General features: G+C 44.7%; 2 protein-coding genes across 6 annotated transcripts; one reads left to right on the top strand and one right to left on the bottom strand.

Annotated features, from left to right (window-relative positions):
* Nucleotides 1–27,110: 27,110 nt before the first annotated feature.
* Nucleotides 27,111–37,398, top strand: LOC123426410. Of its 3 annotated transcripts, XM_045110244.1 has the most exons (4): nucleotides 27,111–27,609; nucleotides 29,019–30,679; nucleotides 31,052–31,143; nucleotides 36,771–37,398. In XM_045110244.1, the coding sequence occupies exon 2, from the start codon at nucleotides 29,151–29,153 to the stop codon at nucleotides 30,333–30,335; it is 1,185 nt and encodes a 394-aa protein (XP_044966179.1). In that variant the 5' UTR covers nucleotides 27,111–27,609; nucleotides 29,019–29,150; the 3' UTR covers nucleotides 30,336–30,679; nucleotides 31,052–31,143; nucleotides 36,771–37,398. The 3 variants fall into 3 exon arrangements, with proteins under 3 accessions (XP_044966179.1, XP_044966178.1, XP_044966180.1); XM_045110243.1 differs by lacking the exon at nucleotides 31,052–31,143; XM_045110245.1 differs by lacking the exon at nucleotides 31,052–31,143 and having other exon boundaries at nucleotides 36,778–37,398.
* Nucleotides 37,399–37,773: 375 nt separating this feature from the next.
* On the bottom strand, nucleotides 37,774–40,353 carry LOC123426412 (nucleolar and coiled-body phosphoprotein 1-like). Of its 3 annotated transcripts, none has more exons than XM_045110247.1 (2): nucleotides 40,003–40,353; nucleotides 37,774–39,222 (listed from the first exon to the last, which is right to left on the bottom strand). In XM_045110247.1, exon 2 carries the CDS (start codon nucleotides 39,195–39,197, stop codon nucleotides 38,022–38,024), a length of 1,176 nt encoding a protein of 391 aa, XP_044966182.1. In that variant the 5' UTR covers nucleotides 39,198–39,222; nucleotides 40,003–40,353; the 3' UTR covers nucleotides 37,774–38,021. The 3 variants fall into 3 exon arrangements, with proteins under 3 accessions (XP_044966182.1, XP_044966183.1, XP_044966181.1); XM_045110248.1 differs by having other exon boundaries at nucleotides 37,774–39,217; nucleotides 40,003–40,220; XM_045110246.1 differs by having other exon boundaries at nucleotides 37,774–39,259; nucleotides 40,003–40,220.
* Nucleotides 40,354–72,089: the final 31,736 nt, after the last annotated feature.

Here is a 72,089-nt window from a genome sequence, read left to right on the forward strand (position 1 = left end):
CTCAAGGGTTACCTTTACATGAAGCAACATCAACGTCGGCTCTACCTTTGTCAGAGATCTTGGGCTCCAGTGAATCAGTCGAAGTATCAAGCCTGCAACAGAAACAACAGAAATCCAATTATCACTCGGAACAAGTTTCTCAAACTGGGATGAATCACTCGGTGAAAATACTTACGCTAAAGCCACGGGTACGTCGAACTTGATGGGCGGCAGAATGGCCTTGCAAGGTTTGGAGCTTGTGATCTTAGGATACTTGGCGTCCTGGTCCGGCAGCGCCTCAGGCTCGCTCTGACCCCGTTTGGAGCTACGAGTCGGCATCGCCGATGCACTCGGCTTCGCCACTGATGGAGTTTTCAGGGCGCCGACACGGACTCCAGGGTCCTGACGCGCCTGGGAATGGGTCTTGACGGGAACTTTGTCAAACGGAGAAGATCCCACCTCGTCCTCGTGCTCGTCTTTGCTCTCCTCCGTCTCCTCATCATCGTCGTCATCATCATCGTCGTCCTCCGAGCCCTTCAGGTGCTCAGTGTCCTAGTTCTCAGTGTCATTCTCCACGTTAATGGGTGAATGGTCAACCGTTGGGATGGAACTAACCAGCCATGTAAATGCCTATCGAATGAAGAAAGCAAAAAACACAAGCATGAGTTGAAGCAATGACGAAGTTCACTCGGTCCAGATACTCGATAGCTTACCTCATTCGGCAGCTGCTCCGCCAAGAAAGGGGCACGTGCGTGGAGCCCGTGAGATTGTCCCACACCAAAGTGATGGCCCTAAGTTTATTCTCCAATGCCTCTTCCCCGATCTCCTCTGGATGAACACTGGTTGGATCACTCGGCCCTTCATATTTCCACATTGGATGGGCTCTGGCCTGGAGAGGCTGGACCCTATGCTGGAAGAAGACTTCCAGGAGGTCCATCCCGTTCACACAATTCCGCATCAAGGTAACTAACGCTCTCACCAAGATATCTACATCGGTCTTCTCCTCCTTGGATACGGTCAAGGAAGGAGCCGACTGGATCCTATCAACAGTATAGGGAGGGAGGCCCGGATGACCCTCGCAGACTGGGACGTCTCGGCAGTAGAACCAAGAATCCTGCTAGTTCTTCATCAAATCCGGAAAATTCATCCACGGGAAGCTACTCTTGCCCCTGAGCTGAATACCTAATCCTTCACAAGGCTGCACTACATTGGTCTTCCCCCCGACGGAGAAGATTTCTTCACGGTCATCATTCGACACGTGAACAAGCGCTTGAACAGCCCTCAATGCGGATGACACCCGAGGAAGTTCTTGCAAAGGGATACAAATGTGGCTAAGTACGATACAACGTTGGGGGGAAGTTGGTGGAGTTGAGCCCCAAAGAAACCAAGAAACGCTCAGAAAAGGGATGCGGAGGCAAGGAAAAACCTATCTCGATGTGGGTGACTACTACGTCGACAGAAACCTTCTGTCGTCTCTTGAGCTTGCGTTGGTTTCTCCCTTGAAGAGGAAAGGGTGATGCAGCACATGAGCAGTAAGTATTTCCCTCAGTTTGAGAACCAAGGTATCAATCCAGTAGGAGAACCTCGTCAAGTCCAGAGTACCTGCACAAACACAAAGAGCTTGCACCCAACGCTGTAAAGGGGTTGTCAATCCCTTCAAGATTGATTGCAAAGTGAGATCTGAAGGCGGAAAGTGCAACGAAGTAAAAGAGTAAGGCTGAAAATATGGTGTGGAGTAGACCTGGGGCCATAGTGTTCACTAGAGGCTTCTCTCAAAATAGCAAGTATTATGGTGGGTGAACAAATTGTTGTCAAGCAATTGATAGAACCGCGCAAAGTCATGACGATATCTAAGCCAATGATCATACATATATGCATCACGTCCGAGACAAGTAGACCGATACTTTCGGCATCTACTACTATTACTCCACACATCAACCGCTATCCAACATGCATCTAGTATTGAGTTCATGATGAACAGAGTAACGCCTTAAGCAAGATGACATGATGTAGAGGGATAATCTCAAATCAATGATTAAAACACCATCTTTTTACCCTTGATGGCAACAACACGATGCGTGCCTCGCTACACCTTCTGTCACTGGGTGAGGTCACCGCACGGTATGAACCCAAAACCAAGCACTTCTCCTATTGCAAGAATCATAGATAAAGCTGGCCAAACAAAACCCACAACTCGAAGAGAATTACAAGGATATGAAATCATGCATAAAAGAGATCAGAAGAAACTCAAATAAGATTCATAGATAATCTGATCATAAATCCACAATTCATCGGATCTCGACAAACACACCGCAAAAGAAGATTACATCGGATAGATCTCCATAAAGATCATGGAGAACTTTGTATTGAAGATCCAAGAGAGAGAAGAAGCCATCTAGCTACTAGCTATGGACCCGTAGGTCTACCGTGAACTACTCATGCATCATCGGAGAGGTCATGGTGTTGATGAAGAAGCCCTCCGTATCCAAATCCCCCCTCCGACAGGGCACCACAACGTGCCCCAGATGGGATCTTGCGGAGACAGAAGCTTGCGGCGGCAAAAAAGTACTTTCGATGATCTCTTGATTTTTTCTGGAATTTTTGGGAATATATAGCCGAAAGACCTAGGGTAGAGGTGGCCCAGGGAGCCCACAAGCCTTGGAGGCATGGGCCCCCCTGGCCACAGCTAGGGGGCTTGTGGGGTCCCTGGTGACCCCCTGCCTTGGTTCTCAAGTTCCCCGATCTTATTCTGTTTCGGAAAATATCTTTTTGGAAGTTTCTTTCCGTTTGGACTCTGTTTAAAATCCTCCTCTGAAAAGGGTCAAAAACACGGAAAAAACAGAATTGGCACTTGCCACTGAGTTAATAAGTTAGTCCCAAAAAAGATATAAAAGGCATACAAAACATCCAAAGTTTGACAAGATAATAGCATGAAACCATCAAAAAATATAGATCCGTTGGAGACGTATCAAGCATCCGCAAGCTTAACTCATGCTCGTCCTCGAGTAGGGAAGTGATAAAGACTGAATTTTTGATGTGGAATGCTACCTAGCATAATTGTCCTTTGTAACTTCTTTCGTGTGACATGAATGTTCAGATCCGTAAGATTCAAAACAATAGTTTGCTATTGACATGAAAACAATAATACTTCAAGCAAACTAACAAGGTAATCATGAACTTTCAAAATAACAAGGCCGAAGAAAGTTATCCCTACAAAATCATATAGTCTGGCTATGCTCCATCATCCTCACACAACTAATTTAAATCATGCACAACCCCAGTATTGGCCAAGTAATTGTTTTCGCACTCTTACTTTCTCAAACTTTTTATAACTATCACGCAATACATGAGCGTGAGCCATGGATATAGCACTATATGTGGAATAGAGTGTGGTGGTGGTTGTGACACAAAAAAGGAGGAGATGATCACATTGACTCGGCGTATCAAAGGGCTATGGAGATGCCCATTAATAGATATCAATGTGAATGAGTAGGGATTGCCATACAAAGGATGCACTAGAGCATAAGTATGTGAGATCTCAAAAAGGAGAACTAGTGGGTGTGCATCCAACTTGCTTGATCACGAAGACCTAGGGAAATTTGAGGAAGCCCATCATTGGAATATACAAGCCAAGTTATATAATGAAGATTCCCACTAGCATATGGTGATGACGAAACGAGAGGCTCTCAATCATGAAGAACATGGTGTTATTATGAAGCACAAGTGTGGAAAAAGATAGTAGCATTGTCCTTCTCTCTTTTTCTCTCTTTTTTTATTTGGGCTCTTGGGCCTCTCTTTTTTTTGTTTGGGCTCTTTGGCCTCTTTTTTTTATTTCCTAACATGGGACAATGCTCTAATAACGATGATCATCACACTTTTATTTACTCACATCTCAAAGCTTAGAACGATGATGACTCTATAGGAAATGCCTCCGGCAGTGTACCGGGATGTGCAACGATCTAGCTTGGCGTATGATGTTGAAAACATCTCGCTAGCTATCTTAAGATCATACAATGGCAATATGAGAGTGACGGCACAAGTCATGAGACGGAACGGTGGGAGTTGCATGGAAATATATCTCAGAATGGCTATGAAAATGCCATAGTAGGTAGGTATGGTGGCTGTTTTGAGGAAGGCATATGGTGGGTTTGTGCACCGGCGAAAGTTGCGCGGCACTAGAGAGGCTAGCAATGGTGGAAGGTGAAAGTGCATCTATACCATGGACTCACATTAGTCATGAAGAACTCACATACTTGTTGCGAAAGTTTTTATTAGTAATCGAAACAAAGTGCTAAACGCATACTCCTAGGGGAAGGGTTGGTAGGTGTTAACCATCGCGCGATCCCGACCTTAACACAAAGGATGACAATCAATAGACCAACTATGCTCTGACTTCCTAACATAGCGGTTCACCATACGTGCATGTTACGGGAATCACTAACTTCAACACAAGTATTTCTAGATTCACAACACCCTACTAACATAGCTCTTAATATTACCAAATCCACGTCTCAAAACTAATTGAGAGGAATCAAGACTTCTCTTTCTACTCAATGCACATGAAGATGGAGGTTTTTGTATCCTTTTTGGGTACCTATCACCTTTTGGGACTACTTTCATAGCACAAACCAACTACCAAGTCACGCACCGCCATGCTCTAAAAGATCTAAGTGAAGCACAAAGAGCAAAATTATCTAGCTCAAAAGATATAAGTGAAGCACGATGAGCATTCTAGCAAATTCATGATGAGTGCATGTCTCTCTCAAAAGGTGTGCAGCAAGGATGATTGTGACACAACCAAAGGAAAAGACTCCTACGATACAAAACGCTCCAAGCAAAGAACATATCATGTGGTGAATAAAAATACAGCTCCAAGTAATGTTACCGATGGATTGAAGACGAAAGAGGGATGCCTTCCCGGGGCATCCCCAAGCTTAGGATTTTTGGTGTCCTTGAATTTGGCCAGGGATGCCTTGGGCATCCCATAGCTTGAGCTCTCTCCGCTCTTTATCTCTTTGTCCATGAGAATATCACCCAAAACTTGAAAACTTCACAACACAAAACTTAAACAGAAACTCGTGATATCATTAGCACAAGAAAACAAACTATCACCTCTTTAGGTATTGTAGCAATCTTGATTTCTATTTATATTGGTTTTATATTACTCTATTCTCACTTTTCCATGGCTAGTACCCCCCCCCCCCCCCCGATACTATCCATAGTTTCATCAAAACAAGCAACCAACTCAACAAAAACAGAATCTGTCAAAAATAGACCAGTCTGTAGCAATCTGTATACTTTGTATACTTCTAGTATCTCAAAAATTCTGAAAACTTACGACTGCCTGTTCAAAAGGCATATCAACCAGAAGCAAAAAGAATCAACTCAAAATCTCTTTCTTAATAAAAATGAAAAATAATCTCGTGAGCGATAAGTTTCTGTCTTTTTCCAGCACGATCAAATAACCATCACCAAGACTAGTCATAAAGATTTTGCTTGGCTCAAAAACAAAAAGAAACACAATCATAACAGAATTATGATAGTGTGGACGCAACAAAACAGAAAGAAAAAGATAAATCCATTGGGTTGCATCCCAACAAGCGCTATTGTTTAACGCCCTTAGCTAGGCATAAGGCGATAGAATCACGTATTGTCGTCTTTGGTGCTCAAACCATAAGTAGCCCTCATCATGGATTCATAAGGCAATCGTATTTTCTTTCTAGAAAAGTGCTCCATGCCCTTCTTTAAAGGAAATTGAAATCTAATATTCCCTTCCTTCATATCGATGATAGCACCGATAGTCCTTAGGAAAGGTCTACCAAGAATGATAGGGCATGTAGGATTGCAATCAATGTCAAGCACAATGAAATCCACGGGTACATAGTTCCTATTTGCAATAATAAGAACATCATTGATCCTTCCCATGGGTTTCTTGACAGTAGAATCCGCAAGATGCCAATTAAGAGAACACTCTTCAATCTCATTAAAACCCAGAGCATCACATAAAGACTTTGGAATCGCGGAAACACTAGCACCCAAATCACACAAAGCATTGCATTCAAAGTTTTTGATTTTGATTTTGATAGTAGCTTCCCACTCATCATGACGCTTTCTAGGGATAGAGACTTCCAATTCAAGTTTCTATTCAAGAGATATTATCATAGCTTCGACGATATGATCGGTAAAGGCCTTGTTTTGGCTATAAGCGTGTGGAGAGTTTAGCATGGATTGCATCAAAGAAATGCATTCAATCAAGGAGCAACTGTCATAATTGAATTCCTTGAAATCCAAAGTAGTATTTTCGTTACTACTCAAAGTTTTAATATCTTCTACTCCACTTTCAATGCTTTTAGCATCAAGATAGGTGGACTCCGAATCATTGGGGCGTTTTTCAACCAAAGTGGATTCATATCCAACCCCATCACCATTAGGTTTGACACAAGAAAACGAAGATTCAATGGGATTCACACCAAGCATTTTAAGATCTTCGTGATTCTTATCACGAGAACACGCCTTTTTAAGCCATTCATGTCTAGAACGAATTTGGGCGGTTCTTTCTTTGCTCTCACTCATGGAAACATGCATAGCTTTCAAAGTTTCATCCATGTTGATCTTGGTAGGAGCACATCTAACTTTCAAAGCATCAATATCACTAGACATTCTATCAACGCTCTTAGCCAAATCGTCAATTTTGAGTAGTTTTTCCTCAATGGACGCATTGAAAATCTTTTGCGAGTTGATAAACTCTTTGATATTACTCTCTAGATCAGAGGGTAATCTATTGTAATTTCCATGAGTATTGTTGTAGGAGTTGCCAAAGTTATTAGAGGGGTTACTAGGAAAAGGCCTAGGAACATAGTTTCCTCTAAAAGCATTGTCGTTGCCAAAATTGTTCCTACCAACAAAATTAACGTCCAAGCTAGCGTTGCTACTCTCAATCAAAGAAGACAAGGGCATATCATTAGGATCTAAAGGAGCACTTCTACCAGCAACCAAATTCATTAACTCATCCATCTTAGCACTCAAGGAGTTAATTTCTTCTATAGCGTGTACCTTCTTACTAGTAGGTGACCTTTCAGTGTGCCACTGAGAGTAGTTCGTCATGATAGTGTCTAGGAGTTTTGTGGCTTCTCCTAACGTGATTTCCATGAACGTTCCACCTGAGGCGGAGTCCAAGATATTTCTAGAAGTGAAATTCAAGCCAGCGTAGAAGATTTGAATAATCATCCAAAGACTCAAGCCATGAGCGGGACAATTTCTAATCATTAATTTCATCCTCTCCCAAGATTGTGCAACATGTTCAAGATCAAGTTGCTTAAAATTCATGATATCAATACGGAGAGAGATAATCTTAGCCTGCGGAAAATACTTGGATATATAAGACTCTTTGCACTTATCCCAAGAATCAATACTATTTTGGGGCAAAGACGAAAACCAAGTTTTTGCTCGATCTCGCAACGAGAAAGGAAAAAAGCTTCAATTTAATCACATCATTATCCACATCTTTCTTCTTTTGCATATCGCAAAGCTCAATGAAGGTATTAAGATGGGATGCGGCATCTTCACTAGGAAGGCCGGAGAATTGATCTTTCATAACGAGATTCAACAAAGCGGCATTGATTTCGTATGACTCCGCACTAGTGGCGGGAGCAATCGGAGTACTAATAAAATCATTATTATTAGTATTCGAGAAGTCACAAAGTTTGGTGTTTTCAGTCATGGTGACTTCAGCAAGCAAGCAAGCACACAAGCGAACAAAGAGCAAGCGAGAGAAAAGGGCGAACGAAAAGGCAAACGAAAAAGGCAAATCTTTTCGTAATTTTTTGTTTTTGAGAAGTGGGGGAGAGGAAAACGAGAGGCAAAAAAAAGTAAATGCAAGAGATGAGATTGTGGCACTTACTTTGATGAGTTCTTGACTTGATCCTCCCTGGCAACGGCGCCAGAAATCCTTCTGCTACGTCGACAGAAACCTTTTGTCGTTTCTTGAGCTTGCGTTTGTTTTTCCCTTGAAGAGGAAAGGGTGATGCAGCATAGGAGCAGTAAGTATTTGCCTCAGTTTGAGAACCAAGGTATCAATCCAGTAGGAGAACCTCGTCAAGTCCAGAGTACCTGCACAAACACAAAGAGCTTGCACCCAACGTTGTAAAGGGATTGTCAATCCCTTCAAGATTGATTGCAAAGTGAGATCTGAAGGCGGAAAGTGCAACGAAGTAAAAGAGTAAGGCTGAAAATATGGTGTGGAGTAGACCCGGGGGCCATAGTGTTCACTAGAGGCTTCTCTCAAAATAGCAAGTATTATGGTGGGTGAACAAATTACTGTCGAGCAATTGATAGAACCGCGCAAAGTCATGACGATATCTAAGGCAATGATCATGCATATAGGCATCACGTCCGAGACAAGTAGACCGATACTTTCTGCATCTACTACTATTACTCCACTCATCGACCGCTATCGAGCATGCATCTAGTGTATTGAGGTCATGACGAACAGAGTAACGCCTTAAGCAAGATGACAAGGTGTAAAGGGATAATCTCAAACCAATGATGAAAACCCCATCTTTTTACCCTTGATGGCAACAACACGATGCGTGCCGACCTGCATAAGGTGATAGAATCACGTATTGTCGTCTTTGGTGCTCAAACCATAAGTAGCCCTCATCATGGATTCGTAAGGCAATCTTATTTTCTTTCTAGGAAAGTGCTCCATGCCCTTCTTTAAAGGAAATTGAAATCTAATATTCCCTTCCTTCATATCGATGATAGCACCGATAGTCCTTAGGAAAGGTCTACCAAGAATGATAGGGCATGTAGGATTGCAATCAATGTCAAGCACAATGAAATCCACGGGTACATAGTTCCTATTTGCAATAATAAGAACATCATTGATCCTTCCCATGGGTTTCTTGACAGTAGAATCCGCAAGATGCAAATTAAGAGAACACTCTTCAATCTCATTAAAACCCAAAGCATCACATAAAGACTTTGGAATTGCGGAAACACTAGCACCCAAATCACACAAAGCATTGCATTCATAGTTTTTGATTTTGATTTTGATAGTAGGTTCCCACTCATCATGAAGCTTTCTAGGGATAGAGACTTCCAATTCAAGTTTCTCTTCAAGAGATTTTATCATAGCTTCGACGATATGATTGGTAAAGGCCTTGTTTTGGCTATAAGCGTGTGGAGAGTTTAGCATGGATTGCATCAAGGAAATGCATTCAATCAAGGAGCAACTGTCATAATTGAATTCCTTGAAATCCAAAGTAGTAATTTCGTTACTACTCAAAGTTTTAATATCTTTTACTCCACTTTTAATGCTTTTAGCATCAAGATAGGTGGACTCCGAATCATTGGGGAGTTTTTTAACCAAAGTGGATTCATATCCAACCCCATCACCATTAGGTTTGACACAAGAAAACGAAGATTCAATGGGAGTCACACCAAGCACTTTAAGATGTTCGTGATTCTTATCACGAGAACACGCCTTTTTAAGCCATTCATGTCTAGCACGAATTTGGGCGGTTCTTTCTTTGCTCTCACTCATGGAAACATGCATAGCTTTCAAAGTTTCATCCATGTTGATCTTGGGAGGAGCACATATAACTTTCAAAGCATCAATATCACTAGACATTCTATCAACGCTCTTAGCCAAATAGTCAATTTTGAGTGTTTTTCCTCAATGGACGCATTGAAAATCTTTTGCGAGTTGATAGACTCTTTGATATTACTCTCTATATCAGAGTGTAATATATTGTAACTTCCATGAGTATTGTTGTAGGAGTTGCCAAAGTTATTAGAGGGGTTACTAGGAAAAGGCCTAGGAACATAGTTTCCTCTAAAAGCATTGTTGTTGCCAAAATTGTTCCTACCAACAAAATTAACGTCCAAGCTAGCGTTGCTACTCTCAATCAAAGAAGACAAGGGCATATCATTAGGATCTAAAGGAGCAATTCTACTAGCAACCAAATTCATTAACTCATCCATCTTAGCACTCAACGAGTTAATTTCTTTTATAGCGTGTACCTTCTTACTAGTAGGTGACCTTTCAGTGTGCCACTGAGAGTAGTTCGTCATGATATTGTCTAGGAGTTTTGTGGCTTCTCCTAACATGATTTCCATGAACGTTCCACCTGAGGCGGAGTCCAAGATATTTCTAGAAGCGAAATTCAAGCCAACGTAGAAGATTTGAATAATCATCCAAAGACTCAAGCCATGAGCGGGACAATTTCTAATCATCAATTTCATCCTCTCCCAAGATTGTGCAACATGTTCAAGATCAATTTGCTTAAAATTCATGATATCATTACGGAGAGAGATAATCTTATCCTACGGAAAATACTTGGATATATAAGACTCTTTGCACTTATCCCAAGAATCAATACTATTTTTGGGCAAAGACGAAAACCAACTTTTTGCTCGATCTCGCAACAAGAAAGGAAAAACCTTCCATTTAATCACATCATTATCCACATCTTTCTTCTTTTGCATATCGCAAAGCTCAATGAAGGTATTAAGATGGTGAAAAGGATCGAGATGGACCTAGAGGGGGGTGAATAGGTACAGTTCCAAGTTTTAATAATTACTTAGCAATTTTAGGCAAAAGTGCGGAATATGAGTGTAGGCCTAATAATTTCTATGACAAGGAGTAATCTATTTAGAGTGGAGTAAGGCAAGTGGTAAACAATAATCAAATACAAGTACGTAATAAGGATTAACACAAGTAGAGAGTTAGGGTTAGGAATAACCGAAACTCCAACAGAGACAAGGATGTATCCCGATGTTCACTTCCTTGGAGGGAAGCTACGTCATCGTTAGAGGGGCGGATGTTACCACGAAGGCACACCAACGCCACGAAGGCTCACCCTATTCTCCCTTTGAAATAACTCCACGAAGGCGTTTCTCAACCACTAGTGGTAAGCCTTGAGGTGGCTTCCAAACCTTCACAAACTTTCCGGGGAAAATCACAATGGTTTGATTCCTCTTCAAAGACTCCTACCGCCTAGGAGTCTCCAACCTCCAAGAGTAACAAGATCACGGGGATTGCTCAAAACTTGCTCAAATCACAAATCACTTTGGTGGGAAGGAGGAGAAGGAGACGATCTATCTTTTGATTGGAACAACACTCAAAGGGACTCACAAATGCTCTTGGGATCTAAGATTTGGTGTAGACAAGAGTGAGTGAGAAGAAAGGTGTTCTTGGATGTGTTCTAGCTGTATTGGACACCCTCTCACCAAGTGGGAGGGTGTATATATAGTGGGGAGTGTAAAACAGCCGTTGGGGACACTTTAAGTCACACAGGATTCGGACGTCCGGCAGTTTACGGAAGTCCGGGCGTCCGCAAGGGGTCGGACGTCCGACAGGGGTCGGTCGTCCGAGAGCTGTAGATATGTCTGGAAACACTGTGAGTTGAACAGGGACCGGACGCCCGGAGAAGGCCGGAAATCTGAGTTATTCGACTCAACTTCTTATGGTGCAAGGTTCCGGATTTCCGAAGGGGGACGGACGTCCGGCCCTCGGACGTCCGGAGGGAGCCGGAGACCCGAGTTATATGGCTCACGTTCTTCTGGTGCAGGGCTCCGGATTTCCGAAGCTGGTCGGTCGACCGGCCCTCGGATGTCCGGAGGGAGCCGGAAATCCGAGTTATAGGGCTCAAGTTCTTCTGGTGCAGAGCTCCGGATTTCCGAAGCCTGTCGGTCGTCCGACCCTTGACCGAACCTCGGACGTCCGGAGGGAGCCGGAAGTCTGAGGCATTAGACCTGTTTTGAGATAGGAGCAGAGTAGAGAATATGCGGTATTGAGCAGAATAGTGAAGATGCGGTATGAGCAAGTTCATCGCAAAACCTGTGATCCCCTCTTAATAGTGCGGGATCCCTATACTCAAGAATAGTAAACTCAAAAGGATAGTCTACATCATCTTTTCTCAATCCCGAGCCTTCTTGACATATAAATCCCGATCTTCTCAGACCACCTTTGGCACATAATTCTCAATCTACTAAAGTACTTGCCATCCTGAGATACACTCAACAAATAGGATTAGTTTCCTATGTATGTGTTGTCATTAACACCAAAAGTCGATTAGGGGCATAGCATGCACTTTCAATCTCCCCCTTTTTAGTAGTTGATGGCAACATATACATAGGTCTCAAAAAGATTTAACATACATTATAGCCTTGGAGAGATTTAGTATGGAGCTCCCCCATAGTATGTGCATGATAAAATATCGGAGCTCCCTTTTAATGTGTGTATCGAACATATAATGGATCATCATGTAAAGATAATAGATCATCATAGAAAGACAATAGATCATCATAGAAGTAGTGGAGCAAAACATAATAGCCTATGATGATATCATAGCAATCCATAGCAATCACAACATTCATAAGTAGCCATACATGAGTGTATCCATTACATTACTCAACCATGCAAATTTAGACTAAATCTCCAAAGACTAAAAACTACGATACATTACTCCCCTTTTGGCACCAAGTACCAAAAAGGGAGGCACCAACAGCATCAACCATGCTCAGAGCTCATCAGCATCATCCTCATCGTCAGGCAAGCCACTGCCACCAGCCTCGTCAAGGAAATCAGCCCACTCAGGACCAGATGGGAAGCCAAAGTCGGAAGGAGGAGCAGCAGGAAGGGCCTCATCATCACTCACATCAAGAGCGCCCGAGTCTCTCAGACGAGCCTTGAGGGCATTCTTGGAGGAGACTAGGCGAGAAACCACATCATGGGTTTGACCACACTGGAAAGAGACGGCCTTCATCATAGCAAAATGTGGCTTGCCAATGAATTTGGCAAAGCGACCGAGAGGAGAGGAGCTAGATGAGGGGGTTGCTGACCGGGCAGCAGTGCGGCGAGTGGATGTGGAGGGTGGGGTTTTCTTGGGAGCATAGTTATCCGCCATGTGAGCGGGAATGACCCACTTGTGATGTGTGTGAGTGACAGCAACAGAGAAATCAGCAAGATGATTAATAAGAGCCTGGATGAAGGGGGCATGAGGGAAAGCTCGCTTGTATTGAAAACTAGCAAGCCAAATCTCATGCCATAGAAAGTGAGGCACATTAATTTTGCTCTCGGGGTGCTCGTACAAGTGTGACATGATGTCAATACAGTAGCCACTGCAAGAGCCCTTATCACCCATCTTGGGATAGATGGTGCGGATAAGACACTGAAAGATGATAAAGTAAGGTGAACGCCAGATGGATACCTGGTTAAGATCCTTCATACGTTCATCCACATCAAGCTCACAGAGTGGTTTGAGGAGATACCCACACGCCTCAATGGACTTAGGTGCATGGTTAGGATCATTCCTATGTATTTTGAAGCCGGAGTTGGGGAAACCAAGTGCGGCAACAAACGTACCATAAGAAGCTGTGAAGCGAACGTCAGAGGTGATCCAGCTAACAGTGTGGTTTGGACCAAAGAAGCATGTTGCATAGAACTTGTGAATGGAAGCAGCGTTAAAATCACGATGAAAAGAAAACGGGGCAGCAAGCCCCGATGCCTCAATAAGCTCAATGGCACCCGGGTATTTCGCCGGGTGCATGCGAATATGCTCAAGATCTATGAAGTGATGAACAGAGAGACCCTTAGGAACTATGACTGTAGTAAAAATGTCCGCCTGCACGTGTGTGCGAAAACGTGAGTCCGTAGAGTCACGTACGACAGAGAATGGATCAATGTCGCGGCGGAAAGTGAGGTATGGAGACTTGGCAAGCGTGGTGAAGTTTGTGACTTCACGACCTAAGGTAGCAGGGGGTTCAAGTGAGATGCGACGAGCTTCACCTGCGGGCTGAGCAGGAGGAGGTGGTGGCATATAGGACGCCCTGCGAGTCCCGGGCTTTGGCATGGACCTCCGAACGGTGGGCTGGTCATCACGGTCCTCGGCGGCAAGCTCATCCTCGAAGTCAGAGCCATCACCATCAGACGACGAGGGGAGCTGTTGAGACGGAGGACGCCGGGCAGTCCATTTGAAGGGATGACATTGCCCTTCCGAGTCCGACCCCGTGCCAGTAGGGGCATGAGTGGATGAGCCAGCAGCGTCCTTCCGGGCGGCGTGCTTAACCCTGGGCATGGTGCACAACAACCTACATGGATGGAAACCCAAATGAGGAACGAACATGGTCAAACCAGATGAACGAACACGTGGACTTGGGAGAGAGGGAACCAAACGCGAGGGGAACGGAGGAGATACCTGCAGATGGATCCCGTGGAGGAAGAAGAGGAAGAAGAGAAGGATCTGCGGAGGAGATCAGGCAGATCTCGGGAGTGGCGGCGCGGGCGAGCGCTGCTGGTGCTGGCGGCGGCGGCTGCTGGGGAAAAAGGGGGCGCGTGAGGGCTAGGGAAAAGCCCAGCCCCGCGCCCATCTATTTATAGGCCCCGATGTGTCGGACTTCCAGAGAGGATTTTGCCGTCGGACGACCAACACTGGTCGAACGTTCGGAATGAGGTTAGCCGCCGGATGTCCGAGACACGTCGGACGACCGAGAGAGAGGAGGAGGCAGAGGCTGATTCTGGAATTTTTGATGATGAGATGATGATTTTTCATGGTTTCTCACAAAGAGCACGAACATAGTTGCATACAAGCATTACATATACTACTTGTGGACAAAAGTTGATTTATGCATACTTTGTAAGCTCAAAACACAAAATTATGACCCACTCCCCCTAAATGCATGCCCACATCAAGACACAAACATAATGTGAGTGCGTGTATGTGTGCAAGGTTTCAAGTTATGTTATCAAGCTCCAAGATACCAAGTTCACGCCTAAGTTGACAGAACCTAGCTACGCTAAGTGGCTTGGTGAAAATGTCGGCGAGCTGCATGTCGGTACCCACATGGGTAATATCAATGTCACCCTTTTGCACATGGTCTCTCAAGAAATGATACCTAATATCAATATGTTTTGTGCGAGGGTGATCAATGGGGTTCTCGGAGATCTTTATGGCACTTTCATTATCACAGAGAAGAGGAACATGTTGATACGTGATACCATAATCCTTTAGGGTTTGCCTCATCCATAGCAGTTGGGTTGCACAGCTTGCGGCTGCAATATATTCGGCCTCGGCCATGGAGAGAGAAACACAGTTCTGCTTTTTCGAGGACCAACTTACCAAGGAGCGTCCAAGAAACTGACATGCACCGAAAGTGGATTTCCGTCCCACTTTGTCACCGGCCCAATCTGCATCGGAGTACCCAATAAGATCGAACTTTGCATCCTTAGGGTACCATAAGCCTAACTTTGGGGTGTGAACAAGGTATCTAAGAATATGCTTAACCGTCGTATGATGGCTTTCCCTAGGGGAAGCTTGAAATCTAGCACATATGCCTACACTTAACATGATGTCCGGTCTAGATGCGCAAAGATAAAGTAGCGAACCAATCATGGAGCGGTAAGTAGATGGGTCAAAAGGAATACCGTTGGTGTCTTCATTTAGAACTACATCTGTGGCCATGGGTGTCTTCATTGGTTTAGCATTTGTCATATCAAAGTTTTCAAGAATGTCCTTGAGGTACTTAGTTTGAGACAATAAAATCCCTTCTTGAAATTGTTGTATTTGAAACCCAAGAAAGAACTTCAAGTCTGTGTTGAGTGACATCTCAAAGGTCTTGGTCATGGACGCCGCAAACTTCTTGCATAAATGGATGTTAGGAGAACCAAAAATGATGTCATCTACATAGATTTGGCATAAGATCAAGTCACCATTTTTCCTCTTAGTAAAAAGAGTGGGATCGATCACCCCCACCACAAAACCATCATCGAGAAGGAACTTCTTAAGATGATCGTACCAAGCACGGGGTGCTTGTTTGAGGCCATACAGAGCCTTGTGAAGTTTGTATACATGGTCTTTGTGGTGAGGGTCAACAAACCCAGGTGGTTGTGATACATATACCTCTTCTTGTAGAGGACCGTTAAGAAAAGAACTTTTCACATCCATTTGATGCAAAGTAAAACCATTGAAAGCAGCATAGGCCAATAAAATGCGAATGGATTCAAGACGAGCAACAGGGGCGAAAGTCTCACCAAAGTCCAAACCTTCAACTTGGGAGTACCCCTGTGCTACTAACCTTGCCTTGTTGCGTAGGACAGTCCCATTCTCATCTTCCTTGTTCTTGAAAATCCATTTAGTTCCAATGACATTATGTTCCTCAGTTGGTCGTTCTACCAATGACCATACTTCGTTGCGTGTAAAACTGTTTAACTCTTCTTGCATAGCAAGGAGCCAGTCATTGTCACACAATGCATCATGAACCCTGTGTGGCACGGTACTAGAGACAAATGAAAAGTGAGCACAAAAGTTTGTTAACTGTTTACGAGTCACTCTACCTTCCGACACGCCGGTGAGGATTTGATCAATATCAACACGACCGGCCACACGTGGCATGATGGAGGTCAGGGTTTCACGAGGTTCGACTTCGTTTCCATCATCAACGTCCTCAACATATGGATCATTTATGTGCGGAGGAAGATATTCCTCTTCGCGTTGCACCTGTTGAGGTTCATCATCAAGCATATCCACACTTTGGTCTAGCTCTTGAAGATCAACTTGTTCTTGAGTGTGATCAAAGTGAGAGACATGTTCTCCCACTTGATCCTCAACAACTGGCATGATATGTGTGCTAGTATCTTGTGGAGGTACGGGCAGTGAACTGTCTTGAGGATGATAAATACTCTCATCATCTTCATCATCATCATGGGGTCTTTGTTCCATGGGAATAAGTGCACCTACACCCATGTTCAAGATATCTTGTGAGGAGTCTTCTTCACCTGCATCACTTAGACCAACTTGCTCCCCATGGGAGCGGTTAAATTCATCAAACGTCACGTCACAGGTTTCTATAACACATCATGTGGATTTGTTGTAGACTATGTAGGCGTGAGAGTTTGATCCATAGCCAACAAAAATCCCTCCAGTTGTTTTGGATTGAAATTTTCCTAACCGTTCCCGTTTGTTGAGGATGAAACACTTGCATCCAAACACACGAAAGTACTTAACATTGGGCTTGTTCCCAGTTAGGAGCTCATATGGAGTCTTCTCCAATATTGATCGAAGGAAGAGCCGGTTTGATGCATGACATGCTGTGTTAACGGCCTCAACCCAAAAACTATGTGGTGACTTGTATTCGTCTAACATGGACCTTGCCATTTCCACAAGTGTCCGGTTCTTCCTCTCTGCCACACCATTTTGCTGAGGGGTGTAAGGTGCGGAGTACTGATGTTCAATTCCCTCATCACTAAGAAATTCTTCTAGGGTGTAGTTCTTGAACTCAGAGCCATTATCACTTCTTATTGCCTTGATGTACTTGTCAAACTTCTGCTGGGCTTGTTTGGCAAAATCAATGAAGGTGATCTTCGTCTCGTCCTTGGACTTGAGAAATAACACCCATGTATATCTTGAGTAATCATCAACAATGACTAGGCCATACTTTTTCCCTCCAAGACTTGCCCATGAAGGAGGCCCAAACAGATCCACATGAAGGAGTTCTAACGGCCTCGAAGTGGATACAATGTTCTTGGGTGGATGTTTTGATTGATGTTGTTTCCCAGCTATGCATGCACTGCACACACGATCTTTCTTAAAAGATACATTTGTTAGTCCAAGGATGTGATTGTCGTTTAAGAGATTTTGAAGATTTCTCATGCCGACATGGGCGAGCCGGCGATGCCACAACCATCCCATGTCGGCCTTGGCCATTAGACAAGTTGTATGGAAGGTGCTCTCTTTCGAGAAATCAACCATGTAAAGGTTGCCATCCAACTCTCCAACAAAGGCCACTTCGAGAGTGTCTCTCTTAAAGACTTTCACATCCGTTAGTCCGAATAATGTGTCATAACCAACGAAAGCCAATTGGCGAACTGAAAGTAAATGATATTGAAGAGATTGGACAAGCATGACATTTGCAATAGACATGTCATTAGTGATTGCCACCTTGCCCAACCCAATTACCTGCCCTTTCGACCCTCCACCAAATACAATGCTCATGTATGGTCGAATGGCTTGCATGAAGTCATAGAGCAAGTTACTATCTCCGGTCATATGATTGGTGCATCCACTGTCGATCACCCATTTGGCTCCTCCGGAGAAAACAGCCTGTAACGAAATAAGACTTGGTTTGAGGTACCCATTTCGTCATGGGGCCTTTCACATTAGTTACAAGAGTCTTAGGGACCCAAATAGCATAAAATCAGAATGCATTACGGGGACCAATGAATTTAGCATAAACCTCTCCTTCCTTTGATTTGCGGAGTACATAGGATGGAGGCATGAATTCAGTTGTCTTGTTGAGAGTAGGCGAACCCCTAGTGGCCGACCCACTCACAACCTTACCTTTCTCCTTGTGTCCCTCTCGTACAAATATTTCTTTAAGCGGAGTGGTACACTTGAGAGGAGATGCACTTTTCTTGGCGGTGCTTGGGTTGAACCCAAGCCCTTCCTTGGCAAGGCCTCCATTGTGTCGACTTAAGATCTCATTGAGAGTCTTTTGTCCTTGTGCACATGTCATGAGACCTCTGTCTAGCTGTGCCTTTAGCGAACAGTTTTCCTCAAGGATAGATGTCAGTTCGCTACTAGAGTTAGTAGTGCAGGTATCAACATTAATAATAGGTGAGGAGTAAGCCTTAGCTAAAGTGTGAAGATAAGTAACCTTGAGTGCCTCAAAGCTCTTTGTAAGAACAGTGAGTTTCTCTTCCTTGTCTTCGAGAGACAAGGATAGACGCTCACAGTCCTTAGAAGGGGAAGCATGAGAGTTCACTAGTCGGTTTTTATCATTTAGTAACTCTTTGCACACAGATTCAGCCTTTTTCAAGGAGGCAAGATCATTAGCATGTTTATCAAGGTTTTCACCTACTTTTGAGCATAATGCATCATTTTGTGCTTCCTCATACAGGACTTTCTGCTCAAGGATTTCATTTCTTTCCTTCTCCTCAGTGACGAGGGTTTCGAGTTCCTTGATGGTATTGGTGTGCTTACTCACCATTTCCATAAGTATGCGAAACATAGTGAGCTTCTTTCCTTTAAGAGAGCACATAAATTTGTTTATTTTAGCAAACATGGGATGATCTAAATCATTATCCTCATAGTGATCTTCCGCATCAATATACTCATCAGATGGGGTAGAAGCTAGACTGAAAGAGTTTAACCGTGGAGTTACCTTAACCTTATCATGGGAGCTTTGGTCTTCCTCATCTCCCATGGCAGTCTTTGCCATCAAACACTTGTGGGCGTTGCCCTTGTAGTCTTTCATATAGTTGTAGTGAACAACATCACCACTTTTGTTGACTAGCCTCAAGGTGTTTTGTGTATCCTGAGCTACTCCGGCAACCCCACCAACGTCTTCTGGATCTGATTCTTCTTATGCAACCATTGCTCTTCCATCTGTCCTCTTGAGCTTGGAGTTCATAGGGTTTGGCAACTTCTTCTTTACAAAGGTCTTTGGAAACCTTGGTTTGTCTTCTCTCTTCTCATAAGGGCAATCATTGGAGAAGTGGTTGGTTTCCTCACAGTTGTAGCATTTCCTTACCTTCTTCTTTGGGAATCTTCCCTTGAATTTTCCTACACTGATCTTCTTTACAAAGAGATCAATGTCCTCATAAGATGGGCTTTCATCAGAGTCAACATCATCACCATCTTCCCAGTCATCATCACCCTCTTCTTCTTCACTTTCTTCTTCGTCACATTCATGCTTGGCTTTCAAAGCAAGATTTATCTTTGATGTTGAAGTGCCATGCATGGCAAGGTGCTTTGTTGCATTTGCCTTTGACTCTTCAAATAATTGGAAAGTGGATATGATGTCATCTGGAGTCATTTCTTTGAACCCATGGTGCTGCCTCATGTCCCATACCATTTGATGGTGATATGGAGCAAGAGCATGAAGTAACTTGTCCACGAGAAATCTCTTGGTCAGATTGAAACCATCTTGCATCTTGTCATAGTCACATGACTCAATGTCTGCGGCGAGAGTCATGAGCTGTTCTAGCAGTTGCTTGGGAGATTCACCCTTTTCCATACAAAAATTCTATAATTGCCCCTTGGCAATTTCATATTGAGCAAGCCGAAGAGTGGAGGTACCGGTCTTGGTCCTTATAATGCTATCCCACAGTTCCTTGGCACTTGTGATGTGAATGTAAGGTCTCCGTTGCTTGTCATTCATTCCTTTTCTTATGCACATGATCGCAGTGTCATTGAGATGCTTGTCATAAGTTTCTCTGGGAGTGAGGCACCTTGGATCTACAGGATTGTACCCATGCTCGAGGATGTCCAACATCTCATCATTGGCGTACCTAAGATGATCCTGCATACCAACTCTCCACAAAGCAAAATCGGAATTGTCATCAAGCAATGGAGGTTTTCCTCCAGGATTGTACTTAGGTTTCTCAATTTGAGATCTAGCATAAAGCCATGGAACACTGGTTTGGTTCCTTTCCGGAGGTTGTTGGCCAAATGAAGAACCGTGCACATGTGGCCCTGAGGCCCTCGGGGACGTGGCTATCCCCGTGGTTAATGATGCCAGTCTTATTTGGACCAAGGCCTCAAGAGAAGCATCATTCTCCTCCTTTTGCTTGGCAAGGGACCGTTCCAGGTCCTCAGAGGTGAAAGACTTGACTTCCGTGGAAGTCCCGTCCCTCTCCACTGGAGCTACCGTAGTTGGAATCTCGTCCATCTCGCTCTAGGGCGGTTAAGCCACAAGAATAGAGCACGAGGCTCTGATACCAATTGAAAAGGATCGAGATGGACCTAGAGGGGGGGGGGGTTGAATAGGTACAGTTCCAAATTTTAATAATTACTTAGCAATTTTAGGCAAAAGTGCGGAAAAATAAGTGTAGGCCTAATGATTGCTATGACAAGGAGTAAGCTATTTAGAGTGGAGTAAGGCAAGCGGTAAACAATAATCAAATACAAGTACGTAATAAGGATTAACACAAGTAGAGAGTTAGGGTTAGGAATAACCGAAACTCCAAGAGAGACAAGGATGTATCCCGATGTTCACTTCCTTGGAGGGAAGCTACGTCACCGTTAGAGGGGCAGATGTTACCATGAAGGCACACCAACGCCACGAAGGCTCACCCTATTCTCCCTTTGAGATAACTCCACGAAGGCGTTTCTCAACCACTAGTGGTAAGCCTTGAGGTGGCTTTCAAACCTTCACAAACTTTCCGGGGGAAATCACAATGGTTTGATTCCTCTCCGAAGACTCCTACCGCCTAGGAGTCTCCAACCTCCAAGAGTAACAAGATCACGGGGATTGCTCAAAACTTGCTCAAATCACAAATCACTTTGGTGGGAAGGAGGAGAAGGAGACGATCTATCTTTTGATTGGAACAACACTCAAAGGGACTCACAAATGCTCTTGGGATCTAAGATTTGGTGTAGACAAGAGTGAGTGAGAAGAAAGGTGTTCTTGGATGTGTTCTAGCTGTATTGGACACCCTCTCATGAAGTGGGAGGGGGTATATATAGTGGGGAGTGTAAAACAGCCGTTGGGGACACTTTAAGTCACACAGGGTTCGGACGTCCGGCATTTTACGGAAGTCCGGGCGTCCGCAAGGGGTCGGTCGTCCGAGAGTTGTAGATATGTCTGGAAACACTGTGAGTTGAACAGGGACCGGACGTCCGGAGAAGGCCGGAAATCCGAGTTATTCGACTCAACTTCTTCTAGTGCAAGGTTCCGGATTTCCGAAGGGGGACGGACGTCCGGCCCTCGGACGTCCGGAGGGAGCCGGAAATCCGAGTTATATGGCTCACGTTCTTCTGGTGCAGGGCTCCGGATTTCCGAAGCTGGTCAGTCGACCGGCCCTCGGATGTCTGGAGGGAGCCGGAAATCCGAGTTATAGGGCTCAAGTTCTTCTGGTGCAGAGCTCTGGATTTCCAAAGCATGTCGGTCGTCCGAACCTTGACCGGCCCTCGGACGTCCGGAGGGAGCCGGAAGTCCGAGGCATTAGACCTGTTTTGAGATAGGAGTAGAGTAGAGAATATGTGGTATTGAGCAGAATAGTGAAGATGTGGTATGAGCAAGTTCATCGCAAAACCTGTGATCCCCTCTTAATAGTGCGGGATCCCTATACTCAAGAATAGTAAACTCAAAAGGATAGTTGACATCATCTTTCCTCAATCCCGAGCCTTCTTGACATATAAATCCCGATCTTCTCAGACCACCTTTGGCACATAATTCTCAATCTACTAAAGTACTTGCCATCCTGAGATACACTCAACAAATAGGATTAGTTTCCTATGTATGTGTTGTCATTAACACCAAAAGTCGATTAGGGGCATAGCATGCACTTTCAGATGGGATGCGGCATCTTCACTAGGAAGGCCGGAGAATTGATCTTTCATAACAAGATTCAGCAAAGCGGCATTGATTTTGTATGACTCCGCACTAGTGGCAGGAGCAATGGGAGTACTAATAAAATCATTATTATTAGTATTCGAGAAGTCACAAAGTTTGGTGTTTTCAGTCATGGTGACTTCAGCAAGCAAGCAAGCACACAAGCGAACAAAGAGCAAGCGAGAGAAAAGGGCGAACGAAAAGGCAAATGAAAAAGGCAAATCTTTTTGTAAATTTTCGTTTTTGAGAAGTGGGGGAGAGGAAAACGAGAGGCAAAAAAAGTAAATGCAAGAGATGAGTTTGCGACACTTACTTGGATGAGTTCTTGACTTGATCCTCCCCGGCAACGGCGCCAGAAATCCTTCTGCTACGTCGACAGAAACCTTCTGTCGTCTCTTGAGCTTGCGTTGGTTTTTCCCTTGAAGAGGAAAGGGTGATGCAGCATAGGAGCAGTAAGTATTTGCCTCAGTTTGAGAACCAAGGTATCAATCCAGTAGGAGAACCTCGTCAAGTCCAGAGTACCTGCACAAACACAAAGAGCTTGCACCCAACGCTGTAAAGGGGTTGTCAATCCCTTCAAGATTGATTGCAAAGTGAGATCTGAAGGCGGGAAGTGCAACGAAGTAAAAGAGTAAGCCTGAAAATACGGTGTGGAGTAGACCCGGGGGCCATAGTGTTCACTAGAGGCTTCTCTCAAAATAGCAAGTATTACGGTGGGTGAACAAATTACTGTCGAGCAATTGATAGAACCGCGCAAAGTCATGACGATATCTAAGGCAATGATCATGCATATAGGCATCACGTCCGAGACAATTAGACCGATACTTTCTGCATCTACTACTATTACTCCACACATCGACCGCTATCCAGCATGCATCTAGTGTATTGAGTTCATGACGAATAGAGTAACGCCTTAAGCAAGATGACATGATGTAAATGGATAATGTCAAACCAATGATGAAAACCCCATCTTTTTACCCTTGATGGCAACAACACGATGCGTGCCTCGCTACCCCTTCTGTCACTGGGCGAGGTCACCGCACGGTATAAACCCAAAACCAAGCACTTCTCCCATTGCAAGAATCATAGATCAAGCTGGCCAAACAAAACCCACAACTCGAAGAGAATTACAAGGATATGAAATCATGCATAAAAGAGATTAGAAGAAACTCAAATAAGATTCATAGATAATCTGATCATAAATCCCCAATTCATCGGATCTCGACAAACACAACACCAAAGAGGATTACATCGGATAGATCTCCATGAAGATCATGGAGAACTTTGTATTGAAGATCCAAGAGAGAGAAGAAACCATCTAGCTACTAGCTATGGACCCGTAGGTCTATGGTGAACTACTCACGCATCATCGGAGAGGTCATGGTGTTGATGAAGAATCCCTCCGTATCCGAATCCCCCCTCCGGCAGGGCACCAGAACATGCCCCAGATGGGATCTTGCGGAGACAGAAGCTTGCGGCGGCGGAAAAGTACTTTCGACGATCTCCTGATTTTTTTCTGGAATTTTTGGGAATATATAGGTGAAAGACCTAGGGCAGAGGTGGCCCAGGGAGCCCACAAGTCTGGGAGGCGCGGGCCCCCCTGGCCGCGGCTAGGGGGCTTGTGGGGTCCCTGGTGACCCCTGCCTTGGTTCTCAAGTTCCCCGATCTTCTTCTATTTCGGAAAAAAATCTTTTTGGAAGTTTCTTTCCGTTTGGACTCCGTTCAAAATCCTCCTCTGAAAAGGGTCAAAAATACGGAAAGACAGGAACTGGCACTTGGCACTGAGTTAATAAGTTAGTCCCCAAAAAGATATAAAAGGCATACAAAACATCCAAAGTTTGACAAGATAATAGCATGAAACCATAAAAAATTATAGATACGTTGGAGACGTATCAGTGACTAGGAGCATTGGCTCGTCGTTCCAAGGCGCGGGTTCTTGCTCGCCATCTTCGGGCAGTCGCCAGCTCCCTTGGGTGAGCAGGCCTTCGCTCTCCAGCTCCAGCAACCGCCCCTCCGTGACTTGGGACGACATCCAGTGGCCCTGGATCCAGCCTCGCGGAGGTGCACCGACTCTCAAAGAAGATCCACACGACCCTTTCTTGGCCCGCTCTGCCTTCACCATGCTGCGCGGCGGAGGAGTCGGGGCTGGGAATAGTCAGAGGTGGCCGACAGTTCTTGGCTTCGATGGTAAGAGGGAGAAGTGGAGATGGAAATGACCCGGATCTGAGGCGTGGTTTCCTCTCCCGTCCACCTCACGCCTTAAATACCCAACGGGAAGATTCCCCATCAAGTACGTCGCCGGCCCGAGGAAGATCCGCAGTATTCCGAGGATGGCGCGCACTGTAGCATGACAGCGACATCACGAGCGTGGAAATCGGGGCATCGCCCCACTACCTCCACTACCTTCGTCTGTGTCAAAACTGCCGCCCCCCGCGCACTCCTTCAATTCAAAAAGCAGGGAAAAAACCGTGCCACCTCATATCCCGAATGGATTCCATATCCACGGCGTGTGACGAGGTGAGCCGAATGTTTTTTTTTTCCGCTCGTCCCTCTGTGGGATCCTGATCATTCGGGTAACCAATGAAGGCGACCTGATCGTCCTTACCTCGATGCGAGTGTGATCTGGCCTATCTCATCGATTGGGCATTCAGAGCTCAGAGCTCGTCCGACTCGTTAAACCTATCTTCCCAAAAGATAGTCGATCACCACCAACTGCGGACATACTTGTATGTTCGGGCATTCGAGATTCATCACTCTTGAGTCCATAGAGGTTTGCCAAGAGTCCGAATGACACAGCCCCGAGCTGCAGCCCAAGCATCTCCGAAGCGCCGGAGACATCTAAGGAAGTCATTCACTCGGTGTGTAATACCTCAACCGATTCGGGGGCTATTGATGGGGTTGTACATTAGGGGTAGGCCTACATACATGCTTCCCTAGGCCCACCTAGGACCCCTTACGAACATCGGTGTCCTTCAAGCCACTGATGTAGTCTGACCTCACTCGGTACAACATACCGTCACTCGGCCTTCCTGGAGTCACTCGGATCGCCTTGTGTCAGTTTGATGCATCGTGGCACTCGGACCACGGCAAGGCGATGACACCGAAGAGGTTGCAACCGCTAAAGACTTAATCCATCACATGAAGTGCAATTACTAGTAATGCCGCGTGTAATAGCTGCCGTTTCAACTAACTCCCTTATTTATTAGCATTAACTCACCTTGTAACGAAGCTCGGTCGGTCGTGGCATGCACTATATAAGCCACTCCCGGGCTCCAGCTTAAGGGTTCAGCACCTTGTAATCTTTCATACCCCATAAGAAAAACATCAGCCTCAAGGCTCGAGACGTAGCGCTGTTACCACTTCCAAGTGGGGCCTGAACTCGTACATCTGAGTGTATCCACTACACTTAGCTAGACTTCGCCCCTCTGTTCATACCCCTAGGTACTATTGTCAGGATCATTCCCACAACAACGACCGAAGTTGTCAACCCCGACGTAACTAAGATGGAAACATCTGAAGACTTGGTGTGCACTCCAAGGATTGCTCGGTAGCCGACGCGTTGGCAACCGACCCTGTGTGTAATCTAGGTACCCCAGTGCATATATAAGCCGAGGGGTTTACTCTTTAGAGATACAATTACTATTCTTAGGGTTCAAAACACAATCGTACGATCTTGAGGTAGACCTTCTTGTACTGTGTACTCATCACATCAATACAATCGAAGCAGGACATATGATTTTTCCTTTTTAAGAACCTGGGTAGCCATCGTCTCCCTTCGTCCCATGTTACCATTGTTCCTAGACCTACAACTCGGGACACCCTACCCTAGATCCACCAGTTTTAGCACCGACACCCACATCCACTAGACGTGGGATCAACCCTCCTACCTGATTGTTCTCCTTGGCTCTACTAATGAGGACCGCCAACATATCATGACGACGAAAAGCATCGGAGACAACGGATCTCCCTATCACAACCCCGTTTGGGTCTTGAAGCAATGACCTATATCATCATTGACCTTACCCCCACGTTACCCCATGAACAAAAGTATTAACCTGTTGGATCCAAGCAGGGTCAAAACCCTTCACTTCACTTTACCATACGTCTCCTCAAAATCCACTTTAAAAATAACCCATCAAGTTTTTTTAATGAATTTCATGCAAAAATCCTTAAAGCTATAAATGAGAAAACAAATGGGTCTAGATTGTTCAAATCCCACCACCTATTCCTTCATAGCTAATAAGGTAATTGTTCCAAGCTTAAACAACCGAAGTTCACCATTAAACATATTTGAAACATAGGCACAATGTCGCTCTTAATTCCCCCCCCCCCCCTACATTGTCGATACATAGGAAGCTTGAATTAAACACATCAAATAACTAGATTGTTTTATTAAATTGAAGAATCATAATGTAAATAAGGAGAAACACCAATATAACATGACATCTCTAGATGCACCACACGTGTGTGCGTCATGCATTTCATGGGATGTCATCTTTTACGCTGTCAACACGACACCACGGGAACTACGTCACATAACATGTGGCGCGGAGCCGGTTGCGTGGTAAGATCGTGCTCCACATGTGCCCATGATATGTTACACGGTAAGCAAAATTCTCTGTCAAATATGAACATAATTTATCGCTATCCTCACAACATGATCATAAATTTCTCTACCAAATACGAACAGAATTTATCGCTACCCTCCACCAAACAATACAATGAATTCACGAAATGCGTGTATAAGACCATGAGAGATGGCCAAGCCACTAGTAGAAATTCACCGCTCTTGTCTTTCTTGCTCTCAATCTGATCGAATCAAGCTCATCAGACCAACAACAAACTCAAAAGGACACCCCAAAGAGAGAAGGGGGGAAATGAAACGAGAGAGGAAGTGAGAGTGAGCGAGTGAGAGAGCCAGGAGGAGTGGGGGGAGAGTCAAGAGGAACAACTACAACAACATCAAGACCGAGAGACGGAACAGAGAACGGCACCACCAACACAGACAGAGCCCGACCAAACACAGCAGCCAGCAAGCCTCAAACCTCGCATCACCACCTCCATCCCCGTGGCAGCAGCAAGCCACCCGCCGCCGCCGCCGCCGCCGCCGCAGCACCAGCAGCACCAGCAGCAGCAGCGTGCCTCTCCAACCTTCCTGCCGCCCCGAGTGAAGCTCGTCCCAGCGGCAGCACGTCTCAGCAGCGGCGCGGGGAGCCCAGCTGGAGATCGGTTTCTGCAGTACCTGCCTCCTCTCCTCCTCCGCGCCAGGGGGAGCGCGCGCGTGCGCCAGCCAAGGTGAGAGCTCGCTGTCCCCGGCCCAATCCCCCCAGTCTCGATCCGCGCCCACGCGCGCCGCGACCGGCAATGGCGGAGCGCGTCGCCTGCCGCCCAATGGCGCCCTCTGTCTCGCTCAAGAGGCCCCTGGTTGGTGATTCGGGCGTATGGGAGTTCGAATTCGGGGGCAAAAACCCTAGTTTACGGTCGGAATTCTGGTGGCCCGTGTTGGATCAAAGGGCAGGCTGCGGATTTAGTTTGAGTGGTGCACTGTCGCGGTGGTGCACGTTTGGTCGCCCGGTGGACTTTCGATGTGGGTTCTCTGCTTGCTGTATATTTCCTTGCTTTGTGCGTGGAGATGAGCTTGGAAGTTTGAATTTGGTGCGAAACCCTAGCTTTCTTTACCAATTGGATTGAGGTCGCGGATTGGATGGGAGGAGCTCGAGTCCATCTGAGCTGCAGAAATAGCTTGAGTTGTGTTTGGTCACTCAGTCGATGCCCTGTGACATGGGTTCTGTTGGTGGGGCTTGAATTGATTACTTAAGGCCTTCAGCGACCCCCCCCCCCCCCCCCCCCCCCCACACACACACACACAACACACACAGTGAATCCCTGCTTTGAAGATATTCCTTTTCGGTCTTGTAGGCATAAGCTCAATGTTGCTCAGGCGAGAGGTGATGCTGGGTTGAGTTCCAGGATTATTATTTGAATTTTCGGGTCGGAATTGAGCGTAAGGTTAACTCTACAAGCGCAGTGTGCGTAAATGCCGTGTGATTAGATCAGGAGAACTTGTGTTTGTGTTATCCTGTTTTAGGTCTTGTTTGGAAGAATTTACCCTGTTTTGTTTTTAGCCGACCTGCATACCATTTCAGTATAACCAGTAACACAATTCTGTTTCTCTCTCTATATGATTGTTTAACAGCTTTGAGCTCATGATGCATAAGACTGGTGCAAAATGTCTTTTGTCCTGTATATTCGTAAGTTGTAGTTTTTTTGTTCAAAGTTCATAGTACATACTTTGTCTGTTTCAAGCAGTTTCCTTGGTGATGTTTTTACCTGAAATTCAGAATGTAACAAGTTCATTTTGCTACTATATTACTCCCTCTGTACCTAAATAATTGTAGTTGGGGAGAACATTGTAGTTGGGGAGTTCTCCCCAACTACAATTATTTAGGTACAGAGGGAGTAGATCGCTTTGGTGGTTTTAAGTGCATTCACAAATTTATATCATAAGGAGTTTATCGCTGTTGTGTGTGTGTGTGTGTGTGCACACGAGTGAGTGGCGGGGAGGGGGCTGCTAGGTAAAGTTCTACACTGATTCACTATCCTTGGATAATCCCATGGTCCATCGACATTTTATTTTCGTGCTCTTCTTGTTACTCTACACTCATACTTGTTATACCCCTAACTCAGATACTTGTTCTTTGCAGTGATTTTTGGTGAGTGGGTTGCATAAGTAGATAGGCAGGACTGGAGGCAGAGTACAATATTCTCTGGATATCCAGTTGTAGATAAATACATTCTGGTTCAATTGTATTTACATGGAATCTCTTTCCTGAGAGATGCCAACATCTAAGCCACCATCGGTGCCACCGGCACCAAGCCTGCAACCATTACCATCATCTGCAGTACGACAGAGCAGTCGTATTGACCTTCGTGAGATCAAGTCCAGGATTGTTAAGACAATTGGGCCAGAACGAGCAAAGAAGTACTTTCAACATCTGGAGAGATTCTTATCATCAAAATTGAGCAAGAATGAGTTTGATAAGCTCTGTCTTGTGGCACTTGGCCGGGAGAACCTCCCATTGCACAACCACCTCATCCGTTCTATTCTTTTCAATGCCTCTGCAGCGAGTGGCCCACCAGAAATTAATGCATCTAAGATGGCTGAGGATGTCACCAATTCAGAACATACAATGGTTCCACAGGTCTGGAATGGTGACACTTTGAGCAAGCATGTCAAAGACAAACACTCATTGAGCAGAAGTGTCAACACATTGACGCAGCATTCATCACTGACCCATGGTGAGACTATCAATAGGGAGAATGGTGCTCCAAATTTGATTGGTTTGAAGAGATATACTCAGCTTCGGCAAAGTGAGCATGTGGAGCCATTTACCAAGCGATCATGTATGGGGAAGGCACCATTGAATTTTCATGGCTCTCTACATAGCAATGGACCTTCTGCTTTAAATGCTAGAGAATCCTTGGGAGAAGAAATTACACAACATGCTCAAGTTCCGGTGCAAGCTCCAATTGGGATTCAGTTTGGCGCTGCTAATTTTTGCCAGGCTAAAAAACCTTCAGCCATTGCTTCTGCCACTTCAGATGATAGCTCTATATGTTGTTATGACCTTGGTGAACTATGTGATACTTCGTCACTTAAAAAGAAAATGGAAAAAACAGCACAAATGGAAGGCTTGGAAGGTGTCTCAGTAGAGTGTGCTGATTTGTTGAATAATGGAGTTGATGTTTTCTTGAAGCAATTGATTGGATCTTGTGTTGAGCTTGTTGGAGCAAGGTCTCAACATGCTAAACTAAGCCATGCTGCATTGAAGCAGCAGCTGGGCCGTAAGCTAGTAAATGGTGTATCACTGCAAAATCATACCCATGTGCAGGGTGGCATTATACCTCCAGAGACCAAGTCAATCTCAATGCAAGACCTAAAGGCAGTGTCAGAACTAAACCCTCGTCTGCTTGGGGTTAACGCATCAGGGCTACTTGAAAAGATCAATTCACATGACTAATTGGATGGAGCAAGTTGGGTTTTTTCACATTGCAAGATTGTACCAACTTGATGGTGTCTCTTGCTTCATGGCCTTTGTATTCAGGTCATAACTTACTGAGGGTGGTGAAACCTGGAGAAGGCAGGCAGGCTTTCTAGTTTGTACAGTATGCTGAATTGCTGATAATGCTGTATCTGATATCCTGCGCAAATTTTGAAATAAGCAAAGTTCTGAGTATCTTCTAGAAGGCTAGAGGCTGTATAATAGACCCATCCGTTGTCTGCATCCAAGCACCAGTAAAGAGGCACAAGTGCTTAACAGAACTATGGTGCGCGGCTCCAAATGAATTGATGAACCATGACTCTGTAAGTGTTCTGCGCCAGCATGTCCTTTTCACTTGTTACATTTCTAGCATGGATAGAATGGTATCCGATCATTTATTTGCAGCCAGTTTTATTTCAGTATTGTTAGGAATAGAAACTATCTATCAAGAATATGCAGAAAACAGTTATAATGTTCTTATCTGATAAAATTCCTTCTACATCGGAACTGGTGGGAACCATGTTAAGGGACAAATTGGCAGATGCTTATTGATGCACAAAGTTGTTAGATAAAACAGTGGAAACACCATTTTGTTAGGTACCCTTATGTCTTGGTTGTCAGCCCTGCTTTTGTTAGATCTTTATTCCTTTTCTGTTTGATTGAGTTTATATAGTTTCGGGGGCTTAATACTGCAGAATGCTGGTGTGGTTCTGCAATTGGTACTTGGCTGTTTTCCTTGGATGAAGTTGTAACCTGTGCTTAACTGGCCATTTGTCAAGAACAGGAGGTATCTACTTTTAAAGTGGATAGGTGCATAACATATCAATAAATAGTCAAAATCATTACAACACAATTAAAAGAAACTACGTAAAACTTTGTATGGGCTCTCTTTTAGCAACCAAATTAAATTGGAAACTAATCAAACTATTGTAGTAGTGGGAATGTAGAACTTACCAAATTAGTAATTAGTTAATGCTAAAAGCTGGCATGTCTGTATGCATATGCACTTTACTACATGTGTACCAAATACTTGTGTATGCATCAGGTGTTCGCTGTTGGCTGAAGATTTATTGTCAAAATTGTGAATCTTAATATGTTATTTTGCTTCTTGCTTAATTAATATTCAGCCAATAGACGATCTTACAAAGTTACAGTATCTACACCATCTTCTGACGAAAGTTGCAGCCACTGCAAGGTTTCATTGATGCTTAGCCCCTGTCTGGGAGTCGATATTCAGGCTAGGAATTCAGAATTGGTATTTGGTCTAATGCAGCTGTTTGCATGATCGTGGAATTGCGAACTGGAAAACAGCCCAAATACTGCTTGGTATTTGCAACACTTGCACACCTGAGCCCGCGTTTCCGAGGTTGTAAGCTCCGTATTCACTGAAAATCACCTGTCCTTGCTTTCCCGTCGTTCTCGCCACCAGGACCTCCGCCTCGCTCGTCTTCCCCGCTGCCTCGTTCTCAGGACACCGCCTGCCACCGCTGGAGTTCCCCTTCGACGGTCGCCGCTGGTTTCCCGCATCTGCCTCCACCTGTTCCTTGATGACTGCCGTTGCTGGTTCCCTGCCCCCGCCTCCACCGGTTTCCCCATATCTTCTTCCCCTCAAATATCACGACCTCTATGGTGGAATCGATCTGTGTGCGGCAGTGCCCAGCGCGGGAGCCAGTGGCTGGTGTTGGAGCCGAGCACTACATGCCTCGGCCTGTAGGAGCCTGTGTGGCAGCTCAAGCTGCACCTAGACAACACATACCGAACATCTGTTGCCACCTTGTGGCGTGTTTCCCGTCGGCGCCGCTCTTCAGCATGCCCAGCTCTGTATGCCCTTAACACTTCGGCCATCTTCTCCAGCCACCTCCTCCTTCTACATTGGCCACCACCTGCGGGTGTGGTTTCTTCTCTCGAATTCTAGGATTCCAAAAAAGGCAACTAAACGAATGTGGACATTAATCTGGCTTCAGTCCATTTTTTACAATTTCATGCTCCATCCAAACACTAGCATTGAAATCACAAACCAACACCAATTCAGTCAGTATTGGAATTTGAGGCCCAATTCAATTCACCCTGCCCAATATTATCACATCAAGACGGACCCTTAGCTTTATTACTGCTGCCTGATGAAGTTCTAAATATGTTGTCGACATTTTTTTGTTTATCTGTTTGACCATTTCTATGGTTTGTTGCTGTTGCCATGGGATGCGTGTTATGGAATTATATATTCTCCAAATCTTCTTGTCCATGCATGAAAACCCTTGCCCTCCAGTATTGTTATGATATGCATTTATTTTGGTATAAAATTATTCGTCTCATAATTGGTTAGACTCTTATATAAGACATGAAAAGCAAACATTCATTCTCATGTCGTTCATATTTATGGAAGTTTAAGCATCTCTCATTTCAGCCTTAAATCATATTTTTGGCACTCTTTGGTGGGGACTGGATATCACCGAAGAACTAGCCATGGACAGGGGTACATGGAAGTTAGCTATCCATGTGCCAAAACCATGACTAGGTTTTGAGATCTTATGGGTTTCAACTCTAGCCTACCCCAACTTGTTTGGGACTGAAAAGCTTTGTTGTTGTTGTTGTTGGTAGGTAGGTAATCGGTCTTATAATATGTTAAGTTAAACGGGTGCTTTGATGTGTTAAACATGTCATGGGCGTATTTGCATGGACACTTAGTCCTGTTCCAGGTGTTCCTTGGCCCAAGTTGTGTAACGGCCTCGATGTGGCCTCACGACAGGAGCGGGAGAAGAGATAGATGGGGAACTTTGATATTTTCTTGCTTTTGACAATTATAACAATGCTTCCTCTTATACAGAGGTGCTAGAGCGAAAAGGTCCAAAGTGCTTAAAAGGAAACATGAACAACAACTGAACAAATTGAATTGTCTTATATGAAACTAGTTACCATAAGATCTAAATTTCTGTGTTTGCCTTATGCTTTGTGCTGCTGTCATATTTTGTTTTAGGCACATTGCACCTTACATAGGTAGTTGAGCAGCTTACTTTGTAATCTCGGTTTAAAAGGAAAACCCGGCGAAAGCCGAGATTACGACATACCCGCATGGCTATCATAGAACATGGAAGCCTACTGCAGGGCACCCTCGGTCGACCTGACCACTAACAAGTTCTCGACACAAACAACAACACGACTCAACTATCGTCACCAACCAACATTGTCATTGGCATCACCCATCACTCTCGATCTGATTACTTCAACTTCACCTCGGATAAGCACCAACTTACTGAACATAGCAGGTGACTCTAGAGCAACAATTGCCCTAGCCAACAGTCGACCGAGGCGTTGAGGACAAAGGCAATTATTATTTTGTCCATAAGCCTTGCAAGAAAAAGTTGCAAGTGCACTGACCTAGTCCAGCGCATCAACCAGAGTGCCGCCCTTGAAACCACCCTTCAGGAGTCATTGCCGCCGCCATGCCTCCCGGCACGCAGCTCTGACTTGTGTTGGGTAACAAGGAGACACACCTAACCGACACACCGGGCCCTTGACATAAAGAGGACAAGTCGTGACCCAACTCCGTTCGCAACCATCGCCATTGCCACACGAATCGCAATGCAGCCAAGTAGCAAGCCACCTTCCACTGGCCCCTCCATCCCGCGTGAACTCCAAAGACGAAGCATCCAAGGAGGGAAACGGCGTAGTGTGTCACCATCGTCCCATTCCTGTGAGCAAACAACTTGTGTAAATCATCGTGATAACGCCTTCATGAAGATAGTCGTTGTTGCCAACTCCAGCCATGGGCAAAGGCAAAGCTTTCACCCGGCATTGGCTCGGAACCAGCTGAGCACCAAATCCTTCACTAGCCACATCCACCCCCATGCATTACAGGATGCCAGTCTGCATGAGGCCTGCTCAGATCCAATGCCGTAGAACCCACCCTGGACGTTTGGACACCTCTGGAGCTCACAACAGATCACCACCCTCGCGCCGCCGAGCATAAACAGCCGCTTGCGAGCTGCCAGGGGATGACCTGCTTGCCTCCTTTTTTCCAACAATGGGTGGATTTTATTGACTCGAAAGGAAGCATGAGGGGGATAGAAACACAACGAGCACACACCCGGCCTCTCCATGACTAGGATGGACACAACCAACACCAACGCGCACACACAAAGAATAACGTTGGCAAAGAGCAAAGCCATACAAGCGATCAAAACAACGACCGACGAACTACAACAATGAGCATCTGCAACAACTATCTCTTGCCATCCGAAGGACAACGAGAAATGTTCTTCCGCACCTCTAGGAAGGGAATGACGCTCAAGCGCGGCCATCAACAGATCCAACCATTGAAGGTCAGATCCTGGGTTTTCACCTGAAGATCAAGTCTTAGCAAATCCGAGCAATGCCTCCAACAAGGTAACTATGGAAAAACACTGCCATTGCCAGGTATAACCAACCAGGGCTTTCATTCCGGAGCTTGAGATCGGGTACTCGGGAGGCACGCCAAATCGAAGTCATCATGTCTATAGCCACCGCTTTTCGTGATCCCAGTAGCTACATGTGTAACACTGTCTTGACGTGAGATTGTCATGCAAGTGAAGCAAGTTAAGACCATGACTCCACAAGTTGACAGTCGAGCTGTAATGAGAGCCGTTCGCCACCAAAGGCACCGAATGATGAAGGTCGCCGTCGCACATGCTCCAAAGTGACGAGGGAGGAAGATCACCAACAACACCAAAATTCCAATTCTCGGGACACTCCGGCAGTCCCACTTTGTCCTCGTGCTCCGCCGTGCATTATGGGTCGGCAAAACAAGTTTGTCATTGCCGCCGGATTTGAAGGTCCAAGACACTCCAGTCCATTGTGATGACTGCCTAGCAGTGTAGGGCCATGACGCCATCCGTAGGCCCGAGTGGTGTACCGCCTCATTGGGACGCAAAGAGCTGCCGTCCATGTACCTGCACATGTGATCATGACCATCAATGCCTCGCCACTAGAGACCGCCGAGCTTGCCGGAAACACCGCCACCTCTGCTTCAAGTCATCGCCCATAGATCAAATCTCAGCGCGGAGGCTATTGGAGCAGAGACCTCCATGTGGTCACCTTCATCGACTAGTGTCGGGGCTTAGCCCGACCACTGGTCTAGCAGTGGGGAGGAGAAGGGAGGATGAGGAGGTCGGAGGTGTCGGTTATTAGAATTCGACTAGCTAAAGCGATGTTCAAGGGCGAGGAGGTTGGAAAAAAGAGGGCTGGCCCCGCTAGGCGCTTGTGCTGAAGTGACATGGGAAGTTCTTTACTCTTTTTCCAACTAGTCAGCTTATAGTTAGCAACTGAAATTATGGCAGATTTCTCTTTCCATAGTGAAACTTCAAGTCGCTATTCCTCGCCACCATGATTTTCTGCATTCTCTTATATTTCTAATTCGACGAGGATGGCTTCATAGCTTAGGCTTTGGCAAAAGGATAATCAGCATTGGAAGCCACGGCAAGTGACTCTGACACTAAATGTAATGCGCCCCCGTACATTTCAGGGAAAACATCGCTGAGGGAACTGTGGGGCGATGACGGCTGTTTTAGTGTAGGGATGATACTAGAAATGAAGATAAATATTTACATTGTTTCTTTCTGGAAATCATAGCAATTGCTTCTTTACATAGAGATGTTTGAACAAAAAATGATAAGAACTGCATAAAAGCCAATATGGAAGATAGTAACTAATCAAAATTGAGTTCCTGAAAATAATTGTCCTAAAATCTGAGTTAATGCTGCTGCCAAATGCTCTGATTTACTGCTGTTGCGCCTGGTTAGGGCCCCATGTGCACATGACATCACACTTGATAGCAATGTCTGGGCACCCAGCTATTCAGAATTCTTATCTTTACCTACTCCTGTCCCTACTATCAGGTTTAGGTTTTGCATTTTATTGTTTTTTGTTTGCCGAGGTTAAATACTTCTTAATAGTTAGTTCTTTTTATTATAAGTAGTAGTGTGCTGTTTCTGATCGTAGTATCCTGAGGTTTGCGTGTGCATTTACAATATTTATTCTGGAGTTGCAGTGCACTCCTTTTTCCTTTTTAGTTTTGCAGGATGATTCCCATGATTTGTATCTTGTTTTAGTGGTTTGGGAAAAGCAATGGCTGCTAATTCGTCATCTTATATTGAATGTTGAAGTTCCGAAAGTCAGGATTACATTATCGTTTTGTGCACTTAGTCCTGCATTGTGATGGAATCTTGTGCTAGCGTTAGTATTTGCAACTTTATAAGTAGTGTAATTGAGACTAGTTATTTCTTGAGATTGATGTAATTAACTGGGTAAGCTACTGTCGAGTGGATACCTTTTCCTGCTCTGTGATGTAGTATAAGGGTATATTTCTGCGAGTCTTTTGTGTCTGAATTGGTAAAGAAGTCTGCTTGCGAAGCCTAATATGTTTGCCAACATTTTTTGAAGCCTCCAGGAACCCATGCTGATGCCTGATGGCACCAAATCTGTAAATGGGCTAACATCCAGGATCTGCCAAAGTCGTGTTTTATTGTCCATGGTGAATGTATCTGGCAGAGGATGCAAAGACGGCACACGGTGGAATTCGGTCGCCATTTCCTTGGAGCTGGCTGCCTATTGGAAAGATGTGGTGGGACTCTTATCCCCATGGTACAGATGATGGGTCTCTATTTACTCCCTAACCTGACAGTTGCTACAAAATTGCAACCCCAGTTGTACGTCTCGTGGAGCTTCCACATACAGAAGAAATGCCCTCCGCTCAAGGATCAATACTGATACTGACTGCTGTGCATACAATCATTGTAACATGTGTAGCATTACTCTAGCGAAATCATCAGTGCAAAAATGTGTGGTATCAGTCATGGCCATGCGTAACATGAGTGCAAAAGTTTCACAAATGTAACATGTTTGGCATCAGCCATGGCCATTCCCCTCAAACGGCTCTCGGCCGTGATGTTTCACGATCACTAGGAGTTGGGCGTGAGATGCAAGTTTCCCCGGGTTCTGTTTGGTTCTGTAGCTCTAAACTTATGCTCTGGCCTCACCCTTGCGATCAACTTTTGCTTGGATGGATAAATGTTGTCGTAGAGTGTCAATTATTAAGGCTCCAGCTGGATAATATTGGACGGCCCCACCAGTTAAGATGGGGATGCTGACGCATCTTGATGGAGTGGCTGAAAATGACTCTCTTGTCGTTTTCTCGCTATCATACAATACCACGGGCGGCTATTACCTGGAGCCAAATTGGCCTGCTCTCTAATCCTTTATTTTGTGGCTAAAACACCCCTCCCCTTCCGGCCCCGTTGGTGCAATCAAACATTTCTGTTATAGCGTCATGTATTCCACATTTGGAGACGCATTGGGAGAAATGAGCTCGTTTTCACACTAGAGAAGAGAAGGCGTGATTCATCATGTACGTATGCATCACCTTTCAGACAATGTTACAGTAGGATTTCCCAGCCAGCCAACAAGCACCGAAGTTTCATTCAAATCCGCACCAGCAACAGCAACAAGCAGCGCATCAACAATGGACGCGGCGATCAGTCCGAAATAAAGAAAAAATCAACACATGGAATACAAATGGACCAAGGAAACCCATCGTATAATCACTCTAACACTCGAGGAACCATGATCGCAGCATATTCAGTACAGGATGCACCCAGGATTAATCGATCAACGGAGTTGAGCCGAGGCTGAGCACTACTCCTTGAAGGACATGACCGTCTCGAAGGCCCCTACCAAGGCCTTCACCCTGCTCTTCCTCTCCTCCAGGAGCTTGCTTTTGGTCTCCTCGATCACGTCGTTGTTCTTGGGATCATCCTTCCTCCACGACTGAGCAGCTTCACCCCTGTTGCTTGCCAGCGCCGATGCCTTCGTTTTAGCCTCTTCTGTCTCCACCGCTCGATCCAATTCATCAGCAACCTTTGCAACGTCGGGTTTGTTGTTCTTTCCGCCGGCATCGGCATCCTCTTTCTCTTGCTGCTCCTTGACTCCCTCCTCACTCTTGCCTTGTTGCTGAGTGCACAGCTCCTGTCGATCGTGCCGAGGTGAAGCGGAAGCAGAAGCAGCCATGTCGATGGGCTTCAGGTCCACAGGGTCAGGAAGCTGCTCCTGCAACTGATCTTCGATGGACGGGGTGGTCAGGCTCTCGGATTCCTCAAACTGCATTGACGGCTCGTCATCTTTCTCCTTCCCGCTTGTAGTAGATGGCTCCACTGCCCTCTGAGGAGCACCCCTTGGCCTTGAGCTTGCCTTGGCACCACCATTTGCTGCTGCTTCTCTTTTCTTTGCCGATGTGCCTGGCGCGCGTGACGACGACGTGGGCAGAGGCTTCCCACCTCTCAAAGCCCCTGGCGATGGCACCCTCTGGATGCTCGGCTTTGGGTTTGGGGACGCCACCCCTTTGCTAGGGCCAGGCCTTGGCGAAAGCTTATTCTTCAGCAACGTAGAAGGCGAGTTGGAGGCTGCCGCCACTGTCTTGGCCATGTCCTTGAACGAACTGCTCAGCGGCACAGCCAGCACATGAGGCCGCTGTGAGTTGGTGGTGATTTTGTCGGATTTCGCTCTAGCCAGAGCCGGCTTTGAGGATGGCTTGCTGCCATGAGCGGATGACATTGTCCGAGACGAGATGGACCGGCCGGCATGTGACAACGAGGGACGGCACATGTCCGGAGAGGCGGAAGGAGCCGCCGCCGCCGCCGCAGCAGCAGCAGCCGAAGGACCGAACTTGCGATCTGGGGAACTCGGCACTGACCTCGCCCGGCGCGCGCCGTAGCCGGAGGAGGAGGACTCGGTGCTGGAGGGCCTGAGGTTGGGTGCCATCCTGGTGGCCCTGTCCCTGCTGGGGTTGAGAGGCTCCTTCTTGGATGTCGCCATTGGTGTATTCCCTAGATCAGCTGCGCTGCAGAAGAGGCCGCACCGGTCAGTTGTGCTTGCAGCTGCCAATTGCATAATAAACTAGTAAGTACAAAAAACTTGCCCCATTATTGTACGAACATGATGAAGCTGAGAAAATAGGAAAATGCAATTGTGTTCTTGGTGCGACATCTAAATCGCCGGCTCCAGCAAAAAAAAGCAAGGGGATAAAAGAAAGAGACGACAAAAATAAGCTTATCGCCACGAATTCTCGGTTAAAGTATTGGTTGATGGCGCAGGCTCCAACAACCCGCGATTCTTTCCTTTCCTGTTTTTTTTCCTAGGTTCACTACGAACATTTCAATCAACCCTAAGAATACATGAAAATTATTGACATCTACTACTACTAATCTAGTAGAACCTCCGTGCCAGGTACCAAGGGAAGTGAGATGAGAAATGGCTGCCGTTAATGCCAATAATCATCATGAGAATAAGATAACGTCGCCAGCAAATGCGAGGAGGCTATCAAACAAGAAATCTGTATGGCAAGATACATACATACACAATATAAAAATCTGCAGGATTTAACAATTTCTTCCTCTTTTCACACCATGTGTCAGTACGGCTACAATTATTCCCTGCGACATGGAAATGAAGAACCGAAGAATGCCTGTCTGTCACTTCATCACGGTCACGGACAGCAACGACCAACGGAAGAAGAGCAAACAAGGAACCGGCCGCCATTACTGGCAGGAAGTAGGAAGCAACCACTAGCAGCAGCATGTAGGAGAAGGAGAAGGAGAAGCGAGGGTGGCCTCATACATACCTGGAGGTGGATGTAGATGTGGAGGTGACCGTCCGGAGGCGGTGGGTTGATCTGGGGATCCTCCGGCTGGTCGATGGGGGAGCTAATCTGGCCCAGATGCGGGGGCGAGGGCGAGGAGGAAGGAGGGGAGGAGAGGAAAGTTAACACCATGGCCGGCCCACATTTTATGCCGCGATTTGGACGGTAGCTGTGCGGGTGGGAGAGAGCGCAGCACGGAAGGACCCCCCATTGCCGTGTTTCCTTAAAATAGCCACGCACAGCCGCGTAGGCACCCGAGGAACACAACGGAACACCTCACCTTGGGCTTTGCCCTGGACCTGCACCTGCACCTGCAGCGCGACTCACAGTGGAAACTCTCTTGCATTAACCAATTTTCCTTCTCTTTTATCATGGAATGACGGCCTGGTCTTCTTTTTTCTTCCGAAAATATCGTCATAAAATAAAATAGAGATTGCCCGAGTCAGAGCCTCAGAGGACTGGATTAGGAAGCTGAGCAGGAAAGCAGTCCTCTGCTCCAAGAGGTCGAGAAGAAAACGAAGACGCACTTGACTTCACATTCCTTGTAATTCCCATCTATACGCAGAGAAAGAAAAGCCTCGAAGACCACACGGCGTAGGGCTTGTTACTCTTCTGACAGGGCCTCAACCGGCCAAAAGTGTGTCACGTTTATTCATCAGGTCCCGGCAAAATGGACACAATTGATCCGTGAACGAAACAAAATCATAAATTAGACTGTGCTAAAAAAATTCATTCAGCTGACCCTTTCATGTGGCGTCCGACAGTCGCGCGCCACATTACACTGTGTAATACTTAGATAAAGACGCCACATCTCCGACCACATTGACGTTCCGTGACGGTCCGACGCCACACCCAACAGTGTGGCGCCTAAGGGAAAGACGCCACACATTGTGCTTAGGCGCCACACGGCCACTTATCGGACTCGCAGGCCGGCCTTCCCGCACCCTCCCCATTCACCTCTATCAACCAGAACACAGATAGGACCCCTCGAGTTCTCCTCTCCCCTTTCCTTAAATCTTCCCCAATCAAGCAGATCTGAAGGTTTGGTCCGGAGATTTCGACCCCAATCCGTCCCTTAAGGTAATCTCCCCCGATTCCCTCCCTCTCATCCAAAAAAAAGTCTCATTTGCTCACTTTTTTTTTTGCAAATTTGAGCAAACCCTAGTTCTTCATGAAATTTGGGATGTGTATGATTTTGTTGCACTTGTTTATATGTTAGAATTAGGGTTCTTTGTATGTAATATTGAGGGTTGTGTTGGGGTTAGGGGTATGATGGGGTTAGGATTAGGGTTGTTTGGATGTTAGGATTTGGGTTCTTATGATTATGCAGAATTTGTAGTATTTGGATGATTGCTTATACAATATATTGTATGTTGTGTTGTTTAGGGATGTGAAGAACATGTGTTTATGTTCATCACGTGGACAAGGATGCCTTTTTAAAAGGCAATATTGATTCAGACCCAGATGAGCTTGACATGGTGTTTGAGTGTTGTTCTAGCTATGTCGAATTGTTGGAACAAGTCCGAAAGGATTTGAGTTGGATGGACCCAAGTGATGTTGTTGAGGTTGATGATAGGCATAATGTGGGATTTGGAATGCATATTCGTTGGAAGACCATGGGTGTCAACTCCGAGCAACGTTGGCTTGCATACAAGGAGACGGTGACCGAATCACTAGACAAGGCTCTTGAGTTATTTGCCATAAAAAAGTTGATGGTAGCTTGTAATTGAATTTGAACCGGGTTGCCTCTCCGATTGTGATGGTAGTCCTCCACGCATCAACGAAGAGGCCAACATTAAACCTCTTTTGACCTCTTGGTGTATACCACTTTATTCCCTTCCTAGGCTTCAACAAGTAAGCGGAGCGTTGGAAAGCCTCCAATGTCATGTCATCCTGAACCTTCAGTATAAAAATGGTATCGTCATCATGAAGCGTGGTATGAAGAGTTGAAAGTGCAGATTCTCCCTTTTTTCCTCTATGATGGGTATTGTCGTGGGAACGAACCTGACAATAGAGGTGAGGGGTACGAAAGGAGAGGACAGAGTCCTAGCTACGTCAAGCTTGTACACACGCTGTGTGAGTTCAGGCCCCTCTCGTGGAGGTAACAACTCTACGTCTCAGTGCTCAGCTCTTGTTGTATGGAGTGTGTGTTAAAGGGGGTGCGAACCCTTGTGCTAGAGGGGAGGGGTGGCTTATATAGAGCGCGCTACCCCTCATCAAGGCCCACGCAACCAAGGGTTCGAGTAATGAAGACAAAGGTGTGTGTTACTGATAACGTACGTAATAAATGTTACTTATGGTGACCAGCCGAATGCCTGCCCTTTGGTCTCCCTGGAGTGACTTCTGAACTTCTGCGGTCGACTGGCTTCATATTCTTCCGAGTGGAAGTCTTCTGTCGAGTGGATAGAGCAAATCTTCGAGTGGATGCTCTACCGAGTGACTCATGGTGAATCAGCCGGAATATTTGAAATCTTTAAGTCCTTAATGTTGTGCCCTTGGGAAGGACCTGCAGGTAAGGCCTATGACCCTACCCCAGGTACATATCCCCATCATTAGCCCCCGAATGGAACGAGGTCCGAGTGGAAAGGGGTCGATGCAGACTCCATCGAACATGCCAAACTCCGAATGCATATCAAAGGTTCGAGTGGAAAGGCGTCGATTGAGATATTTGCCATTCACCCTGATCGATTATGTCTTGAAATACTTCCAAGTGAATTTGAAAGTGAAAACTGTTCCGAGTGATCAACATGATCTTTTGATGTGACGGATTGCTTTCCCACGCCCGGATTTCACGGGATTCGAAAATTTGGTAAGCGCGCGCTGCGCGGAGATGACGCAACAACCGGAGTAAACGAGAGCCCGATGCCTCGACTATCGTGCCTCTCTTATTTCCACGTATCGTGCTCCCTCTGATATCGGGATATACAAAGATCCGCGGGCCCATAGGTCAGTGACTCACTCGGGTGGTTATAAAACAAGCCGGTGGTAGGGTTGGAAGAGTGCCTTGTTAATCCCCTCATTTTCTCCATCTCCTGTGCCTCTCGAGCTCTGTCCAGATCTGTCTCTGCCACCACCGTCGAGATGACGAAATCGAAGACATGGAAGCTTGAGCGGGCCAAGAAGGGAGGAGGCGCCAAGAAGCCGCCGGGCGCTCGAGCTCCGGTGCTACCGGGCTGAATCTAGGAGGATTTTCTCCGGTCAATTGTCAAGGAGGTAGATGTTCTGAACCTCGTCCATGACGGATTGATAGCTGTCAATTCCTGGAGGTTACTGGAGGGGAAGTCGAGCCGGGGCCACGAGAAGGTGAGAGCGTCCTCCTCACCACTCACATAGAGCGAGTTTTCTCCTTGCCCCCCACTCGTTCATCTGCGGGTTCTTGAACTTTTTCGGTGCCCAACTCCATCACCTTCCTCCAAATGTTATCGCGCACCTTATTGCGTTCATCATGTTGTGCGAGTGTTTCTTGGGCTGTCCTCCCCACGGGGGACTGTTCAAGCATATCTTCACTGTTCGTTCCTAGTCGGTTAAGAAAGCGAAACCCAAGGATAGTAGAACCAACGTCATCCAACTGTGTGGTGGTTTGGGGATCCAGAAAAGGAGTAAGAGTGCGTATCCGCAAATGACTCTCCCTGAATCTGTCCGAGGCTGGCAATCGACCTGGTTCTATTGCAAAGATATCGCAACCCCAAACATGTCGACTGGTATTCCCCCCTTCGCCTTGGAGCGACCTGTTGCTCCCAGAATGCTGACTGCGTTTAGAAGAGGAGAAGACCCAAGTAGGAATTCTGGTGAATGCGTTAGTAGATCCGATCCGTGACGGGGTGACCAGAATGAACCTGCTTGAGACATTTCTCAGTCAGCGCATCCAACCTCTCCAAGCGAGATATCACACCATGTGGCATTATTTAGGCCCTAAGGATTCCACTCGGTCGCACCCATAGGTTGTTTCCGAGTAAACCGCGGCTCAGTGGCTCAAAGACATCACTGGCGCCTATGACAATGCATTAGGAGCCAAGCGGGTCTTGCCTTTCTATGCTGAGAACAAGCCACGGAGCATGGTGAGTTATTTCCCTGCCGATTACTTTCATATCTTTGTCGAGTGATCGAATCAACAACCGACTGACTTTTCTGCCTTTACATCTTGTAGGAGTGAACAAACATGCATTCACCCGTGCCGAACGGGGATCAACTTGACGTCTGTGGGGAAAGCGAAGGTGGCAGCGCCGCCAGTGACTATGTTGAGGACAGCGAGGGGAGCGAAGACGAGGAGAGTGAGGAAGAGATCTAGTCTCCTCGACGCACCGAGTCTCGATCCAAACATCACCATGATCCGGTGGCTACCCCAAGCACGACCTTGGTGTCAAGCACTAGGAATGTGAAGCGTGACCGAGCCGCCACAACTGAGTCGGCAGAGAAGGCTACCAAACAACCCAAACTTGACGCTCCCAAGCCTCGGAAGGCTCTGCCCTGAATGAGGATTGTTGTGCGAGTCACTTCAGCGTGAGTGTTTACCTCTTTCTTTCTTTTGTGGTTGTGAAATTTCATGCCTTTGATGTGTGAGTGGAATTTGCTTGCGGGAGCTGCTACCTCGGTGACATCGCCTCCTGGAGATGAAGATCCCGTGGACTTGGATGCTACAGACGTGGTCAACTCCCAATGAGGTATAATAAATCTTCATTCTGTTATGCTTTCTGGATAAAATTGGTCGGCTGGACAGACTCATGTTACTAACTGACGACTACCGATGTCATCTATCTGGAAGATGATGAAGAACCGCGCCATTCGATGGCTGAATTGCTGTGGAACTTGGAGACCCGCCCCGAGTGATCACCGGGCCTGAGATCCCGCCATCGAGTGCCCTCTAGCGACTTCGACTGTTGTGACTCATGTGTCTATTGAACAACCTCCAGCAACTCTTGTGACCTCAGCCATTGTGCCGACTCCTCCAATGTCCGCGTTCACTCTGCAACACGTTCCAGAAGACCAAACTGGAGCAGGGAAGGAGGCCATGATCCAGGCAGAGCATATGATGATGCAAACCAAGGAGGCGTATGAAGCCAGTAGGTTGGCATACGATGCCAGCTCGACACTTCATGCTAATGTCCGAGTAAGTAGGATTGTAAGTTCATTTCCGATTGCATTTCGTCAATCTTGACTTTACACCCACTAGGTGTTTTCTTTCGGTGTATACATGCCTATTTTTGATCCAGTGGTGTACGTTGAGTGCACCCACTGGGTGTAGTCCCCGAGGCCACCGTCGAATGATGAAGACACCGACATGGGTCTTCGATTGGTTCTCGGTAATCATTAACACTCGACAGGGCAGACCTATGCGAGTGATGATAAGTCCAGTGGGGGCACTCTGAGTGAACCCACTGGGTGTAGTCCCCGAGACCGACATCGAGTGCTTGCAACGGCGGGGGTCTGATTGAAACTGTTCCAGATATCTATGTTGTCTCTTTTTTTGACTTGGATAGGCCGGACCTGGTCGAGTGGTGTCGTATCCAGTGGGGGCACGCTAAGTGCACCCACTAGGTGTAGTCCCCGAGACTACTATCGATCGTGTACGATGGGCAGTAGTCTTAAGAACTTGGACTCGGGGTTCCTTTTTGTACTTGAGTACTTTTATCACTAGGTCTGTCGAGTGGATGAAAATGTCCGAACCAGTAAGATTTATCTTGCTGGTTTCATGGACATAATTTCCATCAACCATGATATGGTGTTTTGAAGGGTGTGAGGTGGGTCGGTCCAGTCGACTGAACTGTTATTCTTCACTCGGGAGTGGCGAAATACTAGTGTTGACTGAATTACTTGTGTGATGGTTTTAGAAATCTTGTGAGCCTGGAACCAAGTACATAAACTTGGAAAAGGAGAAGAACCAACTCCAAATGGACTTGGAGGTGACCACGAACGATCTGAATCACCTGAAGGAGGCTCTTGAAGGAAAGTTCAAAGCACTCGCTGAAGCTAAGGAGAAAACTGAGGTCGCAGAAAAGAAACTCGCAACAGTTGGCAAATTGGAGGAGGAGAATGTTGGAAATATGCCCTAGAGGCAATAATAAATTAGTTATTATTATATTTATTTGTTCATGATAATCGTTTATTATCCATGCTATAATTGTATTGATTGGAAACACAATACTTGTGTGGATACATAGACAAAACACTGTCCCTAGTAAGCCTCTAGTTGACTAGCTCGTTGATCAAAGATGGCCAAGGTTTCCTGGCCATAGGCAAGTGTTGTTACTTGATAATGGGATCACATCATTAGGAGAATCATGTGATGGACTAGACCCAAACTAATAGACGTAGCATGTTGATCGTGTCATTTTGTTGCTACTGTTTTTCCGCATGTCAAGTATTTGTTCCTATGACCATGAGATCATATAACTCACTAACACCGGAGGAATACTTTTTGTGTATCAAACGTCGCAACGTAACTGGGTGACTATAAAGATGCTCTACAGGTATCTCCGAAGGTGTTCGTTGAGTTAGTATGGATCAAGACTGGGATTTGTCACTCCGTGTGACGGAGAGGTATCTCGGGGCCCACTCGGTAATACAACATCACACACAAGCCTTGCAAGCAATGTAACTTAGTGTAAGTTGCGGGATCTTGTATTACGGAATGAGTAAAGAGACTTGCCGGTAAACGAGATTGAAATAGGTATGCGGATACTGACGATCGAATCTCGGGCAAGTAACATACGGAAGGACAAAGGGAATGACATACGGGATTATATGAATCCTTGGCACTGAGGTTCAAACGATAAGATCTTCGTAGAATATGTAGGATCCAATATGGGCATCCAGGTCTCGCTATTGGATATTGACCGAGGAGTCTCTCGGGTCATGTCTACATAGTTCTCGAACCCGCAGGGTCTGCACACTTAAGGTTCGACGTTGTTTTATGCGTATTTGAGTTATATGGTTGGTTACCGAATGTTGTTCGGAGTCCCGGATGAGATCACAGACATCACGAGGGTTTCCGGAATGGTCCGGAAACGAATATTGATATATAGGATGACCTCATTTGATTACCGGAAGGTTTTTGGAGTTACCGGGAATGTACCGGGAATGACGAATGGGTTCTGGGAGTTCACCGGGGGGGGGGGGGGCAAACCACCCCGGGGAAGCCCATTGGCCTTGGGGGTGGCACACCAGCCCTTAGTGGGCTGGTGGGACAGCCCAAGAAGGCCCTATGCGCCATAGGAAGAAAATCAAAGAGAAAAGAAAAAAAAAGGAGGAGGTGGGAAAGGAAAGAAGGACTCTACCCACCAAACCAAGTAGGACTAGGTTTGGGGGGGGGGGGAGACCTTCCCCCTTGGCTCGGCCGACCCCCTTGGGGCTCCTTGAGCCCCAAGGCAAGGCTCCCCCTCTCCCACCTATATATACGGAGGTTTTAGGGCTGATTTGAGACGACTTTTCCACGGCAGCCCGACCATATACCTCCACGGTTTTTCCTCTAGATCACGTTCCTGCGGAGCTCGGGCGGAGCCCTGCTGAGACAAGATCATCACCAACCTCCGGAGCGCCGTCACGCTGCCGGAGAACTCTTCTACCTCTCCGTCTCTCTTGCTGGATCAAGAAGGCCGAGATTATCGTCGAGCTGTACGTGTGCTGAACGCGGAGGTGCCGTCCGTTCGGCACTAGATCGTGGGACTGATCGCGGGACGGTTCGCGGGGCGGATCGAGGGATGTGAGGACGTTCCACTACATCAACTGCGCTTCTTAAACGCTTCTACTGTACGGTCTACAAGGGTACGTAGATCACACATCCCCTCTCGTAGATGGACATCACCATGATAGGTCTTTGTGCGCGTAGGAAATTTTTTGTTTCCCATGCGACGTTCCCCAACAGTGGCATCATGAGCTAGGTTCATGCGTAGATGTCTTCTCGAGTGGAACACGAAAGTGTTTGTGGGCGGTGATGTGCGTTTTGCTGCCCTCCTTAGTCTTTTCTTGATTCCGCGGTATTGTTGGATTGAAGCGGCTTGGACCAACATTACTCGTACGCTTACGAGAGACTGGTTTCATCGCTACGAGTAACCCCGTTGCTCAAAGATGACTGGCAAGTGTCAGTTTCTCCAACTTTAGTTGAATCGGATTTGACCGAGGAGGTCCTTGGATGAGGTTAAATAGCAACTCATATATCTCCGTTGTGGTGTTTGCGTAAGTAAGATGCGATCCTACTAGATACCCATGGTCACCACGTAAAACATGCAACAACAAAATTAGAGGACGTCTAACTTGTTTTTGCAGGGTATGCTTGTGATGTGATATGGCCAACGATGTGATGTGATATATTTGATGTATGAGATGATCATGTTGTAATAGATAATATCGACTTGCACGTCGATGGTACGGCAACCGGCAGGAGCCATAGGGTTGTCTTTAAACTAACGTTTGTGCTTGCAGATGCGTTTACTATTTTGCTAGGATGTAGCTTTAGTAGTAATAGCATGAGTAGCACGACAACCCCGATGGCGACACGTTGATGGAGATCATGATGATGGAGATCATGGTGTGACGCCGGTGACAAGAAGATCGTGCCGGTGCTTTGGTGATGGAGATCAAGAAGCACGTGATGATGGCCATATCATGTCACTTATGAATTGCATGTGATGTTAATCCTTTATGCACCTTATCTTGCTTAGAACGACGGTAGCATTATGAGGTGATCTCTCACTAAAATTTCAAGACGAAATTGTGTTCTCCTCGACTGTGCACCGTTGCGACAGTTCTTCGTTTCGAGACACCACGTGATGATCGGGTGTGATAGACTCAACGTTCACATACAACGGGTGCAAAACAGTTGCACACGCGGAACACTCGGGTTAAGCTTGACGAGCCTAGCATGTGCAGACATGGCCTCGGAACACATGAGACCGAAAGGTCGAGCATGAATCGTATAGTTGATATGATTAGCATAGAGATGCTTACCACTGAAACTATTCTCGACTCACGTGATGATCGGACTTGAGATAGTTGATTTGGATCATGTACCACTCAAATGACTAGAGAGATGTACTTTTTGAGTGGGAGTTCTTAAGTAATATGATTAATTGAACTAATTGTCATGAACATAGTCTAATGGTCTTTGCGAATTACGATGTAGCTTGCGCTATAGCTCTACTGTTTTTATATGTTCCTAGAGAAAATTTAGTTGAAAGTTGATAGTAGCAAACTTTGAAGAGGATTGTCCTCATTGCTGCACAGAAGGCTTATGTCCTTAATGCACCACTCGGTGTGCTGCACCTCGAGCGTTGTCTGTGGATGCTGTGAACATCCGACATACATGTTTCTGATGACTACACGATAGTTCAGTGCAAAATACTTAATGGCTTAGAAGCAAGGCACCAAAGACATTTTGAAACGTCACGGAACATAAGTGATGTTCTAAAGAGATGAAATTGTGATTTCATGCTCGTGCCCTTGTTGAGAGGTACGAGACCTCCGACAAGATTCTTTGTCCACAAAGTAAAGGAGAAAAGCTCAATCGTTGAGCGTGTGCTCAGATTGTCTGAGTACGACAATCACTTGAATCAAGTGGGAGTTAATCTTCCAGATGAGATAGTGATGGTTCTCCAAAGTCACTGCCACCAAGTTGTGAGAGCTTCGTGATGAACTATAACATATCAAGGATAGATACAATGATCCTTGAGCGATTCGCGATGGTTGACACTACGAAAGTAGAAATCAAGAAGGAGCATCAATAGTTGATGGTTTGTAAAACCACTAAGTTTCAAGAAAGGCAAGGGCTAGAAGGGATACTTCGTGAAACGACAAAACAGTTGCTGCACTAATGAAGAGACCCAAGATTAAACCCAAACCCGAGACTAAGTGCTTCTGTAATAAGGGGAACAGTCACTGAGGCGGAGCAACTCTAGATACTTGGTAGATAAGAAGGCTGGCAAAAGTCGAAAGAAGTATATTTGATTTACATGATGTTGATGTGTACTTTACTAGTACTCCTAGTAGCATGAGGGTATTGGATACTGGTTCGGTTGCTAAGTGATTAGTAACACGAAATGAAAGCTACGGCATAAACGGAGACTAGCTAAAGGCGAGGTGACGATACGTGTTGGAAGTGTTTCCAAGGTTGATATGATCAAACGTCGCACGCTCGCTCTACCATCGGGATTGGTGTTAAACTTAAATAATTGTTATTTGGTGCTTGCGTTAAGCATGAACATGATTGGATTGTGTTTATTGCAATACGATTATTCATTTAAAGAGAATAATGGTTACTCTATTTTCTTGAATAATCACCTTCAATGGTTTATTGAATCTCGATCGTAGTGTTACACATGTTCATGATATTAGTGCCAAAAGATACGAGGTAATGATGATAGTACCACTTACTTGTGGCACTGCCGCTTGAGTCATGTTGGTATAAATTGCATGAAGAGGCTCCATGCTGATGGATCTTTATACTCACTTGATTTTGAATCACTAGTGACATGCAAATCATACCACATGAGCAAGGCCTTGTTTTCATTGAGATGAAATAAGATAGTAACTTGTTGGAAGTGATACATTTTGATGTATGCAGTCCAATGGGTGCTGACGCACGCAGTGGATATCATTATGTTCTTACATCAATGACGATTTGAGTAGATACTAGAGTATTTGCTTAATGAATCACAAGTCTGAAATATTGAAAAGTTCAATTCTGTTTCGGAGTGACGTTCGTCGTAACAAGAGGATAAACTGTCTACGATATGATCATAGAAATGAATATCTGAGTTACGAGTTTTGGTACGCAGTTAAGACAATGTGGAAAATGTTTCGCAGTTCATGCCACCTAGAACATCATAGTGTGATGATGTGTCTGAACGTCATAGCCACACACTATTTGGTATGGTGCATTTTATGATGTCTCTTATCGAATTACCACTATCATTTATGGGTTAAGCATTAGAGACAACCGCATTCACTTTAAATAGGGCACCACGTATTTCCGTTGAGATGACACAGTATAGACTGAGGTTTAGAGAAATCTAAACTGTCGTTTCTTGAAAGTTTGGGGTTTCGACACTTATGTGAAAAAGTTTCAGTCTGATAAGCTCGAACCCAAAGCGGATAAATGCATCTTCATAGGATATCCAAAACAGTTGGGTACATCTCCTATCTCAGATCCGAAAGGAAAGTGTTTGTTTCTAGAAACAGATCCTTTCTCGAGGAAAGGTTTCTCTCGAAAGAATTGAGTGGGAGGGTGGTAGAACTTGATGAGGTTATTGAACCATCACTTCAACCAGTGTGTAGCAGGGCGCATGAAGTTGTTCCTATGGCGCCTACACCAATTGAAGTGAAAGCTGATGATGGTGATCATCGAGCATCGGATCAAGTTACTACAAGCCTCGTAGGTTGACAAGGTCGCGTACTACTACAGAGTGGTACGGTAACCCTGTCTTGGAGGTCATGTTGTTGAGCAACAGTGAACCTACGAGTTATGGAGAAAGCAATGGTGGGCCCAGATTCCGACAAATGGCTGGAAGCCATGAAATCCGAGAGAGGATCCATGTATGAAAACAAAGTGTAGACTTTGGAAGAACTACTTGATGGTCATAGGACTATTGAGTAAAGATGGATCTTTAAGAGGAAGACAGACGATGATAGTGATAAGTCACTATTAAGAAAAGCTCGACTTGTCGCAAATATGTTTCTGACAAGATCAAACAGTTGACTATGATGAGACTTTCTCACTCGTAGCGATGCTAAAAGTCTGTTAGAATTATGTTAGTAGTTGCTGCATTATTTATGAAATATTGCATGTAGGATGTCAAAACATTGTTTCCTCGACGGTTTCCTTGAGCAAACATTGTATGAGATACAACCATGAGGTTTTGTCGATCCTAAAGATACTAGCAAGTATGCAAGCTCCAGCGATCCTTAAATGGACTGGTGCAAGCATCTCGGAGTTGGAATATACACTTTGATGAGATGATCAAGGATTTTGGGTTTGTACAAGGTTTATGAGAAACTTGTATTTCCAAAGAAGTGAGTGGGAGCACTATGGAATTTCTGATAAGTATATGTGGTTGACATATTGTGGATCAAAAGTAATGTAGAATTTCTGTAAAGCATACAAGGTTGTTTGAAAGGAGTTTTCAAAGGAATACCTGGATTGAGCTACTTGAACATTGAGCATCAAAGATCTATGGAGATAGATCGAAAGCGCTTAATGGAAGTTTCAACAAGATGCATGCCTTGACAAATTTTTGAAGGAGTTCAAAATGGATCAGCAAAGAAGGAGTTCTTGGTTGCGTTGTAAGGTGTGAATTTGAGTAAGACTCAAAACCCGACCACGGAAGAATAAAGAGAATAGACGAAGGTCGTCTTCTATGCCTTAGCCGTAGACTCTAAAGTACGCCATGCTGAGTACCGCACCTGATGTGTGCATTGCAGCAAGTCTGTTAAGAGGTACACAGAGTGATCCAGGATTGAATCACTGATCATCGGTCAAGGTTATCCTTGGTAACTAAATAGACGAAGGAATTTTTCTCGATTATGGAGGTGGTTAAAGAGTTCGTCGTAAAGGGTTACGTCGATGTAAGCTTTGACACTAATCCGAATAACTATGAGTAGTGAAACGGATTCGTATAGTAGAGTAGATATTTGGAGTATTTGCGAATAGCACATAGTAGCAGCATCTATAAGATGACATAAAGATTTGTAAAGAACACACGGATCTGAAAATTTCAGAACCGTTGACTAAAACCTCTCTCATGAGCAAGACGTGATCAGACCCCATAACTATATGGGTGTTGGATTTGTTGGATGTGAACTAGATTATTGACTCTAGTGCAAGTGGGAGACTGTTGGAAATATGCCCTAGAGGCAATAATAAATTAGTTATTATTATATTTCTTTGTTCATGATAATCGTTTATTATCCATGCTATAATTGTATTGATTGGAAACACAATACTTGTGTGGATACATAGACAAAACACTGTCCCTAGTAAGCCTCTAGTTGACTAGCTCGTTGATCAAAGATGGCCAAGGTTTCCTGGCCATAGGCAAGTGTTGTTACTTGATAACGGGATCACATCATTAGGAGAATCATGTGATGGGCTAGACCCAAACTAATAGACGTAGCATGTTGATCGTGTCATTTTGTTGCTACTGTTTTTCCGCATGTCAAGTATTTGTTCCTATGACCATGAGATCATATAACTCACTAACACCGGAGGAATACTTTGTGTGTATCAAATGTCGCAACGTAACTGGGTGACTATAAAGATGCTCTACAGGTATCTCCGAAGGTGTTCGTTGAGTTAGTATGGATCAAGACTGGGATTTGTCACTCCGTGTGACGGAGAGGTATCTCGGGGCCCACTCGGTAATACAACATCACACACAAGCCTTGCAAGCAATGTAACTTAGTGTAAGTTGCGGGATCTTGTATTACGGAATGAGTAAAGAGACTTGCCGGTAAACGAGATTGAAATAGGTATGCGGATACTGACGATCGAATCTCGGGCAAGTAACATACGGAAGGACAAAGGGAATGACATACGGGATTATATGAATCCTTGGCACTGAGGTTCAAACGATAAGATCTTCGTAGAATATGTAGGATCCAATATGGGCATCCAGGTCCCGCTATTGGATATTGACCGAGGAGTCTCTCGGGTCATGTCTACATAGTTCTCGAACCCGCAGGGTCTGCACACTTAAGGTTCGACGTTGTTTTATGCGTATTTGAGTTATATGGTTGGTTACCGAATGTTGTTCGGAGTCTCGGATGAGATCACGGACGTCACGAGGGTTTCCGGAATGGTCCGGGAACGAAGATTGATATATAGGATGACCTCATTTTCGGAAGGTTTTCGGAGTTACCGGGAATGTACCGGGAATGACGAATGGGTTCCGGGAGTTCACCGGGGGGGGGGGGCATCCCACCCCGGGGAAGCCCATAGGCGTTGGGGATGGCACACTAGCCCTTAGTGGGCTGGTGGGACAGCCCAAGAAGGCCCTATGCGCCATAGGAAGAAAATCAAAGAGAAAAGAAAAAAAAGGAGGAGGTGGGAAAGGAAAGAAGGACTCCACCCACCAAACCAAGTAGGACTCGGTTTGGGGGGGAGACCTTCCCCCCTTGGCTCGGCCGACCCCCTTGGGGCTCCTTGAGCCCCTAGGCAAGGCTCCCCCTCTCCCACCTATATATACGGAGGTTTTAGGGCTGATTTGAGACGACTTTTCCACGGCAGCCCGACCACATACCTCCATGGTTTTTCCTCTAGATCGCGTTTCTGCGGAGCTCGGGCGGAGCCCTGCTGAGACAAGATCATCACCAACCTCCGGAGCGCCATCACGCTGCCGGATAACTCTTCTACCTCTCTGTCTCTCTTGCTGGATCAAGAAGGCCGAGATCATCGTCGAGCTGTACGTGTGCTGAACGCGGAGGTGCCGTCCGTTCGGCACTAGATCGTGGGACTGATCGCGGGACGGTTCGCGGGGCGGATCGAGGGACGTGAGGACGTTCCACTACATCAACCGCGTTTCTTAAACGCTTCTGCTGTACGGTCTACAAGGGTACGTAGATCACACATCCCCTCTCGTAGATGGACATCACCATGATAGGTCTTCGTGCGCGTAGGAAATTTTTTGTTTCCCATGCGATGTTCCCCAACAGAGAATACCAATCTGAAGCAAGAACGGACCGATTGGAACAAGAAGCTGGAACACATGACCCAAAGAAGGAATGGCTTGGAGAGCTACTTGGGCAACTTTGCAAAGAAAATGTTTGACACGCTCACGGGTAATTTCCTTCCACCGAGTGGATTTCCTACAATTTTGCTGAATGAAAATGTGACCCACTCTTCGTTTTCCCTTTGTTCAGACTTCTGCGAGGACTTCGACAAGGAGAGACCGAAGAGCTCGAGCCAAATATGGACCCTGTCAAGTCACCCGTTGGAGATGTGGTGTCCATGAACATGTTCCGCATCGACGCTTGCCTCAGGAAAGTTCAGGAATATGTTGCCCGACTGAAAACCGCCCTGTAGAGGATTGACAAGGAGCCGTGGCCAGAAGACACTCTCCAAACTGATCTTGAATCAATCAAGAGCGCCTTAACCAGATCCCGGATCGAGTGCAGGCTTGGAAGAAATCTGCTGCATGTTGTGGAGCCGATGTGGCTCTTTCACTCGTTCGGGTTCATGTTAAGGAATCTAAATAAGAAAAGCTGAAGGCGCTCCAGGCGGACAACACGAAGAAGCCTCGGTTCGATTACTTCATGGAGACCTTCATCGACGCGGCTACCCGTATTGCGGATGGGATTGACTTGGATACCTTCGTTGAGCTTGCGAGTCCTGGCGCACCTTAAAAAACTTTGATCATGATTAAATTTTGCTTCGGTATGCCGAGAGATGGTGTAACCGATTAAAACTTTGTCCGGGCCTTAAGTCCGTGTACTTTCATTCATGAAGACAGCTTTAATCCGAGCTGGAGATTTGGAATTTTATCTGCATTTGGCTTTCCATTCTTTTGCATGATTGAATTCATTTGGTTTCCGAATGAACTTTCTATGATCGGGGGAAATTCACTCACGCGACGACTACTTTGAGGCCAAGTTCCCGAGTGAAAGGATTGTCCTGCACTCGGAGGGCTTTTAGAAACTTAGGCGAAATCTTGTTCGCAGCTAAGCCTCCGAGTGAGAGGATTACTCGCCACTCGGAGTATGTTGTTCGTATCTAAGCCTCGGAGTGAGAGGATTGCTCACCACTCAGAGTAGGTTTTAACTCAGGCGATTGATTTGCAGCTAAGTCTGTGAGTGAGAGGGTTTCTCACCACTCGGAATATGTTTTGACACTTAGGCGAATGATTCACAGCTAAGCCCTCGAGTGAGAGGATTGCTCACCACTCGGAGTAGGTTTTGACACTTAGGCAAATGATTCATAGCTAAGCCCCCGAGTGAGAGGATTGCTCGCCACTCGGAGTAGGCCTTAACTTAGGCGATTGATTCGCAGCTAAGTCTCCGAGTGAGAGGGTTGCTCACCACTCGGAGTATGTTTTGACACTTAGGCAAATGATTCGCAGCTAAACCCCCGAGTGAGAGGATTGCTCATCACTCGGAGTAGGTTTTGACACTTAGGTGAATGATTCACAGCTAGGCCCCGAGTGAGAGGATTTCTCACCACTCGGAGTAGGTTTTAACTTAGGCGATTGATTCACAGCTAAGCCTCCGAGTGAGAGGATTGCTCGCCACTCGGAGTAGGTTTTAACTTAGGCGATTGATTCACAGCTAAGTCTTCGAGTGAGAGGGTTGCTCACCACTCGGAGTATGTTTTGACACTTAGGCGAATGATTCGCAGCTAAGTCCCCGAGTGAGGGGATTGCTCACCACTCGGAGTATGTTTTGACACTTAGGCGAATGATTCACAGCTAAGCCCCTGAGTTAGAGGATTGCTCACCACTCGGAGTATGTTTTGACACTTAGGCGAATGACTCACAGCTAAGCCCCCCGAGTGAGAGGATTGCTCACCACTCGGAGTAGGTTTTAACTTAGGCAATTGATTCGCAACTAAGTCTCCAAGTAAGAGGGTTGCTCACCACTCGAAGTATGTTTTGACACTTAGGAGAATGATTCGCAGCTAAGCCCCCGAGTGAGAGGATTTTTCACCACTCAGAGTAGGTTTTAACTTAGGCGATTGATTCACAGCTAAGCCACCAAGTGAGAGGATTGCTCGCCACTCGGAGTAGGTTTTAACTTAGGCGATTGATTCACAGCTAAGTCTCCGAGTGAGAGGGTTGCTCACCACTCGGAGTATGTTTTGACACTTAGGCGAATGATTCGCAGCTAAGTCCCCGAGTGAGGGGATTGCTCACCACTTGGAGTATGTTTTGACACTTAGGCGAATGATTCACAGCTAAGCCCCCGAGTGAGAGGATTGCTCACCACTCGGAGTATGTTTTGACACTTAGGCGAATGATTCACAACTAAGCCCCCCGAGTGAGAGGATTGCTCACCACTCAGAGTAGGTTTTAAGTTAGGCAACTGATTCGCAGCTAAGTCTCCGAGTGAGAGGGTTGCTCACCACTCCAAGTATGTTTTGACACTTAGGAGAATGATTCGCAGCTAAGCCCCTGAGTGAGAGGATTTTTCACCACTCGAAGTAGGTTTTGACACTTAGGCGAATGATTCACAACTAAGCCCCCGAGTGAGAGGATTGCTCATCACTCGGAGTATGTTTTGACACTTAGGTGAATGATTCACAGCTAAGCCCCCGAGTGAGAGGATTGCTCACCACTCGGAGTAGGTTTTAACTTAGGCGATTGATTCGCAGCTAAGCCTCTGAGTGAGAGGATTGCTCGCCACTCAGAGTAGGTTTTGACTTATGCGATTGATTCGCAGCTAAGCGTCCGAGTGAGAGGGTTGCTCACCGTTCGGAGTAATTCTGAATGTGTGATTGCACAATCGGAATCGGCAAAGACTGCGACTCATAGCTTTGATAAGAACATTGTCTAGTACACTTTTATTACATCGAATCATACGGTCGTCAAGGGTAAAATCATCACAACAAATCTGTGTTCCATGAACGCGGTTCCTCGATTCTCTTCTTGAGACTGAAGAGGTGGTAGGCTCCATTATTGAGCACCTTGGTAATGACGAAAGGTCCTTCCCATGTGGGGGCGAGCTTGTGGGGCTATTGCTGATCCACTCGGAGCACCAGATCCCCTTCGTGAAACGACCGACTCCTAACTTGTCTTGCATGAAAACAACGCATATCCTGTTGGTAGACTATCAACATAATCAAAGCGAGTTCGCGTTCTTCTACCAGAAGGTCTATGCCGTCTTGTCATGCCTGTTCAGCTTCAGCCTGAGAATAAAGTTCCACTCAGGGAGAGTTGTGAAGGAGGTCAATCGGTAACACATCTTCGGACCCATAGACCAAGAAGAAAGGAGTGCGTCTAGTCAATCGAAGAACTTGGTTAGAATACTGTGGGGTGTCCTCACCTAGTGACAGAAGGGGTAGCGAGGCACGCATCGTGTTGTTGCCATCAAGGGTAAAAATATGGGGTTTATATCATATTGCATGAATTTATCCCTCTATATCATGTCATCTTGCTTAAGGTGTTACCCTATTTGTTATGAACTTAACACACTAGATGCATGCTGGATAGTGGTCGATGTGTGGAGTAATAGTAGTAGATGCAGAAAGTATCGGTCTACTTGTCTCGGACGTGATGCCTATATGTATGATCATTGCCTTAGATATCGTCATGACCTTGCGCGATTCTATCAATTGCTCGACAGTAATTCTTTCACGCACCGTAATACTTGCTATCATGAGAGAAGCCTCTAGTGAACACTATGGCCCCCGGGTTTATCTTACACATTATATATTTAGATCTACATACGAAAATACCAAAAATACCTTGCTGCACTTTTATTTATTTATTTATATTTACCTATTATCACTATCAGATCTCACTTTGCAATTAATCGTAAAGGGATTGACAATCCCTTTATCGCGTTGGGTGCAAGTTTGTTTGTCTTTGCGTAGGTGCCTTGGTGCCTCAGCTTGGTACTCCTACTGGATTGATACCTTGGTTCTCAAACTGAGGGAAATACTTACCTCTACTTTGCTGCATCACCCTTTCATCTTCAAGGGAAAAACCAACGCAAGCTCAAGAAGTAGCAGGAAGAATTTCTGGCACCGTTGCCGGGGAGTATTCAAGTGAAGCATATCTACCAAGTACCTATCACAAACTCATCTCTTGCATTTAAATTATTTTCCATTTGCCTCTCGTTTTCCTCTCCCCCACTTCTAAAACAAAGTTTACAAAAATATTTGCCTTTCTTTATTTGCCTTTTTCATTCGCCCTTTCTTTCGCTTGCTTTCTGTTTGCTTGTGTGCTTGTCTGCTTGCTAAGTCACCATGTCTGAAAACACTAAATTATGTGACTTCTCTAATACTAATAACAATGATTTTATTAGTACTCCAACCGCTCCCGTGACTAGTGCGGATTCATATGAAATTAATGCTGCCTTGTTGAATCTTGTTATGAAAGAGCAATTTTCTGGCCTTCCTAGTGAAGATGCCTCATCCCATCTTAATACCTTTATTGAGTTATGCGATATGCAAAATAAGAAAGATGTGGATAATGATATGATTAAATTGAAGCTATTTCCATTCTCATTACGAGATCGAGCAAAAACTTGGTTTTCATCTTTACCCAAAAATAGTATTGATTCATGGAACAAGTGTAAAGATGCCTTTATTTCCAAGTATTTTCCACCTGCTAAGATTATCTCTCTCCGTAATGATATCATGAATTTTAAGCAACTAGATCATGAACATGTTGCACAATCTTGGGAGAGAATGAAATTGATGATTACAAATTGTCCCGCTCATGGCCTAAGTCTTTGGATGATTATACAAATTTTCTATGCTGGTTTGAATTTTGCTTCTAGAAATATCTTGGATTCCGCCTCTGGTGGAACTTTTATGGAAATCACACTAGGAGAATCTACAAAAATCCTAGATAATATCATGACAAATTATTCTCAATGGCACACTGAAAGGTCACCTACTAGTAAAAAAGTGCATGCTATAGAAGAAATTAACTCTTTGAGTGCTAAGATGGATGAGTTAATGAAGTTCTTTGCTAGTAAAAGTGCTCCTCTAGATCCAAATGATATGCCTTTATCTTCCTTGATTGAGAATAGCAATGAAAATTTGGATATTAATTTTGTTAGTAGGAATAATTTTGGTAACAACAATGCTTATAGAGGTAACTTTAATCCTAGGCCTTTTCCTAGTAATCCCTCTAATAATTTTGGCAATTTCTACAACAATGCTCATGAAAATTATAATAAAATACCCTCTGATCTTGAGAGTAATATTAAAGAGTTTATTAATTCGCAAAATATTTTCAATGCTTCCATAGAAGAAAAACTGCTTAAAATTGATGACTTGGCTAGGACTATTGATAGAATGTCTCTTGATATTGATGCTTTGAAATTGAGATTTGTTCCTCCCAAGATTAATATGGATGAAACTTTGAAAGCTATGCGTGTTTCCATGAATGAGAGTAAAGAATGAACCGCCCAAATTCGTGCTAGACATGAATGGCTTAAAAAGGCGTGTTCACGTGATGAGAATCACGAAGATCTTAAAGTGCTTGGTGTGACTCCTATTGAATCCTTGTTTTCTAATGTCAATCTTAATGATGATGGGGCTGGATGTGAATCCACTTTGATTTAGAAATGCCCCAATGATTCGGAGTCTATTTATCTTGATGCTAAAAATACTAAAAGTGGAGTAGAGGATATCAAAACTTTGAATAGTGATGAAATTACTACTTTGGATTTCAAGGAATTTAATTATGATAGTTGCTCTTTGATTGAATGTATTTCCTGGATGCAATCCATGCTAAACTCTCCACATGCTTATAGCCAAAATAAGGCTTTTACCAAACATATCGTTGATGCTATGATGAAATCTCTTGAAGAGAAACTTGAGTTGGAAATATCTATTCCTAGAAAACTTCATGATGAGTGGGAACCTACTATAAAAATTAAGATTAAAAATTATGAATGCCATGCTTTGTGTGATTTGGGTGCTAGTGTTTCCATAATTCAAAAATCTTTATGTGATGTTCTAGGTTTCAATGAGATTGATGAGTGCTCTCTTAATTTGCATCTTGCGGATTCTACTATTAAGAAACCTATGGGAAGGATCAATGATGTTCTTATTATTGCAAATAGGAACTATGTGCCCGTAGATTTCATTGTGCTTGATATTGATTGCAATCCGACATGTCCCATTATTCTTGGTAGACCTTTCCTTAGGACTATTGGTGCTGTTATTGATATGAAGGAAGGGAATATTAAATTTCAATTTCCATTAAAGAAGTACATGGAACACTTTCCTAGAAAGAAAATAAAATTTCCTTATGAATACGTTATGAAAGCTACTTATGGTTTGAGCACTAAAGATGTCAACACTTGAATCTATTGCCTTACGCCTAGCTAAGGGCATTAAACGATAGCGCTTGTTGGGAGGCAACCCAATGAATAAATTTAGTTTTGCTTTTTTACTTTCTATTTTGTTGAGTCCACACCATCATGATTCTTTTATGATTGTGTTTTTTATGTTTTAATTAGTGTTTGTGCCAAGTAGAACCTTTATGATTAGTTTTGGTGATAGTTGTTTAATCATGCTGACAAAAGACATAAACTTTGTGCTCACAAAATTATTTTTAATTCCTATCCAGAAAGAGCTTTTGAGTTGATTCTTTTTCATTCTGATTGATATGAAAATTTCTCTAATTGTCATATTTTGTTTTCAGAATTTTTGGGATAGCAGAGGTATATGAAATATACAGATTGCTACAGACTGTTTTGTTTTTGACAGATTCTGTTTTTGTTGTGTTGATTGCTTATTTTGATGAAACTATCGTTAGTATCGGGGGGTACGAGCCATGGAGAAGTGAGAATACAGTAATATAACATCAATCTAAATGGAAATTAAGTTTACTACAGTACCTAAAAAGTTGGTGGTTTGTTTTCTTATGCTAATGACATCACAAGTTTCTATTTAAGTTTTGTGTTGTGAAGTTTTCAAGTTTTGGGTGATGTTCATATGGACAATGGAATAAAGAGTGGAAAGAGCCTAAGCTTGGGCTTGCCCAAGTCATCCCAAGCCAAATTCAAGGACACCAAAAAGCCTAAGCTTGGGGATGCCCCGGGAAGGCATCCCCTCTTTCGTCTTCAATCCATCGGTAACGTTACTTGGAGCTATATTTTTGTTTACCACATGATATGTGTTTTTGCTTGGAGCGTCGTGTATTATAGGAGTCTTTGCTTTTTGTTTTATCACAATCATACTTGCTTCACACCTTTTGAGAGGGACATGCACTCATCGTGAATTTGTTAGAATACTGAATGAGCTTCACTTATATCTTTTGAGTTAGGCAATTTCGCTCGCATGTGCTTCATTTATATCTTTTTGAGCTAGATAATTTTTCTCCCATGAGCTTCACTTATATCTTTTGAGGTAGATAATTTTTCTCTAGTGTTTCACTTAAATCTTTGTAGAGCACGTCGGTGTCATATTTTGTAGAAATAAAAACTCCCGATCTTCACTTATATCATTTTGAGAGCGCTCTCTCTAAGTAACTTGGTAATTGGCGTGTGTTATGAAATTAGTCCTAAATATGATAGGCATCGAAGAGGATATAATAAAAACTTTCATATTCAAGTGCATTGATTAGTAAGAGAAGTTTGATTCCTCACAATTAGTTTTGAGATATGGATATGGTAATATTAGAGTTATGATAGTAGGGTGTTGTGAATCTAGAAATACTTGTGTTGAGGTCAGTGATTCCCGTAGCATGCATGTATGGTGAACCGCTATGTTATGAAGTCGGAGCATAATTGATTTATTGATTGTTATCCTTTGTGTGGCGGTCGGGATCATGCGATGGTTAACTCCTACCAACCCTTCCCCTAGGAGTAAGCGTTTAGCACTTTGTTGTGATTACTAATAAAACTTTCGCAATAAGTATATGAGTTCTTCATGACTAATGTGAGCCCATGCTATAGATGCACTCTCACACTTCCACCATTTCTAGCCTCTCTAGTGCCGCACAAATTTTGCCGGTGCACAAAACCACCATATACCTTCCTCAAAACAGCCACCATACCTACCTATTATGGCATTTTCATAGCCATTCGGAGATATATTGCCATGCAACTTCCACCATTCCGTCTCATGACATGTGCCATCACTTTCATATTGCCATTGCATGATCGTAAGATAGCTAGCGAGATGTTTCAACGTCATACGCTAAGCTAGATCGTTGCACATCCCGGTACACTACCGGAGGCATTTCATATAGAGTCATTACTGTTCTAAGTATCGAGTTGTAAGTAAATAAAAGTGTGATGATCATCATTATTAGAGCATTGTCCCATGTGAGGAAATAATAAAAGAGGCCACCGAAGCCCAAATAAATAAAGAGGCCAAAGATGCCCACCAAAAAAAAGGAAAAAAATGAAATGAAAAAAAGAGAGGCCAAAGAGCCCAAACAAAAATCAGAGAAAAAGAGAGAAGGGACAATGCTACTATCTTTTTCCACACTTGTGCTTCAAAATAGCACCATGTTCTTCATGCTAGAGAGTCTCTTGTTTTGTCACTTTCATATACTAGTGGGAATTTTCATTATATAACTTGGCTTGTATATTCTAGTGATGGGCTTCCTCAAAATTGCCCTAGGTCTTCGTGAGCAAGCAAGTTGGGTGCACACCCACTAGTTTTTATTTTTGAGCTTTCATACACTTTTAGCTCTAGTGCATCCGTTGCATGGCAATCCCTACTCATTCACATTGATATCTATTGATGGGCATCTCCATAACCCATTGATACGCTGAGTCGATGTGACCATCTCCTCCTTTTTGCCTCACAACCTCCACCACAGTCTATTCCACCTATAGTGCTATATCCATGGCTCACGCTCATGTATTGCATGAGAGTTGAAAAAGTTTGAGAAAGTAAGAGTGCGAAAACAATTACTTGGCCAATACCGGGGTTGTGCATGATTTAAATTCGTTGTGTGGGGATGATGGAGCATAGCCAGACTATATGATTTTGTAAGGATAACTTTCTCTGGCCTTGTTATTTCAAAAGTACATGATTACTTTGCTAGTATGCTTGAAATATTATTGTTTTCATGCCAATATTAAACTATTGTTTTGAATATTATGGATCTGAGCATTCATGCCACAATAAAGAAGTTACAAAGAACAAATATGTTAGGTAGCATTCCACATCAAAAATTCGGTCTTTATCACTTCCCTACTCGAGGACGAGCAGGGGTTAAGCTTGGGGATGCCTGATACGTATCCAACGTATCTATAATTTTTGATTGTTGCATGCTACTATATTATCAACTTGGGATGTTTTATATGCATTTATATGCTATTTTATATCATTTTTGGGACTAACCTATTGACTCAGTGGCCAGTGCCAGTTTCTGTTTTTTTCATGTTTTTGACCTTTTTCAGATAAGAATATTAAATGGAGTCCAAACGGAATAAAACATTTGGGATGATTTTTCCATAACAGAAGGGATCCAGAAGACTTGAGAACTAAGGCAGAGGGCCACGGAGGAGGCCACGAGCCCCCTAGGCGCGCCCTGGGGGGGGGGGCTAGCAAGCTTGTGCCCCCCCGTGCCTCCTTTGCCCTACCTCTTTCGCCTATAAATTCCCTAAAATCCCCAAACCAAGAGGGAGATCCACGAAAATACTTTTCCGTCGCCGCAAGCTTCTGTTTCCGCGAGATCCCATCTGGGGACCTTTGTGGTGCCCTGCCGGAAGGGGATTCAGATACAGAGGGCTTCTTCATCAACACCATTGCCTCTCCGATGATGCGTGAGTAGTTCACCACAGACATTCGGGTCCATAGCTAGTAGCTAGATGGCTTCTTCTCTCTCTTGGATCTTCAATACAAAGTTCTCCATGATCTTCATGGAGATCTATCCGATGTAACTTTCTTTTGCGGGTGTTTGTCGAGATCTGATGAATTGTGGATTTATGATCAGATTATCTATGAATATTATTTGAGTCTCCTCTTCTTTCTTATATGCATGATTTCGTATCCTTGTAATTCTCTTCGAGTTATGGGTTTCGTTTGGCCAACCTGATCCATAACTCTTGCAATGGGAGAAGTGCTTGGTTTTGGGTTCATACCGTGCGGTGTCCTCACCTAGTGACAGAAGGGGTAGCGAGGCACGCATCATGTTGTTGCCATCAAGGGTAAAAAGATGGGGTTGATATCATATTGCATGAATTTATCCCTCTACATCATGTCATCTTGCTTAAGGTGTTACTCTGTTTGTTATGAACTTAATACACTAGATGCATGTTGGATAACGGTCGATGTGTGGAGTAATAGTAGTAGATGCAGAAAGTATCGGTCTACTTGTCTCGGACGTGATGCCTATATGTATGATCATTGCCTTAGATATCGTCATGACCTTGTGCGATTCTATCAATTGCTCGACAGTAATTTGTTCACCCACCGTAATACTTGCTATCATGAGAGAAGCCTCTAGTGAACACTATGGCCCCAGGGTCTATTTTACACATTATATATTCAGATCTACATACAAAAATACCAAAAATACCTTGCTTCACTTTTATTTATTTATTTATATTTACCTATTATCACTATCAGATCTCACTTTGCAAGTAATCTTAAAGGGATTGACAACCCCTTTATCGCGTTGGGTGCAAGTTTGTTTGTCTTTGCGCAGGTGCCTTGGTGCCTCATCTTGATACTCCTACTGGATTGATACCTTGGTTCTCAAACTGAGGGAAATACTTATCTATACTTTGCTGCATCACCCTTTCCTCTTCAAGGGAAAAACCAACGCAAGCTCAAGAAGTAGCATAAGGGAGAAAAGCTCAATTGTTGAGCATGTGCTCAGATTGTCTGAGTGCTACAATCACTTGAATCGAGTGGGAGTCAATCTTCCAAATAAGATAGTGATGGTTCTCCAAAGTCACTGCCACCAAGCTGCTAGAGCTTCGTGATGAACTATAACATATCAGGGATAGGTATGATCATCCTTGAGCTATTCGCGATGTCTGACCCCGCGAAAGTAGAAGTCGAAAAGGAGCATCAATTGTTGATGGTTAGTAAAACCACTAGTTTCAAGAAGGGTAAGGGCAAGAAGGGATACTTCATGAAATGGCTAACCAGTTGCGGCTCTAGTCAAGAGACCCAAGGTTGAACCCAAACCCAAGACTAAGTGCTTCTGTAATGAGGGGAACAGTCACTGAAGAGGAACTACCCTAGATACTTGGTAGATGAGAAGGCTGGCAAAGTCAACAAAAGTATATTGGATATACATGATATTGATGTGTACTTTACTAGTACTCCTAGTAGCACCAGGGTATTAGATACCGGTTCAGTTCCGAAGTGTTAGTAACTCGAAATAAAAGCAACGGAATAAACGGAGACTAGCTAAAAGCGAGGTGATGATGTGTGTTGGAAGTGTTTCCAAGGTTGATGAGATCAAACATCGCACGCTCCCTCTACCATCGGGATTAGTGTTAAACCTAAATAATTGTTATTTGGTGTTTGCATTGAGAATGAACTTGATTGGATTATGTTTATTGCAATACGATTATTCACTTAAAGAGAATAATGGTTATTCTGTTTATTTGAGTAATACCTTCAATGGTCTGGCACCTAAAATGAATGGTTTATTGAATCTCGATCCTAGTGATGCACATGTTCATTATATTGTTGCCAAAAGATACAAAGTAGTAATGATAATACCAATCACTGGTGGCACTGCCGCTTGAGTCATATTGGTGTAAAATGCATGAAGAAGCTCCATACTGATGGATCTTTGGACTCACTAGTTTTTGAATCATTTGTGACATGTGAATCATGCCTATTGGTGTAAACGCATGAAGAAAATCCATGCAAATGGATTGTTTAGACTCACTTGATTTTGAATTGTTTGAGACATGCGAACCATGCCTATTGGTATAAACGCATGAAGAAAATCCATGTAGATGGATCGTTTGGACTCACTTGATTTTGAATCACTTGAGACATGCAAATCATACCACATGGGCAAGATGCTTGAAGACCTCATTTTCCAGTGAGATGGAACAAGAAAGTAACTTGTTGGAAGTAATACATTTTGATGGCTGTAGTCCAATGAGTGCTGAGGCACGCAGTGGATATCATTATGTTCTTACTTCACACGATTTGAGTAGATACTGGTATATTTACTTGATGAAACACAAGTCTGAATTATTGAAGGGTTCAAGTAATTTCAGAGTGAAGTTGAAGATCATCGTGATAAGAGGATAATATGTCTACGATGTGATCGTGGAGGTAAACATATATATTTGAGTTGCGAGTTTGGTAAACATTTAAGACAATGTGAAAACTGTTTCACATGAAAATTGCTTCACAACTCATGCCACCTGGAACACCATAGGGATGGTGTGTCCGAACGTGATAGCCACGCCCTATTAGATATGGTGCATACTATGATACCTCTTATCAACTTACCACTATCATTTATGGGTTAGGCATTAAAGACAACCACATTCACTTTAAATAGGGAACCACATAATTCCGTTGAGACAACACCGTATGAACTTTGGTTTAGAGAAACCTAAGCTGTTGTTTCATAAAAGTTTGGGGCTGCGATGCTTATATGAAAGAGTTTCAGCCTGATAAGCTTGAACCCAAAACAGATAAATGCATCTTCATAGGACACCCAAAACTTTTGGGTATACTTCCTATCTCAGATCCGGAAATAAAGTGTTTGTTTCTAGAAACGATTTCTTTCTCGAGGAAAAGTTTCTCTCGAAAGAATTGAGTGGGAGGATGGTGGAAACTTTATGAGGTTATTGAACGACCACTTCAAACAGTGAGTGTAGCAGGGCGTAGGAAGTTGTTTGTGTGGTGCCTACACCAATTGAAGTGGAAGCTGATGATAGTGATCAAGAAGCTTCGGATCAAGTCACTACCAAACCTCGTAGGTCGACAAGGACGCGTACTACTCCAGAGTGGTACGTAATCCTGTCTTGGATATCATGTTGCTAGACAACAATGAATCTACGAGCTATGGAGAAGCGATGGTGGGCCTAGACTCCGACAAATGGCTGGAGGGCATGAAATACGAGGGAGGATCCATGTATGAAAACAAAGTGTAGACTTTGGAAGGACTACCTGATGGTCGTAAGACTATTAACTAAAGATGTATCTTTAAAAGGAAGACAGACGATGATGGTGAAAAAGTCACCATTAAGAAAGCTCGACTTGTCACAAAGATGTTTTCGATAATGTTCAAAGAGTTGACTGCGATGAGACTTTCTCACTCGTAGCTACGCTGAATGTCTATTGGAATTATGTTAGGAGTTGCTGCATCATTTATGAAATCTTGCAGATAGGATGCCAAAACATAGTTTCCTCGATGGTTTCCTTGAGGAAAGGTTGTGTGTGATACAATCGGAAGGTTTTATCAATCCTAAAGGATGCTAACAAGTATGCAAAGCTCCAGTGATCCTTCTAAGGGCTGGAGCTAGCGTCTCGGAGTTGGAATGTACGCTTTGATGAGATGATCAAAGTTTTTGGGTTTATACAAGGTTTATGAGAAACTTGTATATCCAAAGAAGTGAGTGGGAGCACTATAGAATTTCTGATAAGTATATGTGGTTGACATATTGTTGATCAGAAATGATGTAGAATTTCTGGAAAGCATATAGGGTTGTTTGAAAAGTGTTTTCAAAGGAAAACCCGGATTAAGCTACTTGAATATTGAGCATCAAGATCTATGGAGATAGATCAAAGTGCTTAATAGAACTTTCAACGAAATTTATGGCTTGACAAGTTTTTGAAGGAGTTCAAAATATATCAGCAAAGAAGGAGTTCTTGGCTGTGTTGTAAGGTGTGAATTTGAGTAAGACTCAAATCCCGACCACGACAGAAGACAGAGAAAGGATGAATGTCGTCCCCTATGCATCAGCCGTAGGCTCTATAGTATGGTATGTTGTGTACCGCACCTGAAGTGTGCCTTGCCAAGAGTCATTCAAGGGGTTCAAGAGTGATCCAGGAATGGATCACTGGACAACGGTCAAAGTTATCCTTAGTAACTCATGGACTAAGGATTTTTCTCGATTATGGAGGTGATTAAATTGTTCATCGTAAAGTGTTACATTGATGCAAGCTTTGACACTAATCTGGATAACTCTGAGTAGTAAACCAGATTCGTATAGTGGAGCAGTCATTTGGAATTGTTACAAATGGTGCATGGTAGCAGTATCTATAGAAAGACATAGAGATTTGTAAAGCACACACAGATCTGAAAGGTTCAAACCCATTGACTAATAAACCTCTCTCACAAGAAATACATGATCAAACCCCAGAACTGTATGGGTGTTAGATTCATTACACTCACAGAGTGATGTGAACTAGATTATTGACTCTAGTGCAAGTGGGAGACTCTTGGAAATATGTCCCAGAGGCAATAATAAAGTGGTTATTATTATATTTCCGGGTTCATGATAATTGTGTATTATTCATGCTATAATTGTATTAACCGGAAACCATATTACATGTGTGAATATATAGATCACAATGTGTCCCTAGTGAGCCTCTAGTTGGCTAGCTCATTGATCAATAGATGATCATGGTTTCCTGATCATGGACATTGGATGTCATTGATAACGGGATCACATCATTGGAGAATGATGTGATGGACAAGACCCAATCCTAAGCATAGCACTAGATCGTGTTGTTCGTCTGCTAAAGCTTTTCTAATGTCAAGTATCATTTCCTTACACCATGAGATTGTGCAACTCCCGGATACCGTAGGAGTGCTTTGGGTGTATCAAACGTCACAACGTAACTGGGTGATTATAAAGGTGCACTACAGGTATCTCGGAAAGTGTCTGTTGGGTTGCATGAATCGAGACTAGGATTTGTCACTCCGTGTGACGGAGAGGTATATCTGGGCCCACTCGATAAAGCATCATCATACTGAGCTCAGTGTGACTAAGGAGTTAACCACGGGCTGATGTGTTACGGAACGAGTAAAGAGACTTGCCAGTAACGATATTGAACAAGGTATAGGGATACCGACGATCGAATCTCGGGCAAGTATCATACCGGTAGACAAAGGGAATTGCATACGGGATTGATTGAATCCCCGACATCGTGGTTGATCCGATGAGATCATCGTGGAACATGTGGGAACCAACATGGATATCCTGACCCCGCTGTTGGTTATTGACCGGAGAGGTGTCTCGGTCATGTCTGCATGGTTCCCGAACCCGTAGGGTCTACACACTTAAGGTTCGATGACGCTAGAGTTATATGGGAATAGTATACGTGGTTACTGAAGGTTGTTCGGAGTCCCGGATAAGATCCCGGACGTCAGGAGTTCCGGAATGGTCCGGAGGTAAATATTCATATATAGGAAGTGAGGCTTTGATCGTCGGAAGCGTTTCGGGCATCACCGGTAATGAACGGGGACCACCGGAAGGGTTCCGGGGGTCCACCGGGAAGGGCCACCAGCCCCAAAGTGGTACATGGGCCAAAAGGTGGATGGGAACGAGCCCCTAAGTGGTCTGGTGCGCCACCACCATCAGTCCAAGGCGCACAAGGGGTGGAGGGGGCCAAACCCTAGGCGTGGAGGGGTGATACGTCCATTTTGCATCATGCTTCCATGTTGATATTTATCGCTTTTTGGGCTGTTATTTCACTTCACGGTACAATACTTATGCCTTCTCTCTCTTATTTTGCAAGGTTTACATGAAGAGGGAGAATGCCGGCAGCTGGAATTCCGTCCTGAAAAAGGAGCAAGTTTGAGATGCCTATTCTGCGCAACTCCAAAAGCCGTGAAAATCAACGTGGATTTTTTTTGGGATTTATACAAAATACCGGGCCGAAGAAGTGTCAGAGGGTCCCCAGCAGGTGGCCACAAGCCTGCTAGGCGCGACCACCCCCCTGGCCGCGCCTAGGGGGCTTGTGGGCTCCCTGCTGGCCCACTGGCCCCCTCTTTTGCTACAAGAAGGGTTTCGGTTTGGAAAAAAATCAGGAGGAGGCTTTTCGGAGGATTCGCCGCCGCCACGAGGCGGATCTTGAGCAGAACCCATCTAGAGCACCGGCACGACGATCCTGCCGGGGAAACTTCCCTCCCGGAGGGGGAAATCGTCGCCATCGTCATCACCAACACTCCTCTCATCGGAGGGGACTCGTCACCATCAACATCTTCATCAGCACCATCTCGTCTCCAAACCCTAGTTCATCTCTTGTAACCAATCTTCGTCTCGCGACTCCGATTGGTACTTGTAAGGTTGCTAGTAGTGTTAATTACTCTTTGTAGTTGATGCTAGTTGGATAACTTGGTGGAAGAGTTTATGTGCAGATCCTTGATGCTACTCATTACCTCTCTGGTCATGAATATGATTATGCTTTGTGAGTAGTTACTTTTGTTCCTGAGGACATGGGATAAGTCATGCTATAAGTAGTCATGTGAATTTTGTATTCGTTCGATATTTTGATGTGTTGTATGTTGTTTTTCCTCTAGTGGTGTTATGTGAACATAGACTACATAACACTTCACCATTATTTGGGCCTAGAGGAAGGCATTTGGAAGTAGTAAGTAGATGATGGGTTGCTAGAGTGACAGAAGCTTAAACCCTAGTTTATGCGTTGCTTCGTAAGGGGCTGATTTGGATGCACTAGTTTAATGCTATTGTTAGACTTTGTCTTAATTCTTATTTCGTAGTTGCGGATGCTTGCGAGAGGGTTTAATCATAAGTGGGATGCTTGTCCAAGTAAGGGCAGTACCCAAGCGCCGGTCCACCCACATATCAAACTATCAAAGTAACAAACGCGAATCATATGAACATGATGAAAATTAGCATGACAGAAATTCCCATGTGTCCTCGGGAGCGTGTTTCCTCCTATAAGACTTTGTCCAGGCTTGTCCCTTGCTACAAAAGGGATTGGGCCACTTTGCTGCACCGTTGCTACTTTTTTTACTTGCTACTTGCTACGAATCATCTCACCACACAACTACTTGTTACCGATAATTTCAGTGCCTCCACATATTACCTTGCTGAAAACCACTTGTGAGATCCTTCTGCTCCTCGTTGGTTTGACACTCTTACTTATCGAAAGGACTACGATAGATCCCCTATACTTTTGGGTCATCAAGACTCTTTTCTGGCGCCGTTGCCGGGGAGTGAAGCGCCTTTGGTAAGTGGAACTTGGTAAGGAAACATTCATATAGTGTGCTGAAATTTTTTGTCGCTTGTCACTATGGAAACTAATCCTTTGAGGGGCTTGTTTTGGGTATCTTCACCTCGAACGGAAGCACAAAGAGTTTATCCTCAACCTGCTGCACCTACTAAAAATATTTGCTTTGAATTTCCTTCGGGTATGCTTGAGAAACTGTTGGCTAATCCTTTTACAGGAGATGGAACATCACATCCAGACTTGCATCTAATCTATGTAGATGAAGTTTGTGGTTTTTTTAAGCTTGCAGGTTTGCCCGAGGATGAGGTCAAGAAGAAGG

Source organism: Hordeum vulgare, chromosome 2H (genome assembly GCF_904849725.1).
Source record: "Hordeum vulgare subsp. vulgare chromosome 2H, MorexV3_pseudomolecules_assembly, whole genome shotgun sequence".
In the NCBI taxonomy this organism is placed as follows: Eukaryota; Viridiplantae; Streptophyta; class Magnoliopsida; order Poales; family Poaceae; genus Hordeum; species Hordeum vulgare.

Coding starts and splice junctions, on each gene's coding strand:
- LOC123426412 (XM_045110247.1), bottom strand. CDS start 39,197: ATGGCGACATCCAAGAAGGAGCCTCTCAACCCCAGCAGGGACAGGGCC.
- LOC123426410 (XM_045110244.1), top strand. CDS start 29,151: ATGCCAACATCTAAGCCACCATCGGTGCCACCGGCACCAAGCCTGCAA.